Source organism: Pinus tabuliformis, chromosome 4_2 (genome assembly GCF_031772625.1).
Source record: "Pinus tabuliformis cultivar Carrire ecotype Pingquan chromosome 4_2, CPIR1, whole genome shotgun sequence".
In the NCBI taxonomy this organism is placed as follows: Eukaryota; Viridiplantae; Streptophyta; class Pinopsida; order Pinales; family Pinaceae; genus Pinus; species Pinus tabuliformis.
Window position 1 is genome coordinate 1012202944 of NC_142304.1, and position 72089 is coordinate 1012275032.

A 72089-nucleotide genomic window follows, 5' to 3' on the forward strand; every position below is an offset into this window, starting at 1 on the left:
AACTTCGGGTTAATGAAAATCAAAGCAACAATGTATTTTTATGTTTAATAAATCTTGGTCTTTTCAAATGCTCATGATTCATACTCAAAACAAATGAAAATATATTAAATGCCTATGACTGGAATTTAACACACAACAAAGTTATACATAGGATGATGTCTTGCCTCAGGCTCGGCTGCTCTGGTTGTGGTAGCCAGCCTACGCCAACCACAAAATAAATCTCAAAACTAATGTTCAACTTTGGAATAACCGAAAAATTTCGCGTATAGACCAAACAAATATCCCAACACCGTCACTAAATATCACTTTGCAGCAAAATAATAATCACAAATACTTATTTCTTTCGTCAAACCCTAAATACTTGTTTTTCAGTTCAACCTTCAAAGAAGGTAGGATTGCAACAATTTTCTTCATAATAAAACCTCTCGAGCACATATTCTTTTAAATAAATATGTAAAGAAAGCCTCTTTTAATATCTTTGTTTCATCCTAATACTATTTAAAAAAATATAAAAATTGGGATCGCCTTCATAACTGAGAATATATCTTTAAGATCTGAAAAGAGCCAGGATGACATAAATATTACCCAATATTAAAAAAGAATAAATATAAAATACTTAACACATAAAGTATAGCGAAAGGACAACGTTGCTTCTTGCAAACACAATTATGTGGAATTCAATGGCTTTGAATTCTATTTTGGAGGAGAATAAATATATAAAATTAAACAATCACCGGAGATAGATTTTTGTGGAAGGAATTTAATACAAGATAACATTTTCATAAAATAAAAAGTAAGGTGATGTGAAGGTAGATTTAAAGCAAAAGGTACGGTGATCTAAAATAAATTTTAATTAGAAATTAAATAAATATAGAAAAGAAAGAAAGAAATTAATTCATCGTCGGAAACAAATCATCATCCGAATAAATTCATACCTCTTGTGCCCACATGTCTTCTGTCCATGAACATACGTTGCCCTCTTACAACGTCAGAATCATCGCAAATTTTAATTGTTTAAAACACGGAATAAATTTTAATGGTTTAAAAAACGGAATTTAAAATTATTATGTTCAGAGACGTTGTACGAGGTAGTATGGGATAGGTATCACTGAAAAATGTAAATGTAAACATTTAAAAGTAAATGAAAATACATTAATGTTTAACATTTAATATTTTTAATTTAATATAAGTTATATTTAAAAATCAATTTAATTATTAGTATCAATACAAATTTAAAATATGAAGAGGTTTAGGAATATCAAAAAAGAGGTATGGTAAATAAATATAAATCTGTAGTGTAAAGATTATGCTTTTTTCCCTGAAAATTGTGAAATTCCGGTCATATTTTGAAAAAATCCAGCAGGGATTTTTGTGAACCTAAATAAAAGCTGTCAAAATTCATAATATTAGGTGCCCTAAGGTTTTTTGATGGTGTTGAATCCATTTCCACCATCAAAAACATGATTCAAACACTACCATGATTTTTTGAATTTTTTTTACACGGATTCCGTTTCCACAATCAAAAACATGATTCAAACTGTCACATACTCTGGTAACCTCGCATGTAAAAGCAAGAAGTCAGAATTTTTTTATACAGATTACTCACAAGTAATTATCAAATTCACAACTCCACAATTCTTCATTAACCATTACATATAATGTTCATTAGTACATCAAGTAAATTGCAATAGAAGACAGTAAGTTGCATAACCATTTGCGTAACCATTAACCACCACTGTGGTGTCTCATGAACCTTTTGTCAATTTTATGATTGTCCTTAACCGTATTAAATAATCACGTACTAGGACATTATGATTATTCCATCAAATAAAGAATCATCATCATCAAGGATTCAACACCATCAAACTGACACAAAAGGCAATCACACCATTGAACACCAATATACCCTGGAAACACCGTAGGGTGAAAACCAGCAAACATTTAATCTTATTATTAAACATTGGTGAGGGATTCCAACCCTCACTCAATGGCTTATAAGGGATTCCATCCCTTAACCATTGTTATAAAATCATTACAATGAATTATCATTGAGTTGTCACATAAATAGCTAAAAGCTAATACAGTTTCCATGTAATCTTTTACTTGCATACTGCCACATACAACATTCCTTGGGGCATGATTATTCTAGCAATGTACGTTCCTGCAATTCGAACTCATCTGCATGGACCATTGATCACTTTCCTACCACAATGTTAACATCACTTTTCTTTGGCACCATCTGCCATCGTTTCCTGTCAATGTTTTCGTCAACAAGATTTGGCAACAAGATTAGATACCATATTAATGAATCAATAATCAACCTCTAAAAGAGTTTCTTTAACCTCTACTCATATGCATGAGCAAGCATGACATATACTCAAGTAAATATTGTTTTACCTCCACAATATTTATTCACACTAATGCATAATTCTCTTTAAGAGATCTAACTCTTTAGTTCTACTAACATATATAACACAATCGTTATATCTTCATACATGTAGTAAACTGTTGTTTCTATGCTTAAGCACATATGTTCTTTTCACATAGTTATTTTTCAAGAACTCAACATAGTTTCTCTATCATACAAAGAACATAACTCTTATATTATCACAATGACTATTCTTTGTGCATACATTAGCTTACCATAATAGCCCTTCTTTAATATATGCAACACATATTCCCTTCACTAGAATACTACCATCATTTCATGTAACAAATCACATACTTCTTTCTTAAAGGAAGTCATTATAACCTCATTTCTCTATCTTCCTATATGAAAGATTCTCAAGCTTCCCTTTCGAGAACTTATTAAAGATATCCATCTTTATGCATAAAAATCAAGATACAAAAACAAGGTGAACTTACCCTTTATGCATCAAAATCAAGAAGTCAACACAACTCATCTAACAAGACAATCTTTCAAGAGATTATATTTTTCAAGAAAGTTAACATGACCACTTTCTCTATGTACACACAAAATCATATTTCCAAAATCACAATAGCTACCCTTATTTGCATGCAACATGTGCTTTTTTCCTAACACAATTACTTTTACTTCAATGCACATGGTATTTTCATGAAACAAGTATGGATTCTTGCTCTTGCATGAACACTATTCATGTGTGTCTTTTAAGGCAAGAATCTCTATCTTTGTTTTCCAGGAAATCTCTTATAAATTTATTATTTTCATGCATGAAGAATGCTCTCTTTTTCTAAAAAGACATTATATTTGTGTATATAAAACATACGTTTTTCTTCAAGAAAGTTAGAGTGATTATCGATGTGCCAAGAAGCACATCATATTGCAATTTCTATCATGCATGCAATGCATAAATTTTCCACAAGAAACTTCGAAATTAACTAGTATCTCAATGCAATAAAGCATATATCCCTTTCCAATAAAATCCCACTTAACTTCTATTTCTTTTATATGCATTCTTTTTTTCCAAAGATGCAATATTAACTTCTATTTCTTTAGTATGCATTCTTTTTTCCAAAAATGCAATAGCTATTGTTTGGATATGTATTCTCCTTATCCAAAATAGCTATTTCTATGAGAAAAATAACTTATACTTATCTAAAATACTAACATAAACTCTTATATTTTCCAAGATGGTCATAAATACTTATCTCTTTAGTTGACCCGCGAGAAATCCAAATCATGCATTCCAAACATTCCAGGAGGAAATTGAGTGTGAAGCATCAAAAGATGATCTACGTGAGAGGGATTTTTATAGAATACGTCTTGCCAGAAGCCACAGTAAATATGGAGTGCACAAGAGCTGCGGCGATGGCAGCCTTAACCTGACCTCTTCGCGGAAAGGCTTCCACCCGGCTATGAGAACCCTCGCCCGAATTTATCGCCCACCGCCCTTTACACTTCAGGTTGTGCAGCAGAAAACTAAATGCCAATGATATTTCCCTAGAAGGTACTCTCTAACTTGACCACTATAGTAGCGTGCCAGTGGATGAGCGAATTCATGGTAACTCCATCAGGTAAACCAAGAATTAAATGGAAGTGAAGAGTTGTGACAGAGACAAGAATAACTCTCGACATGCCTGGTATCCACCCCAAATACCATCATAGAGCCCCAACTATTGCATGAATTCACTCCAGCAAGAAGAGATGCATAAAATAATGAACCTAAAACCCTACCAACTGTTGCATGCATTGTTTTTCTCTCAAACGATCGGTTTGGATGAAGCACTGTCACCATTACCCGCAAAAAGGAATGTTGTCCCCTTTCATAACATGGGAAACAAACATCTGCACCTTTTTCAAATCGAAAGGAAATTTCGGTGGAAGTTTATCTCCCACACCCATGCCCTCCTCCGTAGAAGAAGCCGCCTCCGTATTATTGATAGTTGAAGCAACAGCCATGGGTGCAACTGTAATGCTCCTCATCAACATAATCATAATGGAAGCAATTTGCGCCTAGAATTCCGACCCCTAATCCCAAGGGATTGGCCTTTTCTACTGCAATTTGAGGTCTTGTGGAAGCCTCATGCTCCGAAAAATAAGCATGAAAAGAATGGCGATAACAGAAATGGATTTATAACCATTTACGATCATGCAGATTATGGCTCCCACTATCCTTGCCTTAACAACCAAACTTATTATCCTAACTCTTTCTTTCCTTTCTTGATTTTAGGAATATTAAGAATTAGTTTTTATAACTAATTCGTGATTTAAAATTACTTTTACACCGACTTATTATGATAGAGATATTACATACTCCCCCCCTAACAAGAACACTGTCCTTGGTGTTCATCTCTCATCAGAACTTTAGATTGTACTCATGGTATAACCATCTAAACCACACAAAATGTGATCCTTCCTCTTTTAAAATCAAAGATTCCATTCCAAGAAATGACAACAAACAAAATAGTAATGCTATAACATAAGAAAAATTGATAGCCATAAGCATTCATAATTGCAAAAATATGCAAGTTCTAATTGCCACCACTTGGCCCTTATTCAAATTCAAAAAACCAAACTCTATATCAACTTACCATTACTTACCATCTACCCTTGAGAATCATGAGCACTTTCTCGTAAGCATTTTGATATTGGTTGGACAACCCATCAACCCTCCATGGTAAGGAATCCTGTAATGTTCGACAAACAAATTCAATCGCATTAGTCATAATTTTGTGGGTCAAATGAAATACTTTTAACTGTCAATCAATTGTGCAATGTTAGATGATTTTTAAATCGTAGTGCTTTTACAAGTACATAAAGAGCTCATCACTACTCCACATGCACACTGAATTAACTCTCTCTAAGGACATCCATAGAGTACTTCTAAAAGTAGCAAAAGAGCACCTAGCTCTCTAAATGTCAATCACTGCATCAACTGAATATTGCCTAAACCACCACTAAGACGTTCACAAAATTAATAATACAATAAAGGAATTAAAATTTCCAATAACTCCTTATTGAGCACTAATCTCATTTCTTGTTAAATTTGCATGACATAACTATATGTAAAATTCATTTTTAGCATAAAATATAGCTGATTAGTTAATTTCTTTAGCTATGAGAACCACAATAGGCTAAATAATTCCCAACCGAAAGGAACTAGTTTCCACAACCAGATTGAGTCATTTTCACATCCAGACAGTTTCTTTGATAGAGACCTTACCATGTCTAACATGGAATTCAACTGGCTAACAAGCTCAAGAATTCTAATGACCACATAAACTCTTTTCCCTTATTGAGATAATTTATCTCTAGGGAGAAGGAATCCGGGCAGACGAGTACCATCAACCCCTCCAGGCAGGTAACTATCATCAACCCAAGGCATTCTAGCCTTTCACAACTATCTGCAACTGTCTGGCATGTTAAATTTCTCTTTTATCACTATCCCCAAGCTAATTGACACAATGAACCATATAGTCATTATTGTTAACAAAACAAACATGCATGTATACCATGCATCTACACTCAACCCTCAACATGGGTCCACAACTCTAGATTGTTAGCAAACACAACTGACATACATGTTGTATGCGTTTTGATTTCCAATTAACACAATCATGCATATCATATAACATTATTCTTTCTCATTTATGATTGAAATTCTCATTGCAACATTTTACGTGACGAGTTTTTTTTCTTGTTACCATTAAGCTACCACTACTTAATCCTATCAACAACATTAGTTATACATATGCATCATTTAACAAGTATTCACTTCCATAATCTTTTTAGTTTGCGGCACAATACTTCCATGCATAAAATTATATGCAAATATTCATTACTGTGTAAATTCCTATGATAGTTGAGGTAACAATCTAAACATTTTCCAATTTCCCTCAATGTATTGCCATCAACAGACCAATACATGAAGTAACTACCATAATCACTTGTTTGTGAATTGTGATAAGCTCAAATCAAATTCAATTCATGCAAATACGTGCTATTAGTTAGTCATACAACACTAACCAATCACAACTACCAATCATCTTAATGAAACCATGGCAAAACTTAATCAAAATTAGTTATGACAATCAAGTCTTGCTACTTGACTCAAAGCATATTTTCAATATCTAAAGGGGTTCTTCTAATGTCCTTTTAAAAAAATCTGTCATCCTATTCAAGGATGTTCCCCATAATTTATATTCATGCAATGGCTCATTAAGTTTCGTTAATTGTAACTTCAATCTTGTTTAATAAATGCATCATTGTTGTTGCCATATTTGCAAATCAAAAGTTGGTGGTCGATTGTCACTTTCCTCAATGAGTGTTCAATATTGTTCTAAGTGTAATGAGTGTTCAATATTTTTCTTAAGTGCGACAAAAGTTTCATTGTCTTTTATCCTCATCAGGAATTCCAATGTCATGAACATAGTTATGCAGCAAACTTTATTACTTACTACTTGAAGTAGTTTAAACATGAATCACACTTATCATGCCGAAAGTAGTGTACTACGTAAATCAATATGTGAATGGTTAAACTCATACCTGAGTTAATGCTCACTGGTGGCATACCTCAATTTCTTTTCCGCTTACCAATTCCCAAAGGCACCAGTACTGCAACCTTTAGCTCTGATACCACTTGTAACATACCCCGATAACCTCACATGTAAAAGCATGGAATCAGAATTTTTTTATACAGATTACTCACAAGTAATTATCAAATTCACAACTCCACAATTCTTCATTAACCATTACATATAATGTTATTTAGTACATCAGGTAAATTGCAATAGAAGACAATAAGTTGCATAACCATTTGCATAACCATTAACCACCATTGTGGTATCTCATGAACCTTTCATCCATTTTATGATTGTCCTTAACCGTATTAAATAATCACTTACTAGGACATTATGAGTATCCCATCAAATAAAGAACCATCATCATCAAGGATTCAACATCATCAAACTGACACAAAAGGAAATCACACCATTGAACACCAATATACTCTGGAAACCCCGTAGGGTGAAAACCAACAAATGTTTGATCTTATTATTAAACGCTCGTGAGGGATTTCACCCCTCACTCAATGGCTTATAAGGGATTCCATCCCTTAACCATTGTTATAAAATCATTATAATGGATTATCATTAAGTTGTCAAATAACTAGCTAAAAGCTAATATAGTTTCCATGTAATCTTTTACTTACATACCACCACATACAACATTCCTTGGGGCATGATTGTTCTAGCAATGTACATTCCTACAACTCGAACTCATCTGCATGGACCATTGATCACTTTCCTGCAACAATGTTAACATCAGTTTTCTTTGGCACCAACTACCATCATTTCCTGTCAATGTTGTCATCAACAAGCTTTGGCAACAAGATTAGATACCATATTAATGAATCAATAATCAACCTCTAAAAGAGTTTCTTTAACCTCTACTCATATGCATGAGCAAGCATGAAATACTATTTAAATAGTACATATACTCAAGTAAATATTGTTTTACCTCCACAATATTTATTCACACTAATGCATAATTCTCTTTAAGAGATCTAACTATTTAGTTCTACTAACATATATAACACAATCGTTATATCTTCATACATGTAATAAATTGTTTTTTCTATGCTTAAGCACATATGTTCTTTTCACATACTTTTCAAGAACTCAACATAGTTTCTCTATCATACAAAGAACATAACTCTTATATTATCACAATGACTATTCTTTGTGCATACATTAGCTTACCATAATAGCCCTTCTTTAATATATGCAACACATATTCCCTTCACTCGAATACTACCATCATTTCATGTAACAAATCACATACTTATTTCTTAAAAGAAGTCATTATAACCTCATTTCTCTATCTTCCTATATGAAATATTCTCAAGCTTCCATTTCGAGAACTTATTAAATATATCCATCTTTATGCATAAAAATCAAGATACAAAAACTAGGTGAACTTACCCTTTATGAATCACAATCAAGAAGTCAACACAACCCATCTATGAAGATAATCTTTCAAGAGATTATATTTTTCAAGAAAGTGAACATGACCATTTTCTCTATGTACACACAAAATCATATTTCCAAAATCACAATAGCTACCCTTATTTGCATGCAACATGTGTTTCTTTCCAAACACAATTACTTTTACTTCAATGCACATGGTCTTTTCATGAAACAAGTATGGATTCTTGCTCTTGCATGAACACTATTCATGTGTGTCTTTTGAGGCAAGAATCTCTATCTTTGTTTTCCAGGAAATCTCTTATAAAGTTATTATTTTCATGCATGAAGAATGCTCTCTTTTTCTAACAAGACATTATATTTGTGTATATAAAACATACATTTTTCTTCAAGAAAGTTAGAGTGATTATCGATGTGCCAAGAAGCACATCGTATTGCAATTTCTATCATGCATGCAATGCATAAATTTTCCACAAGAAACTTCGAAATTAACTAGTATCCCAATGCAATAAAGCATATATCCCTTTCCAATAAAATCCAACTTAACTTCTATTTCTTTTATATGCATTCTTTTTTTTCCCAAAGATGCAATATTAACTTCTATTTCTTTAATATGCATTCTTTTTTCAAAAAATGCAATAGCTATTGTTTAAATATGTATTCTCCTTACCCAAAATAGTTATTTCTATGAGAAAAATAACATATACTTATCTCAAATACTAACACAAACTCTTATATTTCCCAAGATGGTCATAAATACTTATCTCTTTAGTTGACCCGCAAGAAATCCAAATCATGCATTCCAAACATTCCAGGAGGAAATTGAGTGTGAAGCATCAAAAGATGATCTATGTGAGAGGGATTTTTATAGAATATGTCTTGCCAGAAGCCACAGTAAATATGGAGCACACAAGAGCTGTGATGATGGCAACCTTAACCTGACCTCTTCGTGGAAAGGCTTCCGCCCGGCTATGAGAACCCTCACCAGAATTTATCGCCCACTGCCCTTTACACTTCAGGTTGTGCGGCAGAAAACTAAATGCCAATGATATTTCCCTAGAAGGTACTCTCTAACTTGACCACTATAGTAGCATGCCAGTGGATGGGCGAATTCATGGTAACTCCATCAGGTAAACCAAGAATTAAATGGAAGTGAAGAGCTGTGACAGAGACAAGAATAAATGTCGACATGCCTGGTATCCACCCCAAATACCATCGTAGAGCCCCAACTATTGCATGAATTCACTCCAGCAAGAAGACATGCATAAAATGATGAACCTAAAACCCTGCCAACCACTGCATGCATCGCTTTTCTTTCAAAGGATCGGTTCGGATGAAGCACTGTCACCATTACCCGCAAAAAGGAATGTTTTCCCCTTTCATAACATGGGAAACAAACATCTACACCTTTTCCAAACTGAAAGGCAATTTCAGTGGAAGTTTATCTCCCACACCTACACCCTCCTCCGTAGAAGAAGCCGCCTCCGTATTATTGACAGTTGAAGTAGCAGCCATGGGTGCAACTGCAATGCTCATCATCAACATAATCATAACGAAAGCAATTGGTGCCTAGAATTCCGACCCCTAATGCCAAAAGGGATTGGCCTTTTCTGCTGCAATTTGAGGTCTTGTGGAGGCCTCATGCTCCGAAAAATAAGCACGAAAAGAATGGCGATAACAGAAATGGATTTATAACCATTTACGATCATGTAGATTATGGCTCCCACTATCCTTGCCTTAACAACCAAACTTATTATCCTAGCTCTTTCTTTCCTTTCTTGATTTTAGGAATATCAAGAATTAGTTTTTATAACTGATTTGTGATTTAAAATTACTTTTACACCGACTTATTACGATAGGGATATTACACAAACACTCCCTCTATCAGATTTTTTGAATTTTTTTTGCCTGGATTCTGGCCACTTTTGGTCATGCGGCTAAATATAAATAAACTAGAGGTATGGTAAATACATAAAACTTGTTGTTATACTTACTCCAGAGGTATGGTAAATAAATAAAAATATAAGTAAATTAGAATTATGGTAAATAAATAAAACTTCTTTTTATATTTACTCAATAAACCTCTATATATTTACAAAAAATTAAAAAAAGGTTTTATTTAGGTGAAGCCTATGGGCCAAATACCATATTTATAAAAGAGGTATCATAAATAAATAAATATAAAATAGGTATAAAGAGGTATGATAAATATATAAAAAAATATCAAATATGATTGGAAACCAACATCTAATTATATACCGAGCCTTTGGGGGCATTAGCATGGACCAAATTATTATTAATTCGGCACAAAAAAAATATTAATTAACCCTAATATTAATATTAAAAGATTAATATTAATAATATTATTATATCTAATATTGATATTATTATATTATAATACTAATATTATTAAATTTAATAACTTTGGATTAATATATATATATATATATATATATATATATATATATATATATATATATATATATATATATATATATATATATATATATATATATATATATATATATATATATTAACTCTAGATATATATGGGAGGGAAGAACAAAGACATTGAGTGACAGGCAGAAATATAGGGGGCGTGACAAGGGAGAGATGGAGATAAACTGAATAAAATGGGAGAGGATAAATGAAGAGAGAGAGAGAGTCGGGGGAGTGGGAGAGGTAAAGAAGGGTAAGAGAGGGAGAGGGATAAATAAAGATGGAGGTGGGAGAGAGAGAATGAGAGAGGGAGGGAGAAGGAGAGAGAGAGAGGAAGATAGTGAGAGGATTGGAGAGAGAGAGAGAGAGAGAGAGAGAGAGATCGGGAAGAGACACAGGGGTAGGAGGGAAAGGGAGAGAGAGGAGGAGAGAGGGAGGGATAAAGAGATGAATTTGGAGGGGGAGAGAGGGTGGGAAGAGAGGGAGTGACAATGGAGAGATGGAGAGAGAGTGTGTAGGCTTAGGGGTGAGATAAAGAGACAAAGAAGGATAGATGGAGACAATGGGGGAGAGAAGGAGAGAAAAGGAGAAAGGTGAAGATATATTAACACAGTTGGAGAGAGAGAGAGAGAGAGAGAGAGAGAGAGAGGGGAAGGAGAGAAAGGGAGAGATAGGAAGTAAAAGAGAGAGGAATTGAGAGGGAGGAGGAGAGTGATGGGGGGAAGAGAGAGGATTGGAGGGGAAAGATAGAGGAAGAGAGAGAGAGAGATAGAGAGATAGAGAGAGTGATGGGGGAAGAGAGAGAAAGGGAGGAAAGAAAGGAGAGAGAAGAAGGACGAGAAAGAGGAGGAGAGAGGGAGGGATGTAGAGATGGATTTGGAGGGGGAGAGAGGGAAAGAAGAAGAAATCCACAAAGAGTGAGAAGTGGAGAGAGAGAAAGAGTGACAAGGGAGAGTGTGTATGTTTTTGGGTGAGATAATCAGACAAAGAAGGAGAGATTGAGAGAATGGGGGAGAGAAGGAGAGAGAGAGCCATATAGTAACAAAGCTGGAGGGTGAGGACAGAGAGAGAGAGAGAGAGAGAGAGATGGGAGAGAAAGGGTGAGAGAGGAAGGAAGAGAAAGAGATATGGAGATGGAGAGGGGAAGAGAGGGAGTATGACGAAATACATAGAGAGATAAAGGTGGAGAGATAGAGGGAGTAACAAGGAATATGGAGCAAGAGGGAGAGAGGGTAGTAGGAGGGAATAGAGATAGAAGAGAGGGAGAGGGAGACAAGGGGAAGAGAGAGAGAGAGAGATGGAGAGGAGGAGGGAGTGATAGATAAATATGTTAGAAAACGAGAGTGTATGGTTTGGGGGTAATATGGAGAGACAAAGAGAGATATAGATATAGATGGAAGGGGAAGAGGGGGAAGAAGAGAGAAACAGATACATGGAGAGAGGGATAGAGAGATTGATAGATATGGGGTGAGAGAGCATGTGATTTGGGGGGGTTGACATAGAGAGACAAAGAAGTAGTGTTGGAGGGAGATATATGTCGAGCCGTAAAAGGGGTCTTTTTCACCTCTAATTACCTCACATTAACTTGTCAATCCAGGAACGATTTGTTATCTCAAAGAGTGTACTCCGTTTGAGGTTGTCATTTTTCAGAGTAATCCTAGTAGTATAGTGCTCAAGAAAATACAAGAGTAAACGAATGCTTGAAAGGAAATCTACTTGCAGCAAAATACTTTGAAGCTTAAATCATGAATTTGGAAAACTAAGCAATTTATCAATCAAAGGTCCAGTAACAATAACTCATGCCTTTGGGGACTGATGTAACTAAAAGTAATCAAGGAACAAATCATCAATCTAGGGACTAGACAGCAAATGCAAATGCCCACTACAGCTTCATATTGTTCTGCACACCAAAGCAATCAGTAATGCACATAACAAGAAATGGAACAGCAACTATGAAATGGAACAACAACTAGAAAATGTAACAGTAACTAAATCTGATGAATAGCAATACCTTAATCTACAGAAACAAGTACAAGAACCTTATCCTACAGAAATAAAATATCAATCTTTACTAAAAGGATAAATCAGACAGCAAATAGAAATGGAACGGAAACAAATTACCAATGTAATATAGAGCAGCGCGTAGTACCAATTGTAGATACACGGTGCTGAAATAGACTATACACATAACACACAAAAATATTAAGAAAAACAGTAATCTGATTCTGATACCACAAGTATTGATCCCGATTAGAAAGGGTAATGATCACAATTCATAATGGAACAACAACATTAATTGAACAACAATTGTATGAAGTATAAACCATAGACGAATACAGTAACACCAACTTAAGAAAATTACAGCTCGGCTACTTTGAAATTGAGCAACAATAGCATTCTTTAAAGAATAGCGATGTTACATTAATGATTGTAAAAGAACAACAATGCATTGTAAGATCAGAATGCACAATATGATTTTCCTATTGCAGAGAATGATATATAAAATATAACAGAGTTGTGATATAAGATAACAAAACACACTAGATTACCACTTAAGGCTGATAATACAAACCACACACGAACTAAAGATAATGATACAAGAGCAAGTGTTCCACCAGGGCTGGGCCCTTAGCCTCCAGGGACACACCGCTTGAGATTATTCCAGAATCACAGATGGAACAACAACCAGTTTTATATTAAAGCATTAAAGCATAGTTACAGTAGATCACTTCTCAACGAGAGTCGATGATCAAAGTTTCGAAATACAGAGAAAAGTTACATGAAGATTAATAATCTCTCGGGCTAGCAGTGTTGCCCCTACTTATAACAGCTGAAGCAGAGATATCAAGGATGCAAAAATAGTTAAGCAGTGATCCCTCAGGATCAAAGGATGCAAAAATAGTTAAGCAACGATCCCTCAGGATCAAAGGATCTTGAGGGATTCACCAAACTGTTAATCCTCAGTTATTTGGTAATTTTCATGCGCCGAGTCGATATCTCCTTTTCCTTTCCTTTGCTGAGATGTTTCAATTTAGATCATCTTGTTTGCATATGGTTCCCTACCAAAGGGAAAATGGTTAGCTTGGCCCTGTCTTTTTCCTTGGAGTGGCAATCTTTAGTTTTTCCCTTTTCCTGCATAATAAATGGAAATTATTATCTTTTTTATGTTGCGTATAAATCTTTATAGATTTTGTCATGATTTCCCATTATCTACCTAGTTCATGATGCAAAGTTATTACGAGTTCTAAAGAAAATATGGCAAAATAGTCAATGAAAACATACCTTCTTCAATACTCCACACACCCCCCTACTTACCCTTTTTCATGCCCTCATGAAAACATTGTAGTTGACATGTAAGGCAGTGAGAGTAGGCTGGAGATGGCATCTCATGTGGTGGCCTACAGCCATGATGCCTAACTAGGTGTTCAAAAAGATGGCCTGTTTGACCCTCAGGAATCTCATACAAGGCTTGGTATCTAGGTGCAGGGTGCCAAATAATCAGACTTCGAAACCTATATCCTAACCAAGATGGACCTGCCCTCAAGATAATTTCACCATAGAGGTTAAGATGATTAGTGGCTAACTTAAAATTCTAGTAATTAAATGGTTCCTTGAGTTGGATGTTCGGATTAGAGGTCTAATATCAAAATTTAGCAGCTGCAATGGCAAGGTCCTTAATGATAAATAAATATTCTATCCCTTGCCGATTGGTTGCTATATGAATGGGTTTTAATGCATCAATCACGCATGGAGTCCTCATAAGGCTTCTGTGTTTGTTCCATAACTGTAATGGATCTCTAGGCTCAGCTCTTACCCATAAGTCTAATCTATTTTCTTGTCTTTGGAAGGTATTATAGGCTTTAAGACATTTAATTTGATTAAATCCAAATGAAATAAATGCCTGGAGTTGGATATCCCCAATGAAAGGGCTAGGGTTCTGCTCTGTGTCTTGGTCTAACACAAGGTTATGGAGATAGAATTCACATAGTAGTCGTTGAACTTTCGGTCAATAATTCTTACAACAATTTATAAAATCATCAATGGTATTAATTTGGATAGGGGCTCCTGCTTTGACAGCCTTAATTTTCAATTGCAAATATCGTTCCATTAAAAACAAGGCATAATTCTTGGCAGGGGCTCTACATGCTAGGACGTCAGTGTAGAGAGAGCATAAGGTATCCATCTTTCTCATGACTACCTCTAATCTATGAGTTACCTTTGTGACTCTTTCTTGTTCTTTTTTCCATCCTTCAAAGGCTTGGCTCTCGGATAAATTGACATTCCTTAGTTGTTGGTGTAATTCTTCATACTTTTCTCGAGAAACCATTTGTTCTGTAAGTTCTTCAACTGCTTGCTAAGCTTGCATCAAATTCTCTCATAGGTTTACTGTCCTCGGATCGTTGTCCCACATAGTAGTGTCCAGTGGAAGATTGACTTGAATCTTCCTATTGTGTCGCCTTGTGTTTATAGTCTGTATCATTTCAGAGGATTGTGCCTCTGTCTGAACTTCCTTGTCATAGACCGATATATCGTCCGTTTTCACTTCAACATGAGCAGCAGCAGAATTTTGTTCCTTTTTCTTTTGAATGACAGTCTGCACTTTAACAAGAGTTTGAACACTAGACTGTTCTTCGACAACAATTTGAACGGCAGACTATGCTTCAGCAAACTATTCTTTGACAGCAGTTTGAACTGCAGGCTTAACAGGGATCTTTCGAATCTTCTTCTTGGGGGGTATCAACGGAGTAGCCGCATGTCTTTCCCCTGAAGTTCTTTTTACTCTTTTTCTCATTCTTAAAACCCTGATTTGTTGTCGAAGTCGAGCTATCACATTTAGCAACCTTTAATGTTCTTTCCATAATCGTTTGATTTCTTCTGTTTCCCTAGAAGGGACAACTGTCTGTTTTTTTGGGTCTGGACTGTCATCCTGGCCAATTCCTCAGTTTTCCTCTTGGGGTACTTCTTCGATGTTTGGTTTAGGCTGCTCAGGGGTAGAAACCCCAGCTGGCTCTGTTACTTCTTGGGTAACTTCCTTGTCCACCCCTTCTTCTTCACGCAATTCTTATGGTGTATTCTAGCTGGGAGTAGATTGTTCCCCTCCCATATCTTCATTGTTTTCTTCCCCTGTCATGCTTTCAAAATTATTTTTTATATTTTCTTCCCCATCGTGCAATTCCTCGAGTGCATTTTTATCCTGAGAAGAATTCTCTTTTGGTTCTTCCTCAGTCTAGAGGCCTAGCAGGCTGAGAGGCTAGCCATATTCACCCATATTGGCTAGAATTTTGGCCAATTCATCCTCTCGAAATGGATTTTTCAATGGGCTCTCTTCACATTGTTCTGCCTCCGCCTCCTCCTACTTAGGTCGCTCAGTCTCTTCCTCTGTCTCTCCTTCCTCATTTTCTTCCGTTTCCTTCTCGTTCTCTTCTCCTTCCAATTGCGGGGGTTGCTCATGCCCTGAGTCATCTATCTCTACAGGCTGGCTAGTACACCCTTGGGGATTTTCCAATATCCCTCTAATTCCTGCCAATCTAACTGATTTTATACTTTTTGATGGTCTATTTGGTGTACTAACAGTATGTTTGTGTTTTGGGGCTGGCAGAGTTGGTGCCCCATCTATTATAGCAATTAGTTCTTCCCAGCTGCTTTGTTGTTGAGCCAAACTATGGCTGACTATCAGCCATATTAGCCCATGGTGACTCACTACCAATTCCACATGTTGTGACTTTTTCATGCTCTGGGCAACATCATGCAGTAATGAATTTAAAAATGTAGGCAGGTTAACAGAGCATTTTTCTTTTAATACAGCTAAGAGTTTAAGGTGTCGTGGTCTTACCACATCTTTCCTGCCTTCACAGGTGATGTAGCTCTAGATGATCCTTGCCAATTCTGCCCACGACTCTCCTAATGCTATTGGTAGGACTCCCTTTCCTCTGACTGTGATATTATGGCCTTCATCATGGAAGATCTCCACGATCTTTTGCAATCTCTCCTTCTTCAGGGTCCAGATACCTCCAGTGGCTGGTAGTCCTAAGACCTCCACAATTACGTCATCGGTGATTGCTATATGTCTTCCCCTTAATGTGGAGCGATTTTCTTGTAAATTTTGCAAGAATTCTATTGCCACAGTCTCGTTGGATTCCTGAATGCGATTAAGATAGACTAACAATCCTACCTTTGCCAGGATTTCCCGTGCAGCATTGGAAACTATCAATACCTATGGTTCTCTTTGAATTGATCTTCCTCCCAGACAAATATCCTGATGTGCATATCTTCTGTCGTATGAAACAGGTAGCCCCCAATCCAGGAAAATCAAGCACCTCTTTGGAAAATTTGTTTTTGTTCATTGGGGGTTAGATGTTTTGGTAATTTACCTATTGGTAAGTAATTCGCAACATGAGCATACAAGGGTGTTTTAACAGTGACAGCAAATAAATGCTCATCTGGGAATTGATCTTCAACTGCTGCTGCATCCACTATTTTTGGCATTCGCAAGAGAAATTCAACTACAGGATTTCCTTTTTCTTGTTTGTTCTTGATTGTAATATCAAATTCCTGCAATAAAATCAACCATCTAGTTATTCTACCATTTGTGATTGGTTTACTTGCTAAATATTTTATGGCAAAGTGATCTGTATATAAAATAACAGGATATCCAGTAATGTAATGCCTGAACTTATTGATAGCATGTATTACAGCTAGAAATTTTTTTTTAGTAACAGTATAATTCAATTCAGCAGGGGATAGATTCTTAGCAATATAATAAATTGCATATGGTTTTTTATCTTCTTCCTGCCCAAGGATTTCTCCAATAACTGTATCTGAGGCATCTGATGAAATCTGGAATGGTAGGTTCCAATTTGGTTCACAAAGGACTGGAGCTGTAGAATCAAGCTTCTTCAGATCTTGAAAAGCACAGACACATTTTTATGTCCAAAGAAAGTCAACATTACCTGTTAGTGCATATAGAGGTGCAACAATATGTGAATAATGTTCTATAAACCTTCTATAATAACTAGAAAATCTAAGAAAACTGCATACCTCTGTTTGAGTGGTAGGGGTGGGAATTAGCAAAATTATTTGAATTTTTGCTGGGTCTACTTGTATGCCAATTGCTGAGATATAGTGGCCTAGAATAAGGCCTTTAGTCATCACCATATAGAATTTTTCATGGCTTAAGCAAAGCCTGGTGGCAATGTAGCACTGGAGGACTTTTTCCAGTGTGTCCAATGTTGCATCAAAGTCATCTCCGTATGGTGTAAAATCATCCATATAGACATTGAGCCCCTCATTTATTAGGTCTGAAAAAATGCTGAGGATAGCTCTTTGAAATGTTGCAGGAGAATTGCATAAGCCAAAAGGTAAAACTCTATAGGCAAATGTTCCCTAAGGACAAGTAAAAGTAGTTTTGTCTTGATCTTTAGGGGCAATCTGAATCTGATTGTATCCATTGAAGCCATCCAAGAAAGAAAAGAATTTCTTTCCTGCTAATGTGTCTAATAATTGGTCAATAAATGGAAGGGGAAAGTGGTCTTTTTGTGTTGCTTTATTTAGTTCTCTATGGTCTACACAAATTCTCCACTTTCCATTCTTCTTCGGTACCACAACAAGTGGAGAGATCCATTTACTATCGGAGATAGGGTAGATGAAGTTAACATTGAAAAGTTTTTGGAGATTAGCTTTTACAACGTCTTTTAGATGAGGATTAAGTCTCCTTTGTGGTTGGCGAACAGGTCTCGTATCCTTTTCTATGTAAATGTGGTGTGTACATAACTGGGGATCAATTCCTTTCATATCAGGGTAGTCCCATGCAAATGCCTCTTTATTTTTCCTCAATAACTGGATGAGTTTCTTTTCTTGCTATAAAGTCAGGTTGGCATTAATGTTTAAAGTCTTTCGTGGCTCAATTTCCACAATTTTTCTATTCGAGATAGAGGTAGTAGGTATTGGTTGATAATGTGTGTGTTTAAGAAGATCCTCTTCTAATTCATTATCAAATGTCGCTTCTATCATGTGACATTGTATGTGGGATCTGAGTTCAGTTTGGCTAATGAAATTATTAATGGCATCATCTTCTGTTTGGTCTTTGAAATCGAGGGCCTCTTGTACGGTTAATGGGGATCTGGTATTTTCTATAAGGTATGATACAAGGTGCTTGTTAGTTTTTATCATTGTGACACTTGGCTGCACTGAGGGATATAAAGCTAGATTCTTAATATTTTCCCCCCTAGAAATGGTCATATTTCCTTGTCGACAACCGATAAAAGCATCAGCAGTTGCGAGCCAAGGTCTGCCTAAGATCAATGGGTGTCTATCAAGTCGGTTTTTTGGGTTTATTATCAGGAAATTGGCTGTGTATTCCTAGGAATCAACAGATACCATGACATCCTGTAGTGTGCCATTTGGCCTAACTACAAATCGATCAACCAGTTCTAATAAAGTGGAGGTTGGTTCTACTGATGTAATGCCCAGTTTTTGGCAAGTAACAGTTGTTAAGATGTTAATTGCAGCTCCTAGATCAACTAAGGCATTTGAGAAGGTTTGACCATAGATTTGTACTGTTACTATTGGATTTCCTGGGTCTTCGTATTTAACGGCTGTTTCTTTTCTTAATAATAAGTCAGATAAAGTGCCAACTACTTGGACTTTTGGGTTGTTTGTTATTGTCCGCCTTGGTTTCTTTATACATAGTTCTTTGGTAGTCTTTGCATATATCAAGATGTCTTGAATGGCTTGGAGGAGCGGGATTTTTATTTACATATTTCGTAATTCTCCCAGAATGTCAAAATTAGGATGTTGTATAGGTCGAGGTATAATTAAGCGTTCTGGGAATGGAGGAGAGGATGTGGTTACTGGATCATGAATTTGTTGTCTAGGCATGTCCTCTTCCTGTAATGGTTGTTCTACATGTAACTGATTTTCAACTTGGACTGTTCTATCTCCCTCTGTTTCAGTGATACGCCCCGATCTTAATTGAAGGTCATCACATTCCTTTAGATCAGTTCCTGTCTCTGGTGTTTCGATTATTTGAATGGTCTGGATCGGTCTGTTATTTAGATTGGGGTTGGGTTTGGCTGGGAGTTGTGGCCTTAAATTAGATTGGGGATTTTATTGCAGTGCTGGAAGTGTAGGTTGAGGGAGTGAGATAGTTCCTACTAGCTGATTCATTGGCCTTTGCTAGTTTGTCTACCAGGTCTGAATTTGTGAAGTAGGAGGAGTCCATTGCGGTGGAAAAACATTGTTTTTCCAATATTGTCAGGTATAGGGAAAATTTGGCCAATTGGGTTGGCTTACTTGACTCGGCCATGGAGATGATGAAGGGAATGATTTTTGTGACCAATTCGGGAAGGGAGGTTGATTTTGCCACATTGAATTGTATTGTTGAGCATGGTATTGCTGAGGTTGGAAAGAAGAAGTTGGGTCTAAAAACATACCTATTTGCTGTGGCTGCCACTAACAGTGCTGATTAAGCATATACATTGGTTCTAACTCTTCTTCTACTTCCTTGTCTACTACTTTCAATCTAGAATGTGAGGGGAAACTCTCTGTGGAGTGTTCTTTTGTACAAATGGTGCAAACTTGAACTGCATCTAATGGACACTCCTTTTGGCTATGTTTCTTCCTACATCTGGGATAGAAGATTGCCAAATTCTGTTCTGCTTCTACTTACTTTTGTTTAGCCTGCATAATATCAAGTTGTGTTGTCAGCGTCCCCAATATGTCAGTTTTAAAATTTTCTAATAAATTTCCAATTTCTGCACGAGTTACTCCTTCTGCCAAAATTCTATTATTTCTTACAAATCGATCATGCTCTGTTGGTTTTAGTCTTGTGCTACCCCTCGAACTCCTGATACATAAATCAATAATGTCAGCAAAATTTTCTTGATAAATATCTCCTTTCCCCATAACATTTAATGTCTCAATCCGTTGTTCCTTCATTCCCCTAATTAATGCAGTTTTAAATACATTATCAAGTAAAGGTAATGATGCATAAGGAGATCTTTGAAGATTATACTGGAATCGTTCAACATACTCTTCCAATGTTTCATTTGGTTTAGCCACCATCTAAAATATTTCATCTTTTAATTCTCAAGACCTGCAATAGTCCTGATACTTTTTTAGAAAAGACTCTTTCATTTGGTCCCAATTATTTATAACACCACCACCTAATCCCATAAACCATCTCAAAGTAGCTCCTTTTAATGTAGAGGGAAATAATTTTAGTTTCTGGGGGTTGGTGGTATAGTCATATCCTCTACACAGCACACCGAATTCGAACAGATATGAATTTGGATCCTCTAATGTAAGGCCATGGAATGTAGGGATATGTTAAAGAGGAATTGCTTTCAGAGGTGCATTAGCACTTTTTGCAGACCCTGTAAGTTCCTATGCAGTGGAGGTTGTTGTAACAAAAGAATTTTTGAAATTATTGTTCGAAGGTAGAGGAAAGAGAAATTACAAGATGCACCCTTTCCCTATTGAACGCACCATATTCTTAAGAAAATGGTCAACCAATCCAATTGTTTTCTCTTACTATAATCCAAACTGTAAATTTGCAGAGTTCTTTTTCTTGATGATTGAGGTTCTTTTGGAATCCTTATGCGAAATGTTGGAGAGACAAAAATTTTACTGACTTTTACTTTGAATAATTCCTTTCTTCCCAAGGTTTTGATATCTGTTCTGGGTGAAATTTGTTTTCCTGTAGCACTCAGATAGTTTCTTGTAGCAAATTGTTCCTTCCTGTACCAAGTATGACCTTCCTATAGAAAATTCGTTCTTCTTATAGAAATTTTGTTTTCTCCTGTACAAATTATGTTTTATCCTATAGCAACCAACCCGAATCCTATAGTATCTAGTCCTTGTATGCCAAGAGGTGGTGGGTCCACCTTTTTATTCGTTTATTTTCATATTTTTATTGATTTTTTCCCTATTTTTTCTTTTTCAAAATTTCTCTATATTTTTTCATTGCATGCAAAACAAACTGAAAGATCTTTGAGTTAACTTAGTAAGTTTTCCCTCACTTATCCCTTCACACTCCTTTTCCTCCATTAAAATCCACTTTCTCAACTCCTCTTCACTTTTATCTTGTTCCTCTCCCACACATGTGGGTGTGTTGGTGGAAAGGTAAAGTTGTGTGCTAGATAAGGCCAAGGTTGCTCTGCTACTAATTTGGGTTATTTAAAAATACATTTTCCTTCATACACTTCTAACACTTTTCAAGCTAAAATAAGTTTATAGGAAATTTTCGGAGTATTTCATACTTAAGCCTTACCCTAGGTGTGTTTTCTAGGTGATGGTGGAGCCAAATACTGTGTTGCAGGTGTTGCATGGTGTGCTAATTCATCATTGATGCTTGTTATCAGAGGCTGCTTGTTGATGTGTTGATCCTTTGATGGATGCATCGTAGATCTGGATATGAGTAAGGTTTTTATTGAGTTTCTTCTAAAATTTCTTGAGAAATTTATGTATTTATTAATTCTATCTTGTTGGATGATGCTTGATGATGCAGGTCTTTCCTTCACGTAGATTTCCTCTAGATCTAATGTTATTATTTCATGAGTGATCGTGAATCTTGCAACAGCTAACAAAAGGTATTCTTCATGTAAGAGTCACATAGATCCTGCTAAGATCAAAATTTCCTTCAGTTTATGCCTTTAAAAATACTGATAATGCATGAGTAATAGGTTGACAAGGATCGAAGATTTTTTTTGTGGTGGAAGGGATGGAAGAAGGGGTGAAAATGGTTTCCTTTCATGGATAAAGGTGAAAATGAGGGTGGAGAATATGTTTGGTGTTGAAAATGAATGATGAGGCTAACATGGACCTCTCTCAACATTTTCTAAAGGATACATGACCTTTTGGCCTCTTTCTCCAATTAGATCTGCCTCCTATAGCATTTCAGACTGCTCCTATAGAATTTTATGACAACCCCTTAGAGTAGAATTGTTTCATCCATATATTTGAAATGGTAGACTCGATAGACCTGACATGTTTTGAAAATTTTGCCATGATCCTTATGACCTTCCCCATAAAAAATCTCGCCTATTGGATGCATGAGTCACGAGAAAAATAAAAAATGGTTGTATGTGATGGAGGATGATTTCTCAAAAAGTGTGCACTTGAATTTGCTGAAATTTCTTGATAATGTTACCATCATCCATATGAATCTTTCCATGAAATATCTTACCCAATGGATGCATGGTTTGTGATATATAAAAAAAAGACATATATATATATATATATATATATATATATATATATATATATATATATATATATATATATATATATGTATGTATGTATGTATTTTGGCCTCCTATAGCAAAATAGAGCCCTCTTGTAGCATTTTAGGACAAAGAGGAAAATTCATGAGAAGGGCTTGGAAACGATGGGTCGATGTTGGAAATCGATGAGGGTGATGGATTGACATGGCATTGGTTATTCTGGAGGCTCTGAGCAAAGGAGGAGAAAGTCCAAGTTTGAATTCGTTTGAATAGATTTTTGACCAACTTTCTCTTTTGGTGCTAACTTTTTTTTGTTGCTTTCAAACATTGGAGAGCACTTTCATTCACCAGAGAGAGATACATGGAACAAATAATTCTTTCATGTTTTTCATATTTTTCTATTAGGCCTACTAGATGCCTCATTGAGGTTTTCAACTAGTAGGCCTGCCTAAACACCTCAAAGGAGGTTTTCGCCTGTGATCTTTTATTTTTCTCTTTTTTTCTCTCTTTTCCAACCCATTGACAGCCTCATGAAGGTTTTCAATCCATGAGCCAATCTCGGGTGCCTCAAAGGAGTTTGTCACCTGAGATTTTATTTTTTCTCTTATTTTTTTCATTTTTTTATTTCTTTTTCTATCCTACTCTACTTGAAAAAACAATTTAATCTCTTTCAAGTATAGTAATACTCATAATGGAGCCATGTGTACATGAATATGATAGATAAACTCATGTGCAGGCTTGAAATATATAGTTTTACATGAACCTAAATTTTAGAGACCAAATGCTTTGACTTTGATGATATCAAGTACTATTGAAGAAGAGAGTGATTCTCCCTCTTGTTGATTTTCTGGAACCAGACCTTAATCTAGTTTTGATGCCCTTCGTTCGCTTGCTCGTCTAGATCATTCTCCATGTCTTCTTCTACCATGGCATTCAAATATTCCTCTTTTTTCATATTATTCTCTTGAACACTTGGAGGATCTAATGGTAAACATGAGGGAACTTTTTTAATCTATGATTTTGATGTCTTCTCTTCATCATGTGCAGCGCATGATTCTTTGGTCTTCTCATTTGAATCTTCTTCTTCCCAAATGTTCTCCTTCAACGACATCAAGAAAGATAAGATGAATACCATTTAGATCAAGAGGAGATGTTAGGAAGTGTTATACCTCAACATTGTAAGTAGGTTGTGCTACCTTCTTGTGTGGGTTTGGAAATGGTGGTACAGGTAGTTGAGTGAGAGTGGATCTTTGAGATGGATGTGGCTTTGGTGGAGGTGGATATTAGGGATAACATGGAGTTGGGTATGGAAGATATGGAAGAAAATATTGAGGATATTGTGGATTTCTTCCATAAGTTCCTTGCCAAGGTTGTTGCCAAGAATTGTTTTGGGGTTGAGATGGCCAAGGTTGCCAAGGAAAGGGTGTGTTCCAATTACTTTGAGATGTGTTTTCATAACCTTGAAATTATGAATTAGGTTCTTTAATTATACTAGGTTGAGTAGGCTGCCATAGTCCTCTTGGAGCTACATTACATAACTTCTTCGGTGATTGACTTGCTCCATTGTCCTCTTGGTAAAATTACTTCAACCATGGTAATGATGGTAAATATTTAATAACATTTGATTCTACACGGACAACCCAAATATCGACATCTTATTTTTCGTCATCTTCCATTCTTAACATTTCCATTTGTTCGTTTAGATTGCTAAGAATTTATGTTTTAAAGTCATCAAACAAATTTCCAAGTTTAGCTTGACTTACTGATCTTGATGTTGATTTACTTACTCTTTCCCTTCCTCTTGCTATGTGTTTTTATGTTTCATAAATTTCTTCAAATTATAATTGGGATACATCACCTCTACTCATGAGATCAAGGAGATCAATCCACTCATCCCTAATTGTTTTAAGTAAGAGGGTTTTTAGGGTGTCAGATCCTAAATGATGTAATTTTTCCCTCTTAACATCATACATGAACCTCTCTGATATATTATCAAGGATTTCATATTCTTTTTGAGTCATTACAAAAATTTATTCTTTAAGATCATGGTCTTTATATTTTTCTAGATATGTCTTTTGCATATCATTCTATGATCTTATTGAATTAGTCCCTAAACTCATGAACCATTTAAGAGCTCTATCCTTCAATATTTTCGGAAACAATCTCAACTTTGAATGTTTAGTAAGCAACCATAAGATCTACAAAGGATTTCAAATTAAAATAGAAATTTTTTCGGATCATCTAACCTCATACCGTGAAATTTGGGAAGGAAATATGGAGGGATGTTCTTCATATGAACACTGACATAATATATTGAATTGGAAATCCAAGATGATCTCTTCATTGCTATCATGTCCATCCATTTCTTCTATCACATCTTCCATATCTTCTTCTTATACCTTGAAAAGTGGATGGTGATGTAGTTCTTATTGCACAATGTGATCAAATGGGGGGAGGCGGGGGTGGAGGGGTTCGAATTGGAGAAGTATAATTATTTTTTTTGAATAAGAATGCTAATGCAATGCAAATTTTTGTTTTTGAAATGAAATATGTCCAATGCAATTTTTTGTTGTTGCAAAAAGAAAAAGAAATGAATCAACTAGGAAAGAAAACGATGCATACTTTAACACCTCCTTGGAAACAATGCCAAAAAGTGATGAGCCCCAGTATTGCAATAAGAATGTTGCAACTCCTAAGTATACCAACTTAAATTATCAACCCGACGTTTGTAAAAACTTAAGAGGTGAGGACACTATATGTACAACATACAATGTGTCCTCCTTTTATTTATCTGATGTAATGGAGTGAATTCAATGAAACGAAAGCCTAAAGTAATTACAGAAATGGAAATATTAGTTCTAACATAAATTAATCCTAGGCAAGAACAATAATTTGTAATTGAAATCCTAAGAGCGTGAATTCAAATAAATAGGCCTGATCTACTTTGTAAAAAGGCATATCCTAATTGGTGTTTATTCTTCCTCAATCATGAATTTAGAGGCTAGTGGTCATGATTTAAGCCTAAGAAATAAAATCCAAGCTTTTGTAGAAAATCTAGTCGAGTTTACACGTGTTACAGAAGTTCTACAAGAGGTTACTACAAGCAAAACATAATTGCTACAAGAGGAGATAATTCACCGAATTACCAAGTAAATCAAATGAAAATGGGATGAGACAATTTTTTTTATTAATTAGGATTTGTAAGGACTCCGTTACAATTGGAATCACTCCAAAATACCACTGTAAACACGTGCTAACAAATAGCAGAAAATTACTACTCTAAAAACTGGAAATTCAAGAACTAGTGAGCTAGTTAACCTATCAAATGACTAACCTAATCAAGCGAAAATTAATTGAGGAATATTTTTTTTCTAATGTGAATATTTTTATGACATAATACAAGTGTAATCAACTCAATTGAAGGTCACTAACATGTTCTAAAAAATAACAGAAAATTACTACTAGTTTTCTACAAGGTACTTCCAGAAATTCTAGATTTGTGAACTAGTAAACTAATCCAAGCAGCTCAATGATGAAGATGGATTTTCAAAGTTTTTATAAGGATTAATCATTCTTTTGACTCTATAAATAACCTAAAAATGACTTTCTTCCATGATTTAACCCAATCCTTCAACAAAAGATGTATCAATACTAAATGAAAATATAAGAAAAAAATAATAAGAGATCCATGTAAATAAGAAGTGAAAAGAAGAAAATAAAATTATACAAAAGGGCTCTAAGGCTCATGGGTGTAGAAATTATGACTTTAGATTAACCTGATAATGAAATATGACTAAAGAAAAATACTTTAATCTACTTCTACAATCAAACTTGCGGAAGCTTAATAGATTTGAGCAAGATCAAGTAGAACACATATACCAAGAAGAAAAATCAATGCACATGAAACACAGAAGAATACTCAGGGGAAAGCCTCAGCTAAAAACCCCACAATATGTATTATCATGCAAGTGGAAATATCTCATGATCACAGACAAGTTTATCTCTCACAGTTAGCTAGCTCTTAGTACAATCCTCACAGATGCTCACAGGCAAAATAGACTTCTCATTAAGTCCTCCACATTACCCTACAAGCTCCTATTTCCTAGCGCAGTTTTTCCTGTGTGATCCTACTATTACCGTGTGTAACACTAATCACTCACACTAATCTTACACCTTGTAAAATTGCACAAATCTCAATTAATGAATTCCTTCTGCATGTAAGAGTTTTCCTTATATGAAAATTCTTGCAACTGATAGTACATTGTGTTACACTAAAAAATGTCACCTTGACTACTTACAGTTAGTATGGCTCAAATCAACAGTCATGCTACCCTTTTTAGGCAAGTCTTATGCCTCTGTTATCCATCTCAAACTCAAAGAAGAGAGAAAGTCTTGTAAAAACTATGTTTATCTCTGGGGTCGCAGGTTCTCTCTAGCCTTACCTGCGGGGACGCTGACCATGTTCACAAAAGCTGCGTCCATGGACGCTCTGTATGTTAAGGGACAGGTGCGTCCTTCTGTAAAAGGCAAAATGCGCGAGTTTCATCTTAAAAAAGTTACTTGTGGTTACTTCTAGAACCTTCTAGAGGTCGGTTTGATGAAATGGATGCGCCTCCAGTTGGTTCATGTATCTCTATTAAGGGGGAACTTATCCCATCAATAAGGGAGCTATCCCACCCAAAGAGGGGGATTATCCCATTGATAGTGGACCTGAATAACCTCTTTACAGCACTATAAATAAAGACATTGAGCCAGAGGGAGGAGAGGTTGAAAGCTATAGATTTCTTTGGGTAAATGCTGCAGGATTTAGGACTCCCATTTAGAACCTTGTGAGGAGAGATTGTCTTTGCTTGATTCTACTTGGAAGTGGGTGAGCTTTGTCAAAGTAGAGGAAAACCCTTGATGGACCCTGGGAGGAACTTGCACAACACCAAGGCCAGGTTGTAAGAGTTTCTTTGTTTCGTTATTAATACAAACTGGTTTATTTTTCTCAATAGCTTGTGTTAATGAGTTATTTCATGTGTTCCTTGGTCTGCATGTTGAATATATGTTTTATTATATGAAATGCAAGTGCTTGGTAATTGTTTGATTGTTTGTGGTTGCAGGAATTGATGTGAAGGAGGAGCTCATCCGGATCGGCAAGGACGGACTACAACAACAACGTTCTGGAATAAGGTAAGCCTAAACACTTGTAGTTTTCATGTTTTAAAAGGTATATTTAGAGAAAGATCACTCCATTTTGTCTTGTTTGTCATTAGAATGTCTTAGACTTCTAGGAAGGTCAGCTGTGTCCGCACCCTTGACTGATTCCGTGTGACAAATTGGCGACTCCGCTGGGGATAGATTCCATTGATGAGAAAAGTCTTTTCCTTTGTGTGAACTTTGCTTTGAGAAAATTGGTTTATTTTTCTGGTTTTGGCTCTGTGACCTTGTCTCTGGGTGGGTTAGCTTAGGATTAGTTTTATTTTGGTTTTTCTTGAGTTTTTCAGAAGGACGCACCCTTTGAGTGCTGCACAGTGCGTCCCTGGACGCACTTTTGCTATGTGCACAGAGCGGGCCTGCACCTGTGCTAACGGGTTACCTGCGTCTTCCTGTAAAAATTTAGGAAAACTCCATTTTTGCTTTTTTTGCTCTTAGATTCTGTTTTTTCTTAGTTTTTTCTGCCCAGATTCATTAGTCCCTTGCCAAGAATCTTCACCTAATCTTGTTTGATTAGCATTCCTACTTTAAGCTTTCATCAATTGGGTGTTTTGAGTCTCTTTTTTGAGAAATTCTTAATTTGATTTCCTTTGGTCATTACTTGGAGGTTTGTCTCAATCCTTTCACAATTTTGCATCTTTTTGCTTGTGTTTTTGCAAAATTGTGTATGAGTGTTAATCACCTTTGAGTGTTTTTATTTTATGATCTTTGGAACTCTCACCCAATTTTCTCGACTTGCACTTGATTGGTTCTTAGATTACATTAGAATCGTCTTGTGTTTGAGAATTCTCTTGCATAGATCACATTTGCATAATTAGAATTCTCATTTTCAGAATATGAATGAAAAATGTGCATAGATTACACTTGCATACTTTTCAAGTGAATTGTGCTTAGATTACCATTGCATAGTTTACATTCTGAAAAATCAATCGTAGATTTAGATCAGTTTTCTTTGATTTGAATTTACACGAAATAGAAAATAAAAAAATGGTTTGGAACTGATTTGCATTAGTTTTTCTTGATGAAATTAGTGCATTAGAGAATTTGTTATATTTTCTCTTAATGATCAATTTTTTGCATTGTTGGAAGTGAAAGGAAACTCTCTCCTTACTTTAGTTAGGATTCATCGAATTGAAAAGATTACATTGTCATATTCGATTACATTCAGTTGAGTCGGGTCATAACACCATTGGTTTCATATCCATTTACCCATTTGAGTAATAACAGCCTTAATAACACAGCGCTTAATTAAAATTCATCTAGTAATTTTTACATTTCTAGGGCTCTGAAGCACCAACATAGCTTAGGCTAGTGTCTTGGAGTAGGTGAGTACTTAACTCTCCAAGACAGTAAAACCAAACAAGTAGTCGATCTTGTGATAGAATCAAATCCAATTGTTACATTTACACTCTGGGAAAGCTCCTCTTAAAGGAGAAGCACGAGCTCGTGTCCGAACCAGTGAGGGGATCATTCCCCCCTCGTTGGGAACGATGCCAGACAGTACGTATTACAAACGGTAAACCTCGGATTAACCATTGTCGAGGAGCCAGGGGTCACTTATCGGTAAACCTTGGATTACTGTCAAGGAGCCGGTAAGGGGATTGAGCTTACTACTCTGCCCTTGCGTGCTGTCGGAGTTTAGACTGTTCCCCCAGGTGTACTTGTTGCCGTTGGTAACCTTAGTGACCATAATCTTTAGGATTCTACCCAAGGTGACGGTGGAGGGAAGGTCCCACTGTACCTGGAGCAGACGTCGGTTATACTCACTTGGATTTTCCAGGGGGTTCACTTCACTTCGAGACGGTTAAAGTGGAGGAACTTGTGCCGGTCTATTCATTAAGCAGGTTGCCGGGGTAACTGTTCCACCCGCCATTTCTGTACTGAATTCTGCGAGGTTGGGCTTCATCACCAACTAGTGTTTTCGGTCCGGAGAGCTTACTGTTTGTGTGTGGTTTGACTCCTAGATTTGATAGCGCGTGTTAATTTGTTTGTTTTTACTTTTAGAGACCATAGGTGTGAATTGTGAATTTTAGTTGTTAAGTGTGAATTGTGAATCGTTAATTTTAGTTTTAAATTGTTAATAAAATTCACTGAAGTTGAATATAATGGCAAATGTTCCGGAATTTATCAACCTAGGAACCCCTCCTAATGAGAATCCTAGTACTTTTCCTTACTTTGGAAATGTTGGTCCTCCTTATATGGCTACTTTATCATTACCTGGATTTACAATAGGTTTACCGATATGGTTATTTTCAACTTCGTTGGCCCAAAATACTCCAATTGTTCCATCTCAACCGGATGCTTCACCTCAATAGAGTTCACCATCTCAACATCACCAACCTTCTGTTGACCCTTTACCTTCTTCGCCTAATCTTTCTTCCTCCATTTCTTCCTCTTCGCCTGGTAAAAGCCTTGATGTTAGTAACTAGAAGGCTAAGAAGAAGAAGAAAGGGAAGAAGAACAAGAAGAAGAAGAAGCAAGATAAGAAAGAAGTCAACCAACCAACCATGGCTGTAAGTGTTAGTTGTGTTGAGGAAAATTCCGACATGCATCGTAAACCCAAATACCCTTGCAGGCTTTGTAAGGGTGACCACTTCCTTGTCAATTGTCCTGGTATTCCAAAGGTCTTGGAAGTATGGTCAGAAAAATCTCATCAACTTTCCATTGATCCATCAACCAGTGATAGTCAGGTTCCTGGGAAAAAGGGTAAAGTTAGGTTTCCTTGTAAGTTATGCAAAGGGAGTCATCAAACTCACATTTTCCCTCACATGGATGAAGCCTCAACATTGTTGCAAAACCTTACTGTTCCACAACAAGAATTTCCAACTGGTTACCGTAAACTTTCTCCCAACCTACCGTCATCTAACGGAGTGATTGATTTAAATTCAAGTATAGTCGATCACACTCTCCCATTGGAGAGTGAAACTCATGTCACTCAGGTTGATGATCAATTAGTTGATCAAGTGGTCGATTCAATTTCACATTCGGTCGATCCCACTTTCCATTTAGAAAGTGAACTTCATACCACTCAGGTTCTTCTTGTTACATCAGATTCTTCTATGCCGGGGGGCATTTCACCTGTTTCTACAGAACCCCCTCCAAGCACTGAGGTCTTTTCCTTTGATTGGAATAGATTGACAGAACCTCGTCTTCCTTCCTCCATCCCTTTCCAAATCATTGTCAAAGCTGGTGGTAGAGACATACATCGTACTCAGGTAGATGAAGGTGCTTCTGTTAGTATTTTATCCTCAACTGTTTGGAAAGCTTTGGGTTCCCCTCAGCTTGCGCCTATTACGCAGAATCTGAAAGCTTTTAACAGAACCATTAGTGAACCTTTGGGATCCTTCCTAAGTTTTCCATTACCTTGGAAGGTAAAACTGTCTGTATTGATCTTATGGTAGTTCGAGGTCCCTTGGATTTCAATTTACTCCTTGGGCGAGACTATGTTTATGCAATGAAAGCTGTCGTATCGACACTCTTTCGTGTGATATCTTTCCCTCACAATGGCAGTATTGTGACTGTAGACCAGCTTTCGTTCCCTAGTCTTGTTTCAACTACCAACAATATGACACCCCTAAATGTTCCTGATTCTAAAGTGGTATCTACCCTGCCACGGGTTAATTATGTGGCAACTGGTCCCATGTTTTCAGTTACCGATGTAAGTGAGCCTCTCACTGTTTGCTCATCTTCCTTTTATTTAGATCCGGTAATTGACATGGAAAACTCTATGGGATTACTTGAACACGATGTTCTTATCCCTTTTGAGTCCCTTGACATGTGTTCCTTCCAAAGAACTATTCTTCCTTCTGATGAAGACCTCTTGGAAGCCATGATCAAGGTGTGTCCATTGACATGTCTTTCTTCCAGTTGGAAGCCATGATCAAAGGTACGAGGATAGTTTGTTCCTCTCTCAATCTCGTTAAAAAATCAAATTGGATGACGAGGAAAGTTCCTTTTACTGTGTCAACCTCGTTAAAAAATGAATCAGTTAAGTGAGGAAAGTTCCTTTTACTGTGTCAACCTCGCTAAAAAAATGAATCAGTGTGTGCGAGGATAGTTTCTTCTAGTCTCAACCTCGGTAAACAATGAAACTGGATGAAACGAGGATAGTTTTTTCCTGTATCAACCTCATTAAAAAATGAAACAGGCTAGCATGAGGATAGTTCCTTTTACTGTGTCAACCTCGTTAAAAAATGAATCAGTGGTTATGAGGATAGTTCTTTTACTGAGTCAACCTCATTAAAAAATGAATCGGCTAGATTTTAGGATATGTAGGTAGATTGTAGAAAGTAGGGTTTTGAGGATAGTTCCTATTACTGTGTCAACCTCGTTAAAAATTGAAACAGGTGTCTTTGAGGACAGTTCCTGTTACTGAGTCAACCTCGTTAAAAAATGAATCAGGTATGAGGATAGTTCTTTTCTTGTGTCAACCTCCTTAAAAATGAAACAACTCCCTTTTCAAGTTAAGTATTGAAAGTAAACCTTCATTTCATCCAGCCAGTTGAATGCAATGAAGCCTGGGGGGCATGTACCTCACTTTACATCATTATGCTGGGGGCATGTGAACTTTTTGAGCATAGTTCCTTGTCTTGTGTCAAGCTCGTTAAAAAATGAAACAAGGGTAGGTTAAGTAGGTAGATTATAGATAATAGTCATGAGCATAGTTGCTTGTCTTGTGTTAAGCTCATTAAAAAATGAATCAAGGATTTTAGAGCATAGTTCCTTGTCTTGTGTCAAGCTCGTTAAAAAATGAATCAAGGTTTTTAGAGTAAAGTTTTATGTTAGGTAGATTGTAGAGAGTAGTTATGAGCATAGTTCCTTATCTTGTGTCAAGCTCGTTTAAAAAATGAAACAAGGGTTTTGAGGATAGTTCTTTTCCTGTGTCAACCTCACTAAAAAATGAAACAACTCCCTCGAGTCTTTCTAAGATTTCGAAAGTAAAGCTTCATTCCATCCACCTCATTGAATGCAATGAAGCTTGGGGGGCATGTACCTTGATTTGCGTCATTATGCTGGGGGCATGTGGACTTATAACAAGCATAGTTTTTCGTTTCAAGCTTGCGTAAACATGAAACCGCATCCGAGCATAGTTCTTTTCCTGTGTCAAGCTCGTTAAAAAATGAAACAAATCCTCCTCTACTCGTGTCGAGAGTTTGACTAGACCTCATAGATGTTAAGTGTTTAGTATGGCTCAAATCAACAGTCATGCTACCCTTTTTAGGCATGTCTTATGCCTCTGTTATCCATCTCAAACTCAAAGAAGAGAGAAAGTCTTGTAAAAACTATGTTTATCTCTGGGGTCGCAGGTTCTCTCTAGCCTTACCTGCGGGGACGCTGACCATGTTCACAAAAGCTGCGTCCATGGACGCTCTGTATGCTAAGGGACAGGTGCGTCCTTCTGTAAAAGGCAAAATGCGCGAGTTTCATCTTAAAAAAGTTACTTGTGGTTACTTCTAGAACCTTCTAGAGGTCGGTTTGATGAAATGGATGCGCCTCCAGTTGGTTCATGTATCTCTATTAAGGGGAACTTATCCCATCAATAAGGGAGCTATCCCACCCAAAGAGGGGAATTATCCCATTGATAGTGGACCTGAATAACCTCTTTACAGCTCTATAAATAAAGACATTGAGCCAGAGGGAGGAGAGGTTGAAAGCTATAGATTTCTTTGGGTAAATGCTGCAGGATTTAGGACTCCCATTTAGAACCTTGTGAGGAGAGATTGTCTTTGCTTGATTCTACTTGGAAGTGGGTGAGCTTTGTCAAAGTAGAGGAAAACCCTTGATGGACCCTGGGAGGAACTTGCACAACACCAAGGCCAGGTTGTAAGAGTTTCTTTGTTTCGTTATTAATACAAACTGGTTTATTTTTCTCAATAGCTTGTGTTAATGAGTTATTTCATGTGTTCCTTGGTCTGCATGTTGAATATATGTTTTATTATATGAAATGCAAGTGCTTGGTAATTGTTTGATTGTTTGTGGTTGCAGGAATTGATGTGAAGGAGGAGCTCATCCGGATCGGCAAGGACGGACTACAACAACAGCGTTCTGGAATAAGGTAAGCCTAAACACTTGTAGTTTTCATGTTTTAAAAGGTATATTTAGAGAAAGATCACTCCATTTTGTCTTATTTGTCATTAGAATGTCTTAGACTTCTAGGAAGGTCAGCTGTGTCCGCACCCTTGACTGATTCAAGCTCGTTAAAAAATGAAACAAATCCTCCTCTACTCTTGTCGAGAGTTTGACTAGAAATAACTCATTAACACAAGCTATTGAGAAAAATAAACCAGTTTGTATTAATAACGAAACAAAGAAACTCTTACAACCTGGCCTTGGTGTTGTGCAAGTTCCTCCCAGGGTCCATCAAGGGTTTTCCTCTACTTTGACAAAGCTCACCCACTTCCAAGTAGAATCAAGCAAAGACAATCTCTCCTCACAAGGTTCTAAATGGGAGTCCTAAATCCTGCAGCATTTACCCAAAGAAATCTATAGCTTTCAACCTCTCCTCCCTCTGGCTCAATGTCTTTATTTATAGTGCTGTAAAGAGGTTATTCAGGTCCACTATCAATGGGATAATCCCCCTCTTTGGGTGGGATAGCTCCCTTATTGATGGGATAAGTTCCCCCTTAATAGAGATACATGAACCAACTGGAGGCGCATCCATTTCATCAAACCGACCTCTAGAAGGTTCTAGAAGTAACCACAAGTAACTTTTTGAAGATGAAACTCGCGCATTTTGCCTTTTACAGAAGGACGTACCTGTCCCTTAACATACAGAGCGTCCATGGACGCAGCTTTTGTGAACATGGTCAGCGTCCCCGCAGGTAAGGCTAGAGAGAACCTGCGACCCCAGAGATAAACATAGTTTTTACAAGACTTTCTCTCTTCTTTGAGTTTGAGATGGATAACAGAGGCATAAGACTTGCCTAAAAAGGGTAGCATGACTGTTGATTTGAGCCATACTAAACACTTAACATCTATGAGGTCTAGTCAAACTCTCGACACGAGTAGAGGAGGATTTGTTTCATTTTTTAACGAGCTTGACACAGGAAAAGAAACTCTTACAACCTGGCCTTGGTGTTGTGCAAGTTCCTCCCAGGGTCCATCAAGGGTTTTCCTCTACTTTGACAAAGCTCACCCACTTCCAAGTAGAATCAAGCAAAGACAATCTCTCCTCACAAGGTTCTAAATGGGAGTCCTAAATCCTGCAGCATTTACCCAAAGAAATCTATAGCTTTCAACCTCTCCTCCCTCTGGCTCAATGTCTTTATTTATAGTGCTGTAAAGAGGTTATTCAGGTCCACTATCAATGGGATAATCCCCCTCTTTGGGTGGGATAGCTCCCTTATTGATGGGATAAGTTCCCCCTTAATAGAGATACATGAACCAACTGGAGGCGCATCCATTTCATCAAACCGACCTCTAGAAGGTTCTAGAAGTAACCACAAGTAACGTTTTTAAGATGAAACTCGCGCATTTTGCCTTTTACAGAAGGACGCACCTGTCCCTTAACATACAGAGCGTCCATGGACGCAGCTTTTGTGAACATGGTCAGCGTCCCCGCAGGTAAGGCTAGAGAGAACCTGCGACCCCATAGATAAACATAGTTTTTACAAGACTTTCTCTCTTCTTTGAGTTTGAGATGGATAACAGAGGCATAAGACTTGCCTAAAAAGGGTAGCATGACTGTTCATTTGAGCCATACTAAACACTTAACATCTATGAGGTCTAGTCAAACTCTCAACATGAGTAGAGGAGGATTTGTTTCATTTTTTAACGAGCTTGACACAGGAAAAGAAACTCTTACAACCTGGCCTTGGTGTTGTGCAAGTTCCTCCCAGGGTCCATCAAGGGTTTTCCTCTACTTTTACAAAGCTCACCCACTTCCAAGTAGAATCAAGCAAAGACAATCTCTCCTCACAAGGTTCTAAATGGGAGTCCTAAATCCTGCAGCATTTACCCAAAGAAATCTATAGCTTTCAACCTCTCCTCCCTCTGGCTCAATGTCTTTATTTATAGTGCTATAAAGAGGTTATTCAGGTCCACTATCAATGGGATAATCCCCCTCTCTGGGTGGGATAGCTCCCTTATTGATGGGATAAGTTCCCCCTTAATAGAGATACATGAACCAACTGGAGGCGCATCCATTTCATCAAACCGACCTCTAGAAGGTTCTAGAAGTAACCACAAGTAACTTTTTTAAGATGAAACTCGCGCATTTTTCCTTTTACAGAAGGACGCACCTGTCCCTTAACATACAGAGCGTCCATGGATGCAGCTTTTGTGAACATGGTCAGCGTCCCCGCAGGTAAGGCTAGAGAGAACCTGCGACCCCAGAGATAAACATAGTTTTTACAAGACTTTCTCTCTTCTTTGAGTTTGAGATGGATAACAGAGGCATAAGACTTGCCTAAAAAGGGTAGCATGACTGTTGATTTGAGCCATACTAAACACTTAACATCTATGAGGTCTAGTCAAACTCTCGACACGAGTAGAGGAGGATTTGTTTCATTTTTTAACGAGCTTGACACAGGAAAAGAACTATGCTCGGATGCGGTTTCATGTTTACGCAAGCTTGAAACGAAAAACTATGCTTGTTATAAGTCCACATGCCCCCAGCATAATGACGCAAATCAAGGTACAAGGGGGCATGTGGACTTATAACAAGCATAGTTTTTCGTTTCAAGCTTGCGTAAACATGAAACTGCATCCGAGCATACTTCTTTTCCTGTGTCAAGCTCGTTAAAAAATGAAACAAATCCTCCTCTACTCGTGTCGAGAGTTTGACTAGACCTCATAGATGTTAAGTGTTTAGGTTAGTCATTTCAGTTTTTGCATAATTTTATTATAGTTTTAGGTCGAGTCTTTCCGATGATCTCGTAATTCAACCTTCATTTCATCCAACTGGTTGAATGAAATGAAGCTAGGGGGGCATGCGCTCTAGCAATCATGCTTAGGGGGCATCAAGCACAGTTTTCTCTCTGTTTCAAGCTTGTGAAAAAATGAAACTACTTTGAAGCATAGCTTTTATCTGTTTCAAGCTTTTGGAAAAATGAAACCTACTTCGAGTCAATTTCAGTTACTTTCAAGACTCGTTAAACTCATGAAAATCTCGAGATTATTTTGCTATCTTTCATTCTCGTAAAACAAATGAAAATGCCGAGTTCTTTCCGTCTTTTCCTGCTCGTAAATTAAATTGAAAGTCGGCCATATGAGTATATTTTTATCCCTTTTTCGAACTCGTTAAAACTTACGAAAAAGTGAAACCTTGGAGTTCTCTTTTAAGCCCTTTTCAAACTCCTAAAACATGAAAAGATCGCCGAGTTTTTCTTTTAAACTCGATAAAACGGAATTAAAAGACGGTCCCCTTATAGCTCTTTTCTGACCGTAAAATCAGGAAAAGATTGCCGGGTTTTTGTCATTTCAAACTCGATACGGAAATAAAACGACGTGTCCTTGATCGCTTTTTACTTTTCAGGTCAATGGCACTAATTATGAAAGTACTCCTTGGTCGCAAGATCAAGCGGTTCCCCCAGGTATTATTTTATACTTTTGCGGGCTTGAGGGACACAAATTTACGAAAAAGTTCAACTTGGAGTCTCCTTAAGTTTTTCAGACTCTCTAAAATTGAAAAACACCGAGTTGTTCCTATACTGGGCTCGTTAAAATTTTACAGTAAAGGACCTGTTCAATTACAAACAGGAACGAACCACTCCTTCCTAGGGTTCGAATTTAAACTAGGTTGGACTCGTTCGAAGGATGAGCTTATAATCAAGCATATGTTATCCTCCTCAAGCTTGTTAAAAATAAAGAGGTACTTGCCAGAAATGGTGGGGGAAAAGAGAGAAGAATGAACCTATTTGTTACCTTTATCTCAAAAGAAACTTTATTACCGCTCTTGAACACGACACTTTTCATTCCACCTGGGTTGGGAAATCTTTTACCTCACAGTTGACCAAACCACTTTGAAAATCTTTAACCTGGTTCCGGGGATTAACTTTGAGTTATTCGTCACCAAGCCATCTGTCGTGTCGTTATGTGTTCAAGAGGTCTGCAAGTAAAACTTTCATCTGCAAAATACTTGTCATTCATTTGACCATCCCTGAGTCAGTCCTTACAGCAACATTTCTTCAAACTTGAACAATGATTTCATGTTGCAGGCTTGCCTGCAACGAGTCGCTTTCTATCGACATCGGCACATTATCTAGAAAGATGACTTAGGAATCGACAGTACCTTGAAGTCTGCATGCATCAATGGCAGGTTTCTCGCCTTTGACGTCAGTTTACATCATTGACTTTCGACAAAGGATTCCGTGAAGTGTTCGACATCAAAACATCTATTCACATTTCATGGGTTGTGCTTGGTACTTTGAGAACCATTGACATTACTGGTGGTCTCTCTCACGCTTGTTAACAGTTCACATCATCGACTGGTAATCAAGTGGTTTCTAACATGTTCGACATCAAATCATTTAATCACATGGTTAGAATCGTACCAATTCGGGAAGTAGAAGTGAAGACCCTGGATCTAGTTCCTACCATCCAGGCTGCGAGGAGTTTTGTATTCATTGTCTATGTAGACTAATCACAAACAGATGGCTGCGTCCATACTGTGTCTACAAAAGTCTATAAAAATGATGTACTGCAAGATCATTCCTGTATCAGAATAGTTAGTCCATTAGTTAAAGTTTTGAATCTGAGTATGGGAATGCCTACCTCAGTGATGATATAATCTTATACATGTATTTTGTGTTGAAAATTGCAGGTTCCAACCAGGTCATCCACAAGACAATCCTTGAAATGATAAAGCGCTTCACCCTTCTTAGAATTACAAAACCCTAATCTATTCCAGGCTTCGCACTTTAGGGGGCAATCTGTTACACTAAAAAATGTCACCTTGACTACTTACAGTTAGTATGGCTCAAATCAACAATCATGCTACCCTTTTTAGGCAAGTCTTATGCCTCTGTTATCCATCTCAAACTCAAAGAAGAGAGAAAGTCTTGTAAAAACTATGTTTATCTCTGGGGTCGCAGGTTCTCTCTAGCCTTACCTGCGGGGACGCTGACCATGTTCACAAAAGCTGCGTCCATGGACGCTCTGTATGTTAAGGGACAGGTGCGTCCTTCTGTAAAAGGCAAAATGCGCGAGTTTCATCTTAAAAAAGTTACTTGTGTTTACTTCTAGAACCTTCTAGAGGTCGGTTTGATGAAATGGATGCGCCTCCAGTTGGTTCATGTATCTCTATTAAGGGGGAACTTATCCCATCAATAAGGGAGCTATCCCACCCAAAGAGGGGGATTATCCCATTGATAGTGGACCTGAATAACCTCTTTACAACACTATAAATAAAGACATTGAGCCAGAGGGAGGAGAGGTTGAACGCTATAGATTTCTTTGGGTAAATGCTGCAGGATTTAGGACTCCCATTTAGAACCTTGTGAGGAGAGATTGTCTTTGCTTGATTCTACTTGGAAGTGGGTGAGCTTTGTCAAAGTAGAGGAAAACCCTTGATGGACCCTGGGAGGAACTTGCACAACACCAAGGCCAGGTTGTAAGAGTTTCTTTGTTTCGTTATTAATACAAACTGGTTTATTTTTCTCAATAGCTTGTGTTAATGAGTTATTTCATGTGTTCCTTGGTCTGCATGTTGAATATATGTTTTATTATATGAAATGCAAGTGCTTGGTAATTGTTTGATTGTTTGTGGTTGCAGGAATTGATGTGAAGGAGGAGCTCATCCGGATCGGCAAGGACGGACTACAACAACAGCATTCTGGAATAAGGTAAGCCTAAACACTTGTAGTTTTCATGTTTTAAAAGGTATATTTAGAGAAAAATCACTCCATTTTGTCTTGTTTGTCATTAGAATGTCTTAGACTTCTAGGAAGGTCAGCTGTGTCCACACCCTTGACTGATTCCGTGTGACACATTGTCCATGTCTTTAATCTCAACTGGGTCTTCCTCTGAATAGACATGCATGATTTATTTATAAGAGAATCTTTAGTTACCTAGAGTACACTAGTTTGATGCATGCATGCATTAACTGACTGAACTCGCAATTAGTTCCTCAAACTGTTTGGAACTAATTTAACTAGACATAACTCAGTTAACTGAGCTAACTAATTAGAACTCAAATGAAACTCGTTCTTATCTCCTTAATTTAAGGGATAATTGTTGCATGACTTCAAAAATACTTCTAGCTTAAATTTCTCCAACTAATTAACTCAAGATGAATTAATTAATTCTTTTTCAAGAAGCTGGTGAGACTAAATTCGAATTTTAATTCTCAATTTTAATTCAAGGACAAATTAAAATTGGAATATTCTTGTTGCCACATTTCAACACTCCCTCTCAACAAGAAAGGGATTATCTGCCACCATGATCCCGTCTCTATGGAACTCACATTTACACTTTGAGAATGCCTTAGTCAAAAAGTTTGCATCTTGCTCCTCGGTCGAAATATACTGCAACAACATGATCCTCCTCACCACACAGTCTCTAAGATGATGATATCGAATGTCGATGTGCTTGGACCAGTCATGAAATACTTGATTCTTAGAGAGTTTGATAAAACTCTAATCATCACAATACATCATAGTTGGATCCATCCTCTCAACAAACAAACCAACTAAAATTTTTAGCATCCAGATGGCCTCACATGCTGCCTGACTTGCAGCCATGCATTCAGCCTCTACCAAGATGAGTGCAACTGATCTCTATTTCCTGTTGTACCAAGAAACTACTGCCAACCAAAGGTTGAAAATTCCACTTGATGTTCTCTTCAGATCTGATGGACTCCCTACCCAATCTGCATCAGTGAAGGCTTGTAGTTTCACTCCCTCTGCCTGTTTGTACCATAATCCATACTGAGATGTGCCTCTGAGGTATTTCAATACATGCTTTGCTGCCTTCCAAAACATATTGGTAGGTTGAACCATAGCTTGACTCAGTTGGTTCACCGCATAGCACAAATTTGGTCGTGTGTTCATTAACTACATTAGTGAACCCATAAGTTGTTTGTGCAGAGTAGCTGCTACTACTTCTCCTAGAGTAGCAACCTCCTTCCTCCAGTTACCTGCTAGAGGAGTCTACATGGACTTGCACTTATCCATCTGGAATCTCCTAAGTATCTCATTGGCATGCTTTCCCTGAGACACAAACAACTCCCCATCCTTCTGTCATACTTCCATGCCAAGGAAGTAATGCATGAGACCCATGTCTTTCATCTCGAATTCTCTTGCAAGGTCCTCCTTGGAAGACATGATCAAATGATCATCACCTGTCAATATGAGATCATCAACATAAAGTACAATGATCAACTACTTACCTTTCACCATGATGTGGTACAGGTTCGCATTCGCTTCACTCTTAGTGAAACCCAACCTGGTGAAGTAGTTGTCGGTGTACCAAGCATGAGGTGCTTGCTTTAGCCTGTACAAAGCTCTCTTGAGTCAGCACACATGCAACTCACGATCAAAGGTCTCAAAACCTTCCGGCTACTCTATGTACACCTCTTCCTCAATAATTCCATTGAGGAATGCAGTCTTCACATCCATCTGATGGATCTTCCAACCCATCTGTACTTATAGTGCCAACATCGATCTGATAGATGAGTACCTTGCGACAGGAGAAAAAGTCTCATCATAGTGAATCCCTTCAACTTGAGAAAAGCCATTGGCAACAAATCTTGCCTTATGCTTCTCTTCACTACCATCAATAGCTTTCTTTACCTTGTAAAGCCAACGAGAACTCACAACTGACTTGTTCCGGTCTTGGAACCACATCCCAAACATTGTGTCAAAATATGGAGTCATACTCCTCCATCATATCATCAACCCAAACCGGCTACTACACTGCTTCCTCAAAGGAAGATGGCTCAATCTCAACAAATTACCCAAAAAGGGCCATGTATCCAGTGTACCTCTCAGATGACCTCCTCTGTCTACGTTGAGAAGATGGTTCTCCCACATTCTCTCTTGCATCTGACAACAATCTGTCAGTTTCCTCTTGTGCACTTCTATCCATCTCTGGAAGACTCTGCTTGAGTGGATGTATCCACTCCTAGAACCTCTGCATGCAACTACTCTGCATCAATCTGAGGCTCCTCCTCCTTAGGAACCAACAGTTCCTCCACAACTTGTAGTTGGAGCTCCCTCTCAAGGGAAACTCTCATGGCCTTCTGCTCATCAAACTTAAGATCTCTATGAACAACTATCCTCCGATTGGTAGACAAGTACAACCACTAGTTTTGGGGTGTATCAGTGTACCCCAAAAGTATCCCCAACTTAGCTTTCAGCTCAAGCTTCTTCTGTGCATCCTTTGTCACATGGAAATATACCGATGAGTCGAAGATCCTGAAATGACCCACATCTGGTCTCTTACTGGAGAAAGCTTCCTTTGGTGTTTTCATCCAAAGTATGTGATGCATGCTTCTATTCTACAAATAGACCGCTGTGCTACATGCCTCAACCCACAAATGAAGTTGTAGGCCTTGGTCATGCATCAAGCCCGTGCTGCCCCTACAATCGTTCTGTTCTTCCTCTCGGCCACCCCATTCTGCTGTGGGTTATGAGGTGCCGTCGATTCCTGTTTAGTTCCTTCCACTGCACATAAATCCTTAAAATCTTGAGAGACATACTCTCCACCATTGTCGCTTCTCAAGACCTTGATCTTCTTCCTTGAATCTTTCTCAACTAAATCTTTAACTCACAAAACTTTGAGAAGGATTGGTCCTTCTTATACATGAAATAAATCCATCATTTACAAAAAAAAATCATCAATGAATATGTGTATGATGACCAAAAGGTTAAGGATGAAATGACTAGGCGAAGGGTACACATAACATTATGGTGGGATGAATTGCAGGAAGATTAGAGGAGAAAAGGAAAAACAAAGATTAAGATGAGTCATAATAGTGTATAAGCTTAAAAGAAATTTTATCCCTAAGGGTTACCAGTTGAATTTGTTTAGGTAGTTTCAAAATATAAAGCATAAATATATGATAGTGAAGGAGTACATTGAATAATTCTATAGGGTAAATATTATAGTAGGTCGCATAGAGGAAGATGTTGAGAAGGTGGAAAGATATATAAATGGCCTAAGGCATGATATTCAAGATGAAATTGGCCTCTTTCCCCTAAATATAGTGGAAGATGTTCCCTATTGTTGAGTTACATACGTAAAATATTTAAACCATTGTGATATTATATGAGTCCTCCTCTTGCAAGAAAAGAGTAAAAGTTTAATAATGAAACTCTAATTAAACCATGGTAGGCTAGGTCCCCTATCCATTGGTGTAATTAGGCGATGAGTACTCTACTCTATCTTATTTTCATATGCAAATGCTTCTATAAGGTGTTTTGGGTTACATAAATATGTTATATGTGTCCTTATGATTGAATCTCTAGAAAACAACACGTTGACATGACATTCTTTCAAATGAATATAGCATATGAATTTCTGGAAAAAAATGGTTTCATGATTATTTCCTTGTTTCAACATTCACTGATATATGAAAATAATGTTGAAAATTCTATGTGGTTACACGTCTTCAAAATGAAATAGGTATCCATTAATTCATTGTTTCATGATATATTTTATGTCAAAGACCTCTCATAACAACTAACAATAGCATAAGGGTGAAAATATTAATATCTTAAATAAAAAGAAAAAATAACTGAAAAGTGTTGTGATTCATATGTCATTCACGTATTGCAAAGTCTTGAATAGTTAATCTTGAAGCACATCAACCATAAGAAATATTACAAAATGTGAATTACAATTTTATAAACCTTGAAGTTCGGTGCAAGGCAAAGGTTGTAAAACATGTTTGATTAGCAGTGAAACATCTTTTAATTATATGGTAAATTTTCATAAGCCATGCAGTACATGTGGCATAAGTTAAGTCCTATGACGTTAATGCATAACACAAAGGTGGTAAGTATTTAATGTAACGTTATTCATGATGGTATATGGAAGGATTTAATGAACCTTGGTAATAATGACACTACACATATGGTAATATGTCCCAAATATAGAAATGTAACCCATTTGATTTATGAGGTGTGCCTCCAAGAGTTGAGCAATGTGCCACTCCTATTTTGAATCATGATTTAATTTGTAAGGGAGTGCAAAAAACTACAAGAAGTTGCACCATTACACCATTTAAATTCTCAAGATAAAGGTATGAATAATTCCTACCCCACTTTGGAAATATTGTGGCTTGTATCAACAACAATTTCCTAAATTTACATCTTTTTTATCGTTCTTTTCAAGGGGTTAAACCCATTTCATTCTCCCCCCCATCACTATTCCCATGTGCGAAAGTGATCTCTATATGGAAATATAAACATATCCCACTCTTATGGTTTATATATATACATGCATCACTTATTCATTACCACTTCTGGTACAAAAATGGCGTCTATCATTCATAAATAAGCATCACCTTGCATCTTTCCATTATGAGGTTAAAATTTTCAATGTATCATACTTTGTTAGGAGGCTTATTTCGATTTTTCCTTGAATTCCTCAAAGTGTATGCTTGTATACATACCAAATATTTATTTTTCTTACAAATATATATAAAAAACATATGTATACTTTTCTTCAAATTATATCTTCTCTTTGCATACAAACTACATCGAGCAAGGCCCAATTTTGTTCACTGAAATAGTAAAGAATAATGTTGTTGTGCTGAGGCTATGTGTTTACAAATATTGTGGTAATGTTACTCTAATTCAAACATGCTACCGTTTTGTTACTCAATATATATAACTCCTATTTTATTTTTTCCATCGTGGTTCCTCTATGGCACACTTATTCTCACCATGCATTTTTAAAGAATTATTTCACCACACATTCTTGCATTGACAAGTCAATTATTTGTGTGACTCACCTTCCCTTCGTGGTTTCAATGAGACTTCAACATATAAAAAATAAGAGTCATTTACATATTTGGATAAGGACAACCTCATATGGTGAATAATCGGATAATTCCCACCAAGCATCTATTTTCCCTAGTTGAAAAATATACAACCCTATTGTGCTCTTGCTTAGTCTTAAAGTTAATGTTTTATCCATTGGATATAGGTCAAAACACCTTGTTCTTTCTTTACACTTAGCCTGGATGATTCGGTTGTATCACTTTTATTAAACCCTAGATTAATTTGTAATGCAATCGATGTTAAAAAGAACCTACTTGATAACATACATAGCTCAAGAAAGAAAAAGAGAGGGCAATACTATCAGTATATGATAAATAATTATCCTACTATCTCATGTGGCATGTCACTCAAATATTTCACAATTATGACCTTCCATACATTTATGTAATTATCACTATGAAAAAACTGCCTATTGATGCATTATCCAACTTCATATAACGCAAAGAATCCCTTTTTGTCCCCACCAAAGGAACGCACGTAAAGTAACTAAAATGAGTGAGTTTCCTTTTACACATATTCAAGAGATTTTTTTTATTCGACCGAGAAAATATGATAAGAAAAGGAAGGAAAGCTTGTTCACCTTCAACATTTTCGTTTTCCATCATTCTCCCCCAATATGGAATCCAATATTTTAAAAATAAATTTTATATTTCGCTTCATTGTTGCACAACAAGATCATACAAAATACCTCACACCCCTCGAGCCATCACCTATAGTGTACCACCTCTCTTGTAGTTCTTGGTCATTGAAAATACTTGTTTACAAACTTTATTTTTAACTATAACAAATAATCATGCTTATTGTACATTAATGCCAGATATAGTCCTCTTTGATGATGATATTGATCTTACATCATGTTCACTCTTTATTCAAATATCTTGCTTTGTTACATGTGTTGTCCACAAAAACACCCGGTTACTTGGTCTTGTTTCAGTCATACACGAAATGAAATGAAGGGGTCCTTTATAATTTATATTTATCTTGTAGGAAACACACATTAATCATTCACATGGAAATATGTTTTTTTGTTTAAAGTTCTCTCCATGATACATGTAAGAGTTGGATACTATTTACTTGCATGATTTTTTTCCATTCCCTATATATCAGTTTTTCTCATGGATTTCTTATGACACACTCCAGGAAATACATAAAGATGATTTTAGATTAGATTTACATTCTTGTTCGCTGTCTCATGATTTAAATCTTCCATTATATAAAACAATGTAAACTTTGAAACGGGAACTGATACTGTTACCCGTTTTGTAGAGGTGGCAAAAAAATGACCCGATTTTCAAAAGTGTTGATGCAGAATACACATGTTTTTTTAAGAACATGCTTTTTGGAACTTTAATTTTTTTCATGTGCATTAAGTGGGTGAGGCTCGGTGAATGGTAGTGATTTTCATCCTGATTTTAAAAAGTGTGTATTTTGCATCACACCCTTTTTTTAAAAGACCTATTTTTTGACTTTAAATTTTCTAGTGTGTGAAATGTAAAAAATTATTTTCTAAATTTGATAGTTTTTGAAGTTGTCATTGTATTCATATTTTCTTGTTCTCTATCTTAATTTTTTTTTTTTTTTAGTGGGGTTTTTATTGTTTTGCATTTTTAAATTAGAAAGTCGATAGTTTGAATTTTAGATAATCTACATATTTAGACATCCTTAATTAATTTTTCAATCCACATGAAATTATTGTTTCTAAAAAACAACATTTTTTAACAATGGACATAAAAAATAACCATTTTTAACATAAATATAAGCAAAAAACTAAACGTTTTGATAATTTTTTGCTAGAATTAACATGTCAAAATTACAATTTTTATACAAAAATATTAACTAAAAATGGTCAAATAATAGTTTTTTTTATGAATTTCATGTCAAAAAGATAATAATAACTACTTTTTTTTTCAAAAATTAATGATTAACTTAAATCTAACCTCATTTAGTAACCTAAACAATGTGATACACAAAACTTTAATATTCATCAACCATGTGTAAGACCAACATTATTGTTTTGCCAAAACTAACCATAAAAAATAATTTATCTAATGAATTCGCATCGTGTGACTGCACATATATTGTTGTGGCTATTTAGCACAAAGTTTTGTACCCCACGATTATGATGTCACTCAATCCTAACGAGCCTTCCCTGGCTTATCAGATGATCTACTTGCTCGTACAATTAAAATCAAATTTTTTCATGAGCTACTAACTGGATTCCTTGGTCAATACATCACCGTGTATCAGCTGGGGGATGATAAATTATCAAGGTTTGTTGGGCTGATAAACCACTATTAGAGTGCTTTCCACGACTAATAAACCACATGTAACTAAAATATTGTATGAAATGACCATGATTTCCAAGAGTGTTGGCATGTAACAATAAGTTTTTATAAAGACTTTGTTTTTATAAGGATGTGCTCCCAATTGGTTGATGTCAAGAAACAATTACGAACTTTGTAAAAACTGTTTCTTTTCTTGAATGGTTTTGGCAAATACCATTAGTTTATGGACACCAATATTTCTAAAGGGGGGATTGATTATGGGGAATTAACCCAAAATATATGTGCAAGGACATTTATTCTTAGGGAATTGATTATTTTGTGCCTACAAGGTAGAGTCAAGCTCACATGCTAAAATGTATAAACTTGTGAGGTTGACTCTAACTTAAGGCAAAAGACTTTTGAAGATTACAATCCTAAAAATAATTTTTCCAACATGCATATTTTTTTCATTCTAACCATAGAATTGATATATTTCCATTCAATAAATTTGATTCATCCGTTTTCGTAAATCAAAAGTTTAAATGAATCCATACTTAAAACTGACCTTACTAAAGATAAAAAATTGATTTAAGAAATGAATATAAAATAGTGGTACGTTTCCGTAAGAGGCTTCTATTTATATCCTTTTAACATATACAAGGAGAGGGTTAGAAATTACTACTTTGGGTGGTTGTGATATTATAATTTGTTTACATAGTAATAATGAGATAGTGTAAATTTGTTGTGATATTATAATTTGTTTGCAGAGTAATAATGAGATAGTGTAAATTTTTTTAAATTGGTATGTATTTTTTTTTTATATAAATATTTTTTTGGTTGATGTATATTTTAATGGTTATTTTTGTGGAAAATGTTATATGTTTTGAAGTAAAAGAAAAGATTTTGATTTATAGTGTTAATATGGCATTAGTTGGGATTCATTCTAATAATTTTTTTGGCATAAGACTTAGATTTTTTATTTTCTAAAAGATATATTTTATTATAAATGTAATTAAAGATTCATTTTAATTTCAAGCTTAATATATGCTGAGAGAAACCAAATTTCTTAGAGAGCAAATACTTTCAAATTTAAAAAAGTGTTTAATTGAGGAACTGTATCCCTCTCATTTCATGATATCTTTAAAGTTAAGATATATATATATAAAAAAAAAGGAGTAATTTGGAGAAAAACCCATTAACATTGTACATTATTGTTTGAGATAATTATTAACATACAGTTTATTTGGTTTCCAGATTTATTGTCTCACAGTGATATCATGTGTGTTTTGCGCTAGTTATTTTGGCATGATGTGAACGGTGTAAGAACGTCAGTGACTTTCTTGCTGGAACTGTTGGTGGAAGGGTTTCCCTTCTCACGGAAAGGAGGGCGTGCGACTTATTGAGACTGTGTACGTTGTTGACCTGGTATGCTTAAGAGTTGAATAAATAAGCAATTCAAACTACCATTCCAGTGAATCCCGCAATATAAATAACCCATTCTTAAATTAAATCATTAAATTGATTTTTATAACATTCGAGACTATATTATCTTTTTGTGGGATTTTATCGAGGATGTATGCTCCACGCTGCTGGTTTTCATTTTTCTGAGTTGTATTCTTTGAAGGAGTCTGTCTAGTTGTAGTCGATAGTCGAGGGAATCATTAAACTAGAGCTCACAAGCGTACGGGTCGATTCCGGGAATCGACCCGCCGCCGGTCGGGCGGCGCGGGGGTGGCGCTGCGCACCACAGCGCCACCCCTGCGCCGCCCGACCGGCGGCGGGTCGATTCCCGGAATCGACCCTTACGCTTGTGAGCTCCGGTATATTGCCAATGCAGTGCCAGCACGCCAAACATTTTTATTACCGAATCAATAATGAATGTACTTTGTAAAAGATGTGCCATCTCTTATGAGGATCATCAACGATTTAATAACCATGTTGTTCTTATATTGCATATGGCCCTAACTAAAACAATAATGACCATTCTCCGACGATTTACAAGTCATTTTCTGACCTCGGTAACTCTTGCCATTCGTGAATTTGACTCTGTGATACACACAGATACCTATCTGAAGAAATAAAAAATGTCTACGGTGATTGGCAGCCATAATGCGGGCATGCCTTAACTTTAAAGATATCATGAAATTACTCCAAATTACTCCTTTTTCAAAGATAATGTATCATGAAATTACTCCAAATTACTCCAAATTATATTTGAAAAACATTAATTGAACCTTAATTGGTTGTACCATTATATGAATACATTACCCTTACTGTTCCTTGATTCAACCGATGAAAAGGCTTTGACATGCTTGGACTGTAGTATTTATTTCCCTCGACTACAACTAGTTGGTTCCAGCATGAGAAAGATCATAGAGAGATACCAAAAGGTTTCTGGAGCCCGACTGTCCGAGATTGACAACCAGGTTTGCTTTCCTCTCATTGCAGGACTTTCGTTATTTTATTAATATTATTGCTTGCAAGTTAAGTTAAACCTGGAATATTGATTTCTATTAAACTATTATGTGAATCATAACAGCATTTGTACTGTGAGATAACGAGAATGAAGAATGAAAATGAAAAGCTTCAGACTAATATCAGGTAATTGAACAAATAACAACCTTCAAATTCCTGTTATAATTGGAAAAATGATCAAGTTTTTTGCCTGTTGAACTCTGACATTTGGAGTATGTAAGTTACTAATAATGTGCAGAGACTTTTACAGGCATATGCTGGGTGAGGATCTAACTTCCATGACTATGGCGGAGTTACATCACCTGGAACAACAATTGGAAGCCGCAGCAAATCGTGTTCGATCTCGAAAGGTAATTATTAATTCTCATTACAAAAATTCCATTCCATGCATCTTCAGTAATTCGTCATTCTGAATCATTCAACATGGTGTGTTTTTCTGTGTATACAGAACCATCTGGTGATGCAACAATTAGATAATCTACGCAGAAAGGTAGTATCTTCTTATATTATATTAGCTCTTTAAATTTAAGATTACAAATATGGATCAGCACTTAACCTACCTACCTATAATCAGGAGCGTCTTCTCGAGGAGCAAAACAACCATCTCTGCAAACTAGTATGTATCTACATATTACAATTTATTTTATTAGTAGAGCATCTCTACAGACTAGTATGCATCTAGATATTACAGTTTATTAGTAAAGCCAATGGCACTTAGACAAAGAAATGTTTTCTTAGAGTTTACATGCATGCTTATTTTTGTAACCATGGATGGTAGATTTTGGGATATTTTTATTTCAAATCCTAGACATGAGTAGTTTTTAACTTCCCTCCCTCGGATTTATGGAATTTCAAAAAAATGATGAACATCAGATTGACTTTATTTATTAAATTCCAAAATATTCTAAAACATACTATCCATCTAATAAAAATATTTAAAATTTATAAACCTAAATATCTCTAAACAATAATAACAGTATGATTGTGAATAACACAGCTAGCTAAACATCAAGCTGCAGTGGAGGGAGTGGCAGAGCCTATGATTGACTTTGGAGTATTCTGTCAAACTGCTGAACCACGCGGAAATCCTCTTCAGTTGCAACCATTTCGTCTACAGCCAACTCAGCCAAATTTACAGGAGAGTGGAATGCAGCGCCCAGCTCTACAAATCTGGTACGTGAACAACTTTTCTGGTACTACTGTAGTATTTATTTCTCTCTATGATCTTTCTCATGCTGGAACCAACTAGTTGTAGTCGAGGGAAATAAATACTACAGTCCAAGCATGCCAAAGCCTTTTCATCGGTTGAATCAAGGAACAGTAAGGGTAATGTATTCATATAATGGTACAACCAATTAAGGTTCAATTAAAGTTTTTCAAATATAATTTGGAGTAATTTGGAGTAATTTCATGATACATTATCTTTGAAAAAGGAGTAATTTGGAGTAATTTCATGATATCTTTAAAGTTAAGGCATGCCCGCATTATGGTTGCCAATCACCGTAGACATTTTTTATTTCTTCAGATAGGTATCTGTGTGTATCACAGAGTCAAATTCACGAATGGCAAGAGTTACCGAGGTCAGAAAATGACTTGTAAATCGTCGGAGAATGGTCATTATTGTTTTAGTTAGGGCCATATGCAATATAAGAACAACATGGTTATTAAATCGTTGATGATCCTCATAAGAGATGGCACCTCTTTTACAAAGTACATTCATTATTGATTCGGTAATAAAAATGTTTGGCGTGCTGGCACTGCATTGGCAATATACCGGAGCTCACAAGCGTAAGGGTCGATTCCGGGAATCGACCCGCCGCCGGTCGGGCGGCGCGGGGGTGGCGCTGCGGTGCGCAGCGCCACCCCCGCGCCGCCCGACCGGCGGCGGGTCGATTCCCGGAATCGACCCGTACGCTTGTGAGCTCTAGTTTAATGATTTCCTCGACTATCGACTACAACTAGACAGACTCCTTCAAAGAATACAACTCAGAAAAATGAAAACCAGCAGCGTGGAGCATACATCCTCGATAAAATCCCACAAAAAGATAATATAGTCTCGAATGTTATAAAAATCAATTTAATGATTTAATTTAAGAATGGGTTATTTATATTGCGGGATTCACTGGAATGGTAGTTTGAATTGCTTATTTATTCAACTCTTAAGCATACCAGGTCAACAACGTACACAGTCTCAATAAGTCGCACGCCCTCCTTTCCGTGAGAAGGGAAACCCTTCCACCAACAGTTCCAGCAAGAAAGTCACTGACGTTCTTACACTGTTCACATCATGCCAAAATAACTAGCGCAAAACACACATGATATCACTGTGAGACAATAAATCTGGAAACCAAATAAACTGTATGTTAATAATTATCTCAAACAATAATGTACAATGTTAATGGGTTTTTCTCCAAATTACTCCTTTTATATATATATATATATATATATATATATATATATCTTAACTTTAAAGATATCATGAAATGAGAGGGATACAGTTCCTCAATTAAACACTTTTTTAAATTTGAAAGTATTTGCTCTCTAAGAAATTTGGTTTCTCTCAGCATATATTAAGCTTGAAATTAAAATGAATCTTTAATTACATTTATAATAAAATATATCTTTTAGAAAATAAAAAATCTAAGTCTTATGCCAAAAAAATTAGTAGAATGAATCCCAACTAATGCCATATTAACACTATAAATCAAAATCTTTTCTTTTACTTGAAAACATATAACATTTTCCACAAAAATAACCATTAAAATATACATCAACCAAAAAAATATTTATATAAAAAAAAAATACATACCAATTTAAAAAAATTTACACTATCTCATTATTACTCTGCAAACAAATTATAATATCACAACAAATTTACACTATCTCATTATTACTATGTAAACAAATTATAATATCACAACCACCCAAAGTAGTAATTTCTAACCCTCTCCTTGTATATGTTAAAAGGATATAAATAGAAGCCTCTTACGGAAACGTACCACTATTTTATATTCATTTCTTAAATCAATTTTTTATCTTTAGTAAGGTCAGTTTTAAGTATGGATTCATTTAAACTTTTGATTTACGAAAACGGATGAATCAAATTTATTGAATGGAAATATATCAATTCTATGGTTAGAATGAAAAAAATATGCATGTTGGAAAAATTATTTTTAGGATTGTAATCTTTCAAAAGTCTTTTGCCTTAAGTTATATCTCTCTATCGCATGTGTGAGGAATAGAGCTACTGAGTGCACCCTTTACTTATTCGAAATCATCTTGTTGGTAATTGGTTCAGAAAAATGTTTTTTTGGTAATTTTTCATGGGTGCTTTTGAGCCAACCTATCTTATGGGTGTTTTTCTCATATTCTAGTTACCAATTAAGAATAACTTTTACTACACAAACATGGTTTCCATTGTCATGTATATCATCTATTTGCTCGAAAATTCCTTCGCCACAAAGTTATGCATTTGAATCTAAGACATAGTTTATAATTATGTGATTCCAAACCATGGTTGTTGCAAGTACTATTGTGTCGAGCACACATATGCTCGTGGGAAAAGGTTCTCCATTTTTTGTATTTCATGATCCTTTTATATAGATAGGCCTTGCACAATGTATCAAACGTTGGAAAATATGATATCATTGATAGCAGAATAAAAGAGAATATTAGATGTGCTAAGAATCTAGCTATTCAATTTCACATCATGATTATAATAATAGATTTAAACTGCTTCTAAGATTGTATTATTGATTTTTAATTTATAAAATTATTTTTTCAATTTGGTTTGGTGAAATAAAGAAACAAATAGTTCTATCTAATAGCATGTTTGTTACCTAATTGACTTTTCAAGTGTTAGTCTTGGAAAGGGATTTAGAGAATTAGTTATCAAATTTTGCAAATTATTTTCCTATATCAAATAATAAAAGAAATAGCAAAACCAATCCATGGTATGACAAAGAGTGTAAAAGTGCGAGGAGAGCAATTAAGGAAGCTGTTGATGAATCTCTTAAAATGGACAAGATAAAAATATATAAAGCTCTAACTAAAAGGAAAAAGAGGCAATACATTCGTCAAAGACAAGGGAATCTCTTACACCTCTCTAAGCTAGCTCCTAAGAAATTTTGGAGGCAAATTCTGACTAGGAAGACTAAAGAGGTGTCTCACCTCCATTCTTGGAATAAGAAGAAGGATTCAGGGGAAGTTGCTAGGGGGATGCATGAGAGAATTCAAATAGGAGGAATCTCATAGATATGATTGCGCTTAGTTAAAAAACAACCGTGCATATTCATTGAACCCTTATGCTTTGGAACAATACAAATATTAGGATTGGATAAGTTCTTTAGTGATGCATACGCCCTTTGGTTGGAAGTCCTCACATGTATAGTGTATTTCAAGACCATATTACACTTCATGGACTCTTAAATACTATTGTATTTTATTATATGATACTGTGAAGGATGCCTCTTAGGTCAGCAATGGTCCAAGTAGCATGTTTTTGAAAAATTAATTGTATATATTAAATTTGTTATTTATTATGTGAATGTTTGAGCAACGATATCTATATTTGGTCGAGCTCTATTATTTTGTCTGTACTCCAATTATATATAGTTAGCATTATGGTTTTGATGAAAATTTTAAGGTGACGTTAGGTTGCCCTCGCATCCCCGACTACAGGTTTCGAGGGTGGACGTCAGCTTGTATGTGCGATACAACGGATAGAGAGACAGTACGCGACAGAGAGACTCGGCAAAGTGAAAAGACGCAGACATTCTCCATTGACGGGCAGCTTGGGTTTTACCAATTCCACGCATCAAATGATGATCCACATTACCAATTCCACGCGGCGGCACCCCCGGGCCGCCCCACCCCACCGGACCGGCGGCGGGTCGATTCCAGTATCAACACTTTTGTTCTGAAGCTATATTTTGCAGGAAAATTTCGTAGAAAATTTCGTAGTCACTGCCATTTTTAAAACACCCGCAAAATTGACACCTAAAAAAAAAATCATTATTCCAGTATCAACACTTTTTTTCTGAAGCTATATTTTGCAGGAAAATTTCGTAGAAAATTTCGTAGTCACTGCCATTTTTAAAACAGCCGCAAAATTGACACCTAAAAAAAAAAAACATCGTTCCAGTATACACACTTTTCGTTTTGAGCACTGTTTTTGTGGTTTTTTTGGGGTTTTTGGGCCAGAGTTCTCGTTTTGAGTTTATAGTTCCCGTTTCAAAGTTTACATTGTTATAATAGATAGTTAAATTGTTGCATATAATGATATTTCACAACATAGGATCACATGATAATAGGGTGGCCATGGAAGAAGGAGAAATATATCATGGGCATACAATTGAAATGAGAGAATCAGATTATCTGTTCATTTTGATGTAGATTATGAGGAGTTTAATGAACTCACTTAGATTGGTCACCTCTACTTGGGAGGCACACAACCCCATCAACCTACATGACAAGCCTCTAGGAATATAGCACTATCACATCTTAGCATAGTAGATATCATGTATTGGATACAACCATAGGAAAAACCACTCCACTTTGATGGATGGGGCCCAAATCCCCTCACACCAACATCTAGACATGCACCTTGTCTATCCATTTCACACCATTCTATGCCTCCTCTCCTCTCTACTCACCATGTACCTTAATTTTTCTCATATGCCATTTAGAAACACCATATCTAGATTTTCTATTCACTTACTCACATATTTGTAGGAAAACTCCATCTCACTATAGCACTTGTACACTCCTCCTTAGAGGCCACTTCCTTACACTCTCACACTAGTGCTTCTGAGATAGGTGAGACAAGAGGCCTCCTTCACATACATGCATTCAAAGGTAGAAGGAGGAAGGAAAGAGAATCTATGGGCAAGGAATAGGATGAAAGTTATAGTAAATGTGGAGAGGGAACATGATGTCAGAAATTTGCTTCACTCTCTATTTTAATTCCTGCATACTTTTATTTATGACATACTTTACAACATGTTTTTCAACAAAATTTATTGAGACAAAACTTTATTTTGGGCATGTTATATATATTTTTATGATATATTTTGGGAGGAATAAGGTTCTTTTCACTAGATTACATATCATGGGTCACATGGCATTTTTATATGTTTATGTTATTATGTTATTGTATTATGAATCACATGATGAATGTGGGATACACAAGAGTGAATTTTATAGTCAGAGACAAATGAAGGGGGGTACCAACCTGCCAACTCTAATTAATTAAAATTTATTTGTAACCCCTTCTAAGTCCTCCCTCTTGAATGATAAATCACATTTGAAGGAAATTAATGAAATAAATAAATTATTTACGAAAACGGTTGGGATCCTTAATTATAGAAAGGGAGTACCGAATGTGAAGAAGGAAACAAGGGAGAGGATGGAAAAACATTAAGAAGAGGTATGCACTAGATTATAAAGTTGTCATTTTTGTCTTCTTTATCTTTCTCTTGAGTACAAAGGGTTATCTATTTGGTGGAAACACAACCATTCTAGGAGTGACAAGGAGAAGAGAAAACCCATATTTTTCCTGGTTGATATTTTTAGTTTATCTATTACTTTTTTGCATCAGTTTATGCTAGTATAAGGTTTGATATTTTATATCAATGCTAAACCGTTGATTTTTTATAGCAAATTTCATGATTTTATCATATCATCTAATTTTGAGAAGCACTGCACATATTATTTTACTTCATTTTTTCACTTGAATGTTTATGTATGAGTCATTTAACTCTTGATCATTTTTTTTGAATTGATTTATGGTAAACAATCCTCGCAGGATTTGACCAAACAACAAGTTGTACTCACACTTTATTAATAAAATCAACTTATTTTTTAGCCATTGCTCAACCTATATTTTTATAATTGTATTTTTTACTCATATTTAAGAACAACCTATGCTTTAATTCACATTTCTATTTATGAATTATATCTTATAGCTTGTTACACACCTCCATGTTATTTTTTATGAAATAGGTATTTTCATAATTCTTCTAATAAATCTATCATTTATTTCAATGTTATTTATGTTCATATTTTCTGTTAAATGTTGTCACATACTGTGATTACTATGAATTGCTTACTTTTTCCTTGAATCTCCATCATATTTCATATAATTTATTTTCCTCGAAAGTAGCTTTCTTTAAATAACTAGATAATAAAACTAAGGGAATTAAACACTGGGCCTAGTCCCATTACCTCATGTTCCCTATGAGATTGTTTTCGTAACCATACATGGGAAATAAATTCAGTTATTCTTGCTTCATTAATGTTTCTCAATATATAACCATTCAATATCCTAATCCAACCATATCTTCCAGTCCAATTAAATGATCAAAGTATTTTTCACTCATTATTAAATTTCATCCTTGATAACACACATACCCTCACTGAATCGAAGAAGGCTTGGGACATCATATCCCAAGATATTGAGTTGCAAGAGAGAAGAGAAGCCATTGAATGGTATCTCGAGGATCATGCCACTCATAGATAAATAACATATGACCAATGAATCTCTTATTTCTAGAAGGATTCATTATTTAAGTCCTAAATATAATCCTCTGAGCAATGTCCAAAGGTGAAAGGAAATTCATGTTTCCCAAGCTTGACTTCAATCCTATCAAGACTTTGTCTATTCTTCTAGGACTACATCCCCCTCTCGAATAATCATGTTTGGTATGTAGGCTTCTTCTCATTACATTTCCTCTTCCACATCATCCTCGTCATCTGCCTCATCCACTATTCAAATTGGCAGTCTTTATTTTCATTTAATCCTATTGAATTCACGACGAATGCTACCAAAGTTATCATGAAAAAAATACTATTTTAATTCAAAGAGGACATAAATGCCACCACTTTCCATGTAGCTTCTAGCTTGAATCCAACACCTGCTAATGTACCATTACTTAAGTTCAAGGATCATCTTCTAGGATTTTCAGCTAACGTTACCATCACAACTAATGAACAACTAATTACCTGCTCAAATGATTTTGATAATATAGGCACTAATGATAACAATACACGATTGAACCTCTTTGTTAATTGTTTAGAAAGGAAGGTTGCACATAACTATTTTGAGTTACCTCCTAAAGTTTTCTCTACTTGGGTGAAGTTGTGCTATTGGTTTAAATCCACTTATGGCCAAACATAAAGACTTATTGATATTCTATTTGAATGCAACAATGACATGTCCATAAAGGTTGAATCTATAAAATACTTTTATTTGTTCTTTACTAAGTTATACAATCAAATTATTGAAATAATAAGGCCACAAAATCAAGTGGCAATGATTCACTACTATATTACCTTTCTTTCTCCCTACCATCATAAATTAAAAGAGAAAAATGTTGAAAATTTAGGGTCTACACTTCAAATATATTTGGAATATGACGATAATTTGTTTTGAACTGATCTTCAACTAGAGGAACATATTAATTAATCTAATATATAATCACTCCTCTAACTCATTCACTAGATGGTCTCTTTTGAAATGACAATCAGAAACAATTTTAAGGAATCGACCCCAATTCTATCAACCCAATCCCCTCCTCTCATTTCCATGGTGTAATTTCTACAGAGAATATCATGATGATAAGAATTGTGAAATTAGAAGGAACACAAGAGAGAGAATATTTGGGAAAATGATTAACCCTACAATTGCAACATTAAATGGGATTGATGATAAGGAGGTAATGGTTGTTGAAACTAGAAGCATTTGTAGAGCTCAAAATGCTAGAAATAAACATTTTAATGAATCTAAAAATAAAAAATCCTTGGGCATTTTCCCCTCTCCCATGAATTTGAGTTCTATTCCCATGCCCTCTTCAAGCTTTCCTAGATTTGACATTCTTAAACAAATGGACAACATTAAAGATAATGCTTCTCTATTCAATATGGCCATCATCAATGAGTGACAAAAATAATTGAAATGTTTCCTCAAATGAAGAATTTCTACTCTTGTACATACCCTTGAGGTTCACCAAGAAGAGGATCCTCCAAAAGAAAATGTCGTCATTATATGTAATCTTGAAAAGTTTATGGAAAACCCTCCTTTTTACATTTCTATGAAAGTATGTGATAAAATCACACATTCTTGCTTAGTTGAGGGTGGGTCATGCCCTAATGTGATGGATAATATTATCATGGAAGAATTATGTCTATAATGCTCTCGATAGACAACCAAGAAAGTAGTGGCCTTCAACAATTTCTTGAAAGAGACCATTGATGGAATAAAATATGTCACATTAGTTATATATGCTCGTCCTAGAATAAGGACCACCTATAATATCTAAGTGATGGACAAGCCAGTAAGAAATTATTCTATCATTCTTGGTAGACACTGGAAAATGAGAACACATGCGTATTTGTCTTTTGATGGTACTCATATAAATCTCCCAAAGGATGGTAAGAACATATTTTTCTTTAGGGAAGTAATAATCATGCATCATATTGAGGGTTTACCTCAATCCATTGTAAACTGTATTGAATAAGATATATATTTTTAGTCTCTTTTTACTGAAGAATATATACTTCCTCTTCTTGAAGTCCATCCAGATGACTAAGTTTGACACTTGCACATTGATGACGCATATTCCAATCAATGGAATGATGCATGAATTATACTTTATTACCCTCATGGAAAGATGCATCAATATGATTTCAGACCTGAGTTTGATTGTAATAACAATGTAGCTAAGTTTGAAGCATTTCTCTTAGGGATTGAATAAGCCCTTATTCTAGGTTACAAAAACCTCAACACATTTGGCGATTCATAACTAATTGTTAATCTGATCAGAAAAGCTTATTATCCTTCAAATAAATTTGTTAATCAATACACTTAGGCTTCCTGGAAAAAAATTATGAATCATTTTCTTCCGATATTACTCACCTTCGTGTCTCATGGGGGCATCTCAATTGGTAATCAGAGGTATGTGAAACCGTAGAAACTTGAGAGACCCATGTTCAAATGCCCCCTGTTTCAACCTAGGCTATGGGGAGGAGGACATATCGTAGCCCCCCAGAGGTTTACTAGTATTTACGTGTCAAGCTAGTTGCTGGGTTCCTCTGGGTCACAAAAAAAAAAAATTGCTCCTGATGTTTGTAGGGAATTGAATTTCTTGGATGATCACCTGACTATATACTCATAGTCCTCAAACACAACTTCTACCTAAAATTCCCAAAAGTATTATACAATCATTATATATGCCTCATCTCTTAAAAATTGACGAGGACTATCATTTATTCTTTGATGGTGAAAGTGCATGTGCTTTCATCCAAAACCAACCTGGAAATAGAAATGTGATAATCTTGCTTAAAGATAATAGATATCCAAGTGGAATATCTCCTTTGAAAGATTATTTCTCACCTAACAATGTGATAAATATTCATTAGGAACATAAGTTGGAGTCAAAAAGAATGATTGGTAACACTATATCGATGTATATTGAGACCATTGAAGAACCCAATATTTTTCAAATAGGGCTCCAATGTTCTAAAGATAAAAAAAGAAGGATATTGGACCTTTTTAGAGACTTTAGTGAATTCTTTGCCTAGTGTTTCGCGTGAAAGCAACCTAGGGCTTTGGGTTAGAACCTCAACAGAGCATAATAAAACTATAATAAGAAATACTCATACAACTCAGGCAACATGCTTATATTATCAAACTACGTAAGAGTGACCGTACCCGGATTTCCTTCATTCGAGTAGGTCTCTTAGGGTTCAAACCCTTTGCAACTCTCGATGTTCTTCAAGCCTGAAACTCATTCAATTCAAACATACATAGCAGTATAGAAGTAAAGCATATTCATGAAATTGACTTTATATCATATAAACAAATGATTGAAAATACATCAAAACAACATTCATATATGAATTAAAACATAATTTGATGCATAAACATAGTTAATTTCGGAAACAAGACAACATTTCTTTTATTGCAATAAGCTATAAATAACATGGAGAGTCACCTGAGTCTTTCTCTGGGTCCAATCAGAACTGTCCTCCGGATTCATCCTATCCCAACCTTCAGCAATCTTCTTCCATCACCAACACCATGATATCTCAAGCTAAAGGAAGGATATCCATAATTAAGGAGACAATTGTTTCTTGAAGCTTGGGGAAGTGCATGAGGCACATGGATTCATCAGACTCAATCAAGGATAATCTCAGTATAATAAATCCATCTCTTCTCCTCCTTAAGGCCTTCCTATAGAAGTCTATTTATACCTCTCCCACTTAGTTTTTTAGTTGAGAAATAGTTGGGAAACAATTGGGTCACAGGAAATAGGAGGTAATCAACTGGTAAAACCCGTGAACTCTACCCCAAATTAAGGAAATTTAATTTTCTAAGTGTTTTAATACATATACGTGGGTTGGGTATTGAGTGACCCGCGTGTACACGCTTTTAGCTCAGGGCAAAGCAACATATAGGGAATAAGACATTGTTTTTTATATATTTGGACCAGGTTTGGAAGGAGGGGTTGCCCTAGGCCATAAACAAAGCATCACATATACCAAAAGTGGTAACTGGTGCTATAACACCTAGTTGTCCAGGGATCTTCATGGTTTTGATCTTGGAATTATTCAGCATTCTATTCCAATTAAATAATATTCCAAGTCTATTAGGAAAAGGAAGAGACCCATAAAAACTCCTCTAGAAGGCACAATTAAGAAATAGCTTCAAAATCTACTTACCACCCACATTATTTTTCCTTTTAAATATCTAGAATGGGTACCTAATTTGGTCATTGTTTGAAAGAAAACTAGAGAAATTCATTTATGTGTGGACTATCAATCCTTAAATAAAGTGTTAAAAATAATTTTCTTCTTCCTAACATGGATATGATTTCACAATACACCACAGGGTCTCAGATGATGTCCCTTCTTGATGGTTTCTCTTATTACAACCGAATTCACTTCAATAAGGATAAAAATATATAAAACAATTGTTGTTATACACCGGGGAACTATTTCTTATGAACATATGACTTTTGTACCTATCAATGTAGGTGATACCTTTCAGAGAGCTACCAAAATAACTTGTGATGAATTCTTCGGAAATATCATCCAAATCTATATTGATGATTTAATTGTTCATTATAAGTGTTGTGTTGACCCCTTTGATCATCCCAGGAAAGTACTTAAAAGACGGATAAAATACAACATGTCTATGAACCCCAAAATGTCCATCTTTAGTGTGAATGCAGGAAAAATCCTTGGGCATGTTGTTTCCAAATTTGGAGTCAACATTGACATAAAGAGAATTGAGGCCATAATAAATTTACCAACCCCTAAATATAAGAAGGAAATTAAATCCTTCATGGGAAAAAAAAAATTTGTTCGAGGGTTTATTTGTGATTTTTCTAAAATAGTTAAACCAATTCATAATCTACAAAAGCAAGATTGGACTTTTCAATGGGACGAGTGTTGGGCCGTTAAAATGCCATTATTATTATCACTTTTGAACACTTATCCCACCCATTTCCACTATTCTTCATCATATCATTTGTTATAATTTATCATTTAAATCCATTTTATAAATGATTTATGCTCTTATGAATGAATATTCTCTATTCTCCTTTATTTCTAATAAATTAATGATTATGAATTATTTTATCAATGATAGTTTTAATAAGTTGGTTATAACATTATTTACCATTTTTAGCCTCCAAGGTAATTTTCAGATTGAAGATTTCATTTTTAAAAGCGCCAACTCATAAATGCGCAGGAATAAGGAGTGAGAGTTTTGCGGTTGCTATTCTGAGCAAATGGAGCAGAATGTGGGAAATCCGGAACATGGGTTTTGTCCCGAACGGGCCCAATTAACTTTATGAAAGAATGGTTTGCCAAAATTCGGCTTGTACTAAGAGAAACACAGGGTTCTTTGAGCACGATTTTCTTAGATTTTCTATTGCGGCCGTCCTCCAAATCTCAGCTGCAAAGCCAAATTCGTCTTGCTTTTTGTTGAGAGATGAAAGGAAATATATTTTCTTGTTGATCAAATGGTTAGAATCAATCCAATTTTGTAAAAGAAATCATGTTGTACTTATCTTTATTGTAACTTCTCTCTGATCTCTCTATTTAAATGAAAACAGAGATCAGAGATGGAGATGACTTCAGGATGATTTTTGGGGGATGAAAAATGATGGTGGATTATCCATGATAGGATAGGGATTGTTGCATGCTGTAATTCTCAAGCATTTGATGTTGTAATGATTCCACAATTTGTTGATTAATACATGGTTTGGGAGTTGCTGTTCATTCTTTTCCTTCTGAAGTAACCCAGCAGCGTCCGCTGGCGGCTAAGGGCCCAGCCTCTGGTGGAGTACGCTGCTGCTGCTACTGTATATTATATTCTTTTGATTTCTGCGTGGTTTGCTTATCTTTATTGCTCGGTAATCTGACATGCTTTTTCATATGCTATTCCATGCTCTGCTACGATTAATTCATTAATGGTTTCTTCAGGAAATTTATGTAGTGACTCTGTATTGTATGAGTGAATATTTTCAGAGTTGATTGCATGTTATTAGTCTAAACCAGTTATTTCTGTTACAGAGCATTTTTACTGAATATTACTGTTATTGGATTCATTTGAAATCCTGATTATTGGAATCCGAAAAGTGATATTATTCTATTTGGAAACATAGTCGTATTCACCTTAATCGTCAGATTACCATATTAGCATGTCGTGTGTATGTATGGTTGATGCTTGCTAATTCATCGGTGAGTGTTGTTCCATAAAGTACATTCCATCCAATTTGCCTTAGGAAAGAAGATTGTTATTTTATTGCAGAGTGTGATTTTGGTTCAATAGAGCAAGTTTGGTTTTGACTCGCGAGACTTAGTTCATTTGATTGTTGTTCCATTTACTGTTGTTCCATTTTAGACTTGTTGTTCCATTTCCTATTTGCTGTTCCATTTTACTTTCTGTCGTTCCATTTACTTGCATTTGCTGCTTTGGTGTGAGAGAAGGTCTAAGGCTGTAGTGAGCCTCAGCAGTCACTGCCTAGCTCCCAGACCTATGGTCCATGCTCTAATTTCCTTTCCATCAGTTTCTAGAGGGATGGGTTGTCGCTTCCACACCCTTGACTGATAAGCTGCCTTGTTTGATTTTATTCTTTTAGAGCAATTTAGTCATAGTTTAGCAACGTTGTACTACTAAACATTACTCTTGAGTAAATAGCCGCCTCAGACTGAGTACACTCTTGAAATAAAAAGTCGTCCCTGGGTTGATAATTAATGTGAAGGTAATTAGGAGTTCAAAAGACACCTTTTTATCGCTCCACATTTTGGCACCGTTGCCGGGGAGAGTGTAGCCATTTCTAAAGAGTAGTGTGAATCTGATGACTGCCTGCTAGGGAAGAGTTGGATCTTAAAAACGGAAGGTAAGAACCTACGTACGGAGCATGTAAAATCCCTACTCCACTGTCTGCTTTCCTAACAGATTCGTTGTTGCTCTGTTGGGTAGAAATAGATGTTTGAATTTTTGTGTGAATGATTAGGAAAAAAATAGAAATTTGGAAAAACGAATCAGATGATTTCACTCAAGTGGTGATGTAAGCACCACCCATTTCACTAACTAATTGACAATAACATTTGAAGAAGGAGCCTCGAAGAAACACATGAAGAACATCTTCTATTGTGGTAAGAAATGGCTCACGTTTCTACTTTTGAATTTCCTATCAAAGATCTAGGACTAACACAAATGCACATAATTCCCCCATCTTTACCAAATTTTCATGGTTTAGCAAATGAAGATCCAGATACATTCTTATTTGAGTTTGAAATACTTTGTAGAGGATATGATTATTGTACTGATGATCAAAGATTGAAAGTGTTTCCTCTTACTCTAAAAGGAGCAGCTCTCCGATGGTTCATGAGCCTAGGTGGGAATTGCATCCAATCATGGGAGGACATGAAGAACATATTCTTGAAGAAGTACCAAGACTATTGCAAATCCAATGAAGATATTTTCTATATGATACAAGGGGAAGATGAAAGTTTGGAGGACTATGTAGATCGATTTCAATACAGCCTTCAAAAATCAAAATATAAGCATTTGGAGAAAGAGACCTTAAAAACACTCCTTCTTAAAGGGATCAAAGATGAATGTTTAGAAATCCTAAATCTGATAGGAAAAGGTGATGTTTTTCAGTTATCATATGATGATGTTTGTGAGTTGTGCATAAGGTATTCAAGAGGAATCTCCAAGGCTGGTAATAATTCTAGAGATGTTTGTTCTTTCTTTTCCAAATCTGCTACAAGAATAGGAGACATAAGAGCTGAAATCAATGTGTTATTTGAAAATTTTAAAGTTGATTTTATTAGCTCTCTAAATGAAAAATTGGATGTTTTGTAGGTTCATAAAAATCAAGAATTGGATGAAGTGTTTTACCCTCAGGACCGAAAGGATCATCTCATAGATACTCACTCTTCCTTATCTAGGATGGAAGTAGCATATCAAGGAGGTAAGAAAGCTGCAACAAGGCCTACAGGTATGGTTCAAAACACTTTTTCTCCATTGTCATACTTGCATAATCCATTATGGAATGCTAATGTGTTAGGGCAGCCATGTCAATTTCAATATAACCACCTATCTTGTTTACAAGTTGGGCATGGTTCATCTTATGATGGCATGACTACTCTCCCTCATCTTGTAGCACAAACATATTCTCCATATTTTTCAGCAGCTCTTCCACAACATCCTGCTTGCATACCAGATTCATTCACTCAACCCAATCAACCACATCATCACAATGCTCCATTCTTTACACATTTTCCTGCTTAACTAATTCCACACCCTCACCACAATAAACCAGTACAACATGCTTACAATGTTGAACTGCCAAATTTACCCACCCTTCCCACCCATTCTATCTCACATGCGCCATTAAAGAAAATTTACAATGAGATTCAGAATGTTTTAAATTCTAAAATTGCAGAAGCTATGGAAGAAAATGAGGTTTCTTGTAGGTTGCATCAACAAGTCATTTTAAAATCCCAAGAACTTCATGGTATGATGGCTATGGGAAATCAAGAAAGTAAAGGATATATTGAAGATTGGTTTTAGTCCATCACTTGTTTGCAACATCACTCCATACTTCAACAATTTTTGACAACATCTTTTCAAGGGAAGTTGGCTTCTCATACCCTAATATTCATTAATATGCAATTTTCAAAGTTGGGTATGTGCATACATGAAGCCCTATTTCGAGAATGGTTCCACTGGAAGTACTCATATATGTAGTCATATTAATTTTTCAAATCAAAGTAGGATAGTGGAGAAAATAAAATAAAATAAGGACATAAATAAATGCATTTTGTTTTTTTGTAAAGCTAGTTGTTTTTTGTTGCAACATGCTATGGAAATAAACATCGGTGGTAATTTTTTAATTCATTTGTGTATGTAGATGATGTATAATGGAAATAGTAGCTCTACAAAAACTCATATTCACTTTTATCACCAATTTGAAAAAATGCTTGAATTTCATTTTTTTTGGCTTGCAGGCTTGATGAACTTTCTGGAAAAACAGTCGGGACAGTCACATTTTGAGGGACCAAAAGCGAATATTTTTAAAACCTGTTTCCACCCCAAGTATCCCTTGATGTCTACTTTCTAACTCAATTTGAATCACTTAATTTGGATTTGAAACGAAACAGTTAGAACCAAAACATTGATAGGGTGTCTAGCGGGCAGTTCAGGAACAGAGTTGGGACAGTCAGTTTTTGGAGGCCTAAATGACCGTATTTTTAAAACTTGTTTCTATGCTAGATTCCCCTATGAATCTAGTTTACAATTCAATTGGAATCACTCATTTTCGATATCGTATGGGGAAGTTATGATCAAAATACTGACTGTCTATCGTAAATCAGCACTCTTAAAACTATGTCTTTCTGGCTGTTCCTTACAGTATTTTACCTATCAATTCTTCTTTTATTAAAAACCTGTTTCTATTGGAGATAAATAAATGAATCTACTTTCATGTCCAATTTTAATCATTTGAATCCGACATCAAACGAAGAATCTATGCTTGAAATATCAATCGTTGGTCTAGATTGGGTAATCGAAAATGACTCTATTATGCAGGTTGCTCTAAACAAGTTTGACATATCATAGCATTGAATTTTTAAAACCTGTTGCTACTAGAGATAACCCTTTGAATTAGCTCTCATTTTGCTTTGAAATCACTCAATTTCGACGAAAAACAAAGAAGTTGTGATTAAAACACTGCGGGCTAGCATGATTGGCCACTGCTCTCCCGCAAGTGACAGATAAATTTTACTTTGTTATTTTCTCAATGAATTTGTTATACAGAGTAACTAATTGTTGTTTTTTTTCATAATTCTTGGATTAGGGGAGCCCGATCACCTCTCTTTCTCCATGATTTAATGTTTTATTGCAGGTAGGCACTCGTTTTTTGCAGGTCCTGGGAAAATAAAGAAGGTCGATTTATGGACGAGTGATTTTTCAAAGAAATTTTTATAAAACAAAGGAATTTTATCCAACTCATTACCAAACGGATTCAGAATAGAACAAATGAAGAATTGATTTCGATTTGAAGATTCATGTCTTGTCACTGCTGCCAAAACATTTTTCAAAAAAGATCATTTTTTTTACATAATATCATAGCTGTTGTAACTTAATTAAATAAAATGTTGTTTCCTTTCTAATTTCTATTATATTTTGTGTTTCAGGTGTTGCTTCATTCAAAGTGTAATTCATCCTCAGCATCAATGCCGTGAACAGCTAATTTGTTTTTTTTCATGTTTGCATTTTATGATTGTCCATTTTGCTGTTCCTTTTCGAAATGGAACAACTCTTCTGCACTTTCACGTTTTGTTGTTCCTTTTCGAAATGGAACAACACTTCTGCACATTCACGTTTTACTGTTCCTTTTCGAAATGGAACAACACTTCTACACTTTCACGTTTTGCTATTCCTTTTCGAAATGGAACAACACTTCTGCACTTTCATGTTTTGCTGTTCCTTTTCGAAATGGAACAACACTTCTGCACTTTCACGTTTTGCTGTCCCTTTTCGAAATGGAACAACACTTCTGCACTTTCATGTTTTGCTGTTCCTTTTCAAAATGGAACAGCACTTCTGCACTTTCACGTTTTGCTGTTCCTTTTGGAAATGGAACAGCACTTCTGCACTTTCACGTTTTGCTGTTCCTTTTCGAAATGGAACAACACTTCTGCACTTTCACGTTTTGTTGTTCCTTTTCGAAATGGAACAACACTTCTGCACTTTCACGTTTTGCTGTTCCTTTTCGAAATGGAACAACACTTCTGCACTTTCACGTTTTGAAATGGAACAACACTTCTGCACTTTCACGTTTTGATGTTCCTTTTCGAAATGGAACAACACTTCTGCACATTCACGTTTTGCTGTTCCTTTTCGAAATGGAACAGCACTTCTGCACTTTCACGTTTTGCTGTTCCTTTTCGAAATGGAACAACACTTCTGTACTTTTATGTTTTGCTGTTCCTTTTCGAATGGAACAACACTTCTGCACTTTCACGTTTTGTTGTTCCTTTTCGAAAGGGACAGCACTTCGACACTTTTAGTTTTTGCTGTTCCTTTTTCCAAAGGAACGGCATTTGCATTTTCACACTTTTTTGTGTGTATTTTTGTTTTTTTGTGTGCATTTCCTTTGTTGTTCCCTACAAGGAACACCACTTTTTGACTGTTTTTGCTGTTCATTCAAAAGAGCAACACTTTGGGATTATTTTCGAGAGCAACCCTTCCTTCCTCTTGTGGGATTATTCCTAATTCATCTCAACCACATTTTACTGATTTCATTTTGTGGCATGAAGTACACTATTTTTATGAGGACAAGAATTATGGATTCTATTGAAGCGAGTTAATATCATTCACGTTATGATCTTTAACAGGACAGCTCCTTGATGATAGATTTTTTTCAAAAGGGACACAATTATTTATATACTACTTTACTGCAATGTTTTCTGTTGAACATGATATTGATTGATCATCTTAATACCATGTTGGTTCCATCATCCCTGGTTATAATCTTCTCTGTTTGTAATAAATGAGATTATGGGTATATTTTTTTCTATTGACATCTTCAACTTCTTCCGCCATCCCTGCTCTTAAGGAGTACTGAGCCTCCCTCATTTTATCATAAAAATATGTAATAACAACAAAATTTTGTTCGCAGATGGAGGATAGGGGGTCTCATTACGAGCCAGCCTACCATGTTCATAAGGTTGTAACAAAGTGATATACCCATTATGGCCACCACACCAGGGTTATGATCCATTGGATAACCCAATTATCCTTGGAACAGGAGGTCTCATCACGAGCCGGCCTGATCACTTTTGCTACATCCCAGTGAATGGCAGTGTGATTATCTGGTTACCACACCAGCACACTGATTTCTTCTGTAGAACAACATTGTAACTCTCCATTTATAAATTGAGGATCCTGGCTCATATGGGTTAAAAAGCAACCCTGTCGAGGCTATGGACGCCTGCTGGCAGCAGCGGCTCTGCTTATGGTATTGAAGTTATATCTTATCGTCAATTATTATTATAATACCCTTTTCTTATTTTTTCTTTTTATCAGAGAAGTTATTTCCTTAACTTTTTCCCTGTTTTGAACCTTTATGCATGAGAAATTGTTTTATGATCAATCACATCATTTTCAGCTAGAATACTGTCAGCAAAGCATCTTTTTAGCATATTGTTGTCCTTTTTCGTTTTTCATAAACTATCATCAATCCAAAGCATCCTATCTCTTATTCATAACTATCTTTACACACTTTGCTCTCAATATAACCATAACTTTCACCGTCCTATCATTGATATGTGTACTCCGCTTTATTTACTATTGTATTGTCCACTCCCTTGCCTTGTCATCAACACCACCCCTTTCATATGCTTTATGGTTATGGAACCCATTTTCCAATTGGAGGGGGGAATGTATGCATTATGGGGTTGCATGCGATATGATTACTGCACTTTGCCATACCTTGTTGATTTGACAACATATTAGTATTGCATGTATACCTAAGTTTTTCTAATTGAAATTTTGCATGCATTTTATCTGTTGCTATTCAAAGCTAACACAATGGATTCAAGAACATTGTATGCAAAATAGTTCTTTGTTTACAGGAGAACAACAAGTATGGGCAGAATTCTATTCGTAGCATGACCACACTATTGCACTTCACAGTAGAGGCTCGCGAACGTGAACAATTCTTCAGACATGATGTGCTTCCATGGATTCCACCTTTTGCATCACTTTCAGCACCAACTCTGCCTACATCAGCTTCAACAACTGCCAGTCCATATATGTCATTCCACATTTTTGGAGGTAAAACTTGAGGTAAAATTGCATAGTTTTCTAATTTATTATAAATTTAGGAGAATCTAATGAAAATCCATTTTGAGCTTTATTTCTCATCCTTCATTCCACATCTTTACCACTTCCCCTTTTTCAGCAGCATGTCCTTTCGAGTGTGGGGGAGTGTTCCTTTCATTCATTTCTTTCTTATGACCATGCCATTCATATTCTTTATCATCCATTGCTATTCTTATTCACTCTCAACACCTCCCTTATTCCATGTTGTTTTACACCAAGCATAGAATTCAACAGCTGGTAGCAACCACCTCTATTTGTTTTCTAGCATCGCATGAGGACATGCTAATTTTTCAGAGAGGGGGAGGAATTTCTATGCATGATGGATGTTTTCTACTTTCTTCCTTATTTAAGGCATACAATTTCATTTTTTGATTTCCACATATTTTTAAAACCATGAACTCAATTCTTGTAATTTTTGGAAAACACATACGTATCATTAATACAAACCCACACAATTTCAAGAAATATTGGTTCATAAAATTTCGGAAATCATGCACTCTCACCTACAGCCATTTTGTTTATATCTCATGATTCATGCATCAAAATGATCTGATTTTTGGATCATAGAAGCCTTCATATATTACAAATCTGCTTGCAACATTTCAACAAAATCTGGTTTGTAGTTTTTGGGAAAATGGTTAATGAAGTTTGTTGTTATCTATGTCATATTTTGCTGCAGCTTCATACATATAGTTGAATGTCAATGTAAAAATTGTTATGCCTTCATCGAGATTGCTAAAATTGAATATTCATTAATTAAGGAAGCATTCATTTGTTCTCAAATTTTTATTGCTTGGTTAACACATGGGTTTTCGTCTTTGGGTTGCATGAGGATATGCAATATATTCATTTTTCGTTGCATGAGGACATGCAACATATTGAGTGTGGGGGTATGTTGGGCCGTTAAAATGCCATTATTATTATCACTTTTGAACACTTATCCCAACCATTTCCACTATTCTTCATCATATCATTTGTTATCATTTATCATTTAAATCCATTTTATAAATGATTTATGCTCTTATGAATGAATATTATCTATTCTCCTTTCTTTCTAATAAATTAATGATTATGAATTATTTTATCAATGATAGTTTTAATAAGTTGGTTATAACATTATTTACCATTTTTAACCTCCAAGATAATTTTCAGATTGAAGATTTGATTTTTAAAAGCGCCAACTCAGAAATGCGCAGGAATAAGGATTGACAGTTTTGCGGTTGAGATTCTGAGCAAATGGACCTGAATCTGGAAAATCCGGAACATGGGTTTCGTCCAAAACGGGCCCAATTAACTTTCTTGAAGAACGGTTTACCAAAATTCGGCTTGTACTGAGAGAAATGCAAGGTTCTTTGAGCACGATTTTCTCAGATTTGCTGTTGCGGCCGTCCTCCAAATCTCAGCTGCAAAGCCAAATTCGTCTTGCTTTTTGTTGAGAGATGAAAGGAAATATATTTTCTTGTTGATCAACTGGTTAGAATCAATCCAATTTTGTAAAAGAAATCATGTTGTACTTATCTTTATTGTAACTTCTCTCTGATCTCTCTATTTAAATGAAAACAGAGATCAGAGATGGAGATGACTTCAGGATGATTTTTGGGGGATGAAAAATGATGAAGAATGATGGTGGATTATCCATGATAGGATAGGGATTGTTGCATGCTGTAATTCTCAAGCATTTGCTGTTGTAATGATTCCACAATTTGCTGATTAATACATGGTTTGGGAG

The 72089-nt window shown here is 35.8% G+C and overlaps 1 protein-coding gene across 1 annotated transcript; it reads left to right on the top strand.

Annotated features, from left to right (window-relative positions):
- The first annotated feature begins 9739 nt into the window (after nucleotides 1-9739).
- On the top strand, nucleotides 9740-51199 carry LOC149173058 (MADS-box protein GGM13-like). Its single transcript, XM_089426559.1, has 8 exons — nucleotides 9740-9971; nucleotides 43577-43619; nucleotides 49835-49901; nucleotides 50015-50076; nucleotides 50201-50300; nucleotides 50399-50440; nucleotides 50525-50566; nucleotides 50948-51199. Exons 1-8 carry the CDS (start codon nucleotides 9740-9742, stop codon nucleotides 51197-51199), a joined length of 840 nt encoding a protein of 279 aa, XP_089282685.1.
- Nucleotides 51200-72089: the final 20890 nt, after the last annotated feature.

Bases quoted from the DNA above. Each gene is read 5' to 3' on its own strand.
- LOC149173058 (XM_089426559.1), top strand. From the start codon at position 9,740: ATGAAGCACTGTCACCATTACCCGCAAAAAGGAATGTTTTCCCCTTTC. The intron at 50,301-50,398 runs GTAATTATTAAT...CTGTGTATACAG, and splicing joins ATCGTGTTCGATCTCGAAAG to AACCATCTGGTGATGCAACA. The intron at 50,567-50,947 runs GTATGTATCTAC...TGAATAACACAG, and splicing joins ACAACCATCTCTGCAAACTA to CTAGCTAAACATCAAGCTGC.